The sequence below is a fragment of the Passer montanus genome, unplaced genomic scaffold, assembly GCF_014805655.1.
Source record: "Passer montanus isolate IOZ18808 unplaced genomic scaffold, ASM1480565v1 scaffold4, whole genome shotgun sequence".
Taxonomy (NCBI): Eukaryota; Metazoa; Chordata; class Aves; order Passeriformes; family Passeridae; genus Passer; species Passer montanus.
Genome location: NW_024368818.1, coordinates 12,085,396 through 12,157,484, shown reverse-complemented (window position 1 = coordinate 12,157,484; position 72,089 = coordinate 12,085,396). Strand labels below are relative to the sequence as shown.

The following is a 72,089-nucleotide window of genomic DNA, read 5'->3' as shown; positions in this document are numbered from 1 at the left end:
GAAAATGGCCATTCCTGCCAGAGCTGATGTCCCCCAGCGTTTTTATATCATCAGTCATATACAGACACACTCTCTGTAAAACATCTATGTGGATGTTGTTGGATAAAACAGCTGGGTAATGAGTCACTTCAGTGATTTATTGCTGCTACCTGGGGTGCATGGGATTTCCACTTAGAAGTTTTGTAATGATTTCCTATGAATTAATACAAATTAATACCTAACAAGCCTAAAAGGTCTTGATTCTTCTTATCTGTTCTTTCTGCATATAAAAACTCTTGTCCACAAAGTTCTATATCTTTGTCTCTCAGCAAAACACTTCTTTCAAATAACTGTGCTCTCTGTCTCTCTCGCTTTTCTCTAACAGCTTGGAAGAATTCCTGCTGGATAGTTATTGTCTCAGGAGTACTACAGGTCATCTATGAAAACTGTTTAGTTACTCACTTGTGGGAGGCAGCAGGCACCAGTAGACAAGGCAGCATACAGAGACTCAAATCTGCTGGGGTCTGTTCCTGTGGATGACTCCCTTTTCTTTGTTTTTTGGCAAGTTATGCCACCTTTGGGCCTTAGTTTCTTTAGCTGTGGTAAACAGAGCATTGATACAATGGTCTGACAGTTGTCTGCAAGTTGTCTTGACTCCAAAGATGAGAAGGGACTTACATAAGTATAGGTGTTTTTGCTAGATTGAGCTTGTTGGCAATCTAATCTTTATGAACAAATAGGTCCTAAAATTAGACCATTGTGAGGTCAGCTTATTAAATTTCACCAAATTTAGGAACTTGGTGATAAAGGAGAAAGAAAGCTCCTGGTAAATGCATGGAGAGGTCCCTGATTGGGTCCTTCTGTTCTTTTCTACAATCTGTGCAAATGAAAAATCCCTCATTCACAGCTAATTCATAGAAGTATGACTTATTTCACCTGATTTATCTGTACAGAAAGTAGGAATCTAATTCAGACATCTAATTTTCCACTATAGATGAGAAGGAGACATTCCTGGATGAGCAGTCCCTCCAGCTGTAAGGATACTACCCTGCACAATGGCTTCTTAATCTGGCATCTGTTTTTCTACTAAACCTACTATAACTACAATGTCCTGACATTATTTGTACAATTTTGTAGTTGCATTTTTTTGGTTGCCCATAATGTTTTTATGAAAAAGCAGTCTGCTGGAATCTCCCTTCTGCTTTTTTTTTTTCAAGATTTGTCTTGTTCAGTGACTCCAGAAATTCTTTTTACTATTAATTAATGATTTGACATTTTTTTCCACATATGTGGATTTTTTTCCCATTTCAAGAACTTTGACTCTGAAGATCATCTATTTATTGCTTGTGTGATAGCCTGAAATTCTTCTATATTAATCATGTTCCATAACACAATGTCATATGCAATTTTTCTCAGCATGTTTTCATTTAATCCTAAAAGAGTGAAAATAGTTAAGACATCAGTCACCGGACTACTCCTTAAGGAACTCCACTCCTAACTTTCCCCTGCATAGTGCCTTTCCCTTCAAAGGCACATATTGCTGTCTCTCCTCTGTCTAATTCCTATTCACCTGAAATTTCTTCCACTAATTTGCATATTTTCCAATTTCCCATACAGCTGGTAGGCCAGACAGATGACATCGATGCCATTTCTTTTGTCTAGAAAATAAGTTAGCAAGGAAGGATGTCAGGCTATTCAAATGCGATTCACATTCAGTAAACTCAAGCTGCAATTTATCTCATTCTCCAGTTTTTCATTGTCTTTGGCTTCTTTTTCCATGGAAATATGTGTCAGGGCCCTGAGGGCACTCATAGTACTTAATTGCCTGATCAGCCTTGCCTGATGCCTCCACCCACCCCTGCCAGCTTCTCCAAAACTGCCAGCCCTGCTTGTTCCCTGACAGTATTTTCTTAAACTTCTCATTCCTTTGGGATCAGAATAATGGGCCTGCAGCTACACAAAGAACAATCTCTAAATAACATCACCAGGTTTTCATGCTTTCCCTGACTTGAGGTCTGTGTGGATGCACTGCTATTAGACCAACAGCTTTGTGTATTCTCAGGTTTCTTTATGGAGGAATTTGTAAAGATCACACTCTGTCCTTGACCTGAACTTACTAATTTCACTGACATTTTTGTGTTTGCCTCAGTTCTGGTAATTTTTACTTGTACATTCTTAATCACAGAGCTATCCTGCCTTTGCCCATATGTTGAGCATGATCATCTTTACTAACAAGTGAGAAGCTGTTAGTAAACAACAACAATTAATGTTTCATCAGAAAACATCCTGTAGACCCTCCCTCAGTCAGGTTGTTAGGTATATGCCAAACTTACAGGCCATTAAAAAAATCTGAATGTTTAAAAACTTCACTCTACTGGAAACCTGCACCCAGTTGCCAAGGTTGCTGTCACAAGATTAGTGACATTCTACACTTCAGCTCACATAATTTAGTCTTCAGGCATCTCAAGGAGCTGACACAGGTGTCAAGAGACAATTTCCAAGGCTAAATATTGGAGCCTGCATTTTAATACAGTACATTATTACCAGCAAATATTCTCATCTAGCAGCCATGCACCATATGGTTATCTAGTTTCAAGCAGATTGGTAGCCCCAGACTGCCTTAATTCAAATAAATCATGGCATTCTCTTAATATATTGGAGACTGCATCTGTTATCCTGCACCTGTCACTCCTGCAGCAATAGAATGATTTATGGTTCTCAACTTCAGGGTGTTATGAAGTGGCAGATGGATAGAGGCACGTGCCACCATCAGTTTGGGGACAGATGGAAGTGTAGCAGTGTCATAAACTTCAGACATTTCCTGATAACATCAAAGCTCTCTTTTTTAGGGAAACACACCTAGAAATTGGTTACTCACCAACATGTCCATGATTGTTTTATAACTGGACCTGTGCTTAACATGTGGTTTCACTCGTCATGTATGACATGAAGTTCACCTAAAAAATGGAAGAACACTGGAAAAATGAGGATCAGCACATAGCTTTGAAGTACAAACAACAAAAAAACCTCTCTTATTATTTGTTGTTTGCAACTCAATTTAAAGGTGATTTTGGTGGAATTGGGTGTGTTTGTGTGTGTGTGTGTATTATGTACACCTAAGAGAAAACAGGCCTCCTAATTATTCAAAAACCAGCAATGAAAAGTACTCATAACTTGGTAAATAAAAACAACAGCAATCTTATTTTTAAGTCGATCTTTCTTAAAGATAAGATTAATTTCACCTAGCCTTAAAAATCTAATAAAAACATGTGTGTGTCTTGTGGCCCTATGGACAATGAAGGGCAGCTCCACTCAGGTTAAAAATACATGCCAAAGAGAACTACCTTTTAAGTAAATGCAGAATACTTTTTTTTAATTGTATGCCAAAATTTCATCGTTTAAAAGAAGATCAACCCCAAGATTTTTCCAAACATTCTAAACATTAGGGTTATGAATATATTAAGGCTAGGACATAGCATGACTTGCTCTGTTTAAATTACTAATTCATCTGTTTGCCCTATTTTTTTTTTCACAAGGTCCTTGCCCTAGCTTTCATCTACCAGTTGATTGAATAATCATATATTACCAAGAATCTCTTGTTGACGTCTGCTCTTTTCAAGGTATATAAATATAGCTGCTAATATTTTCGATTACAGAGAGTTTGAATACCATGAAAATAATCCATGTAGCTTAAAGTATATCCAAACATCTTCAAGACATTTACTTTGAAGAGTCTTGTTAGTTTACTTTAGTTTTAGTTTTTATTTCAGTTTTCATAATTATCCCATTGTATGCTTGGAGAGCAGCAGAACATGGTTTTCTCCATTATCACATAAGCATAATACCTTAGACAACTATATAGTCTTTCTTCTCTTTCATGACCAAATTGGAGCAACTGAATTTCACAGAATCACAGAATCACTAGTTTGGAAGAAGCCTTCAAGATCATCGAGTCCAACCCATGCCCTAACACCTCAGCTAAGCCATGGCACTGAGTGCCACATCCAGTCTTTTATTAAACACATCCAGAGATGGTGACTGCACCACCTGCCCCGGCAAACCATTCCAGTACTTTATCACTCTTTCTGTAAAAAACTTTTTCCTAATATCCAACCTATATTTCCCTTGGTGAAGCTTAAGATGTGCTTAAGATTAATTTCTAATGCCACATAATGTTACACATTAGTACAGGCAGATTATTTTTGATTATGCTTTTCAATCATACCAGGAATCTGTAAATGACACCTGAGCTGGTCTGAAATTTTCTGTAACAAATGGTTATATGAGAGTCTTTCATTCACATTACTTTTTTGATAGTTGTTTACCTGGTTCCATGCCAACTTGCTTGCTTTCTCAGCAGCTACCAAGGGACCTAGAAAAATTTCAGATTCCTCAGCTTTTCAGCTCTGTGAGTACAGAGGATTAAACACAACAGCTGAAAAATAGATTCTTCAGAAAATTATTGGCTGACTAATGAAAGAGCACTTGATTAGTTACTTCTACATTTTGGTTCTTGAGAGCTTCATAGTGTCCCAAACAAAAAACCCTGTTAGAGCTCCAACTGCAAAACTCCCAGACTCTTCTACAGGCACCAGGCAGGATATTGTGGAACAGGAGGCCTCTAGATCCCTGGAGTATATCTTCAGCTAAATATTAAGGAATTTTGACTCCATGAAAAATTCTGGAGTATTAATTACTCATCCCTGTTCTCAAAACTACTTTTTAAGATGCAGAATTTGATTTTTCAGCAAGCTATGAACTAGACACCATGCACTAACAGATGTTACTGAACATCTCAGTAGACATCTCACAGCTCACTAGAGTTTTCATATTTGTTTGATGCCATGCTGCAAAATTTTTAAGGTTTTTACATATGCAAATTTTCAGCTAGAGTACTTTAAAGGCTTTACAGAGCAGCCTATAGACATCTCATTCCACTGATTTCAAACGTGCTTTTGCATTCTGTGTAATGAAAACAAACACTTCTGAAGTTATCATTATTGCCTCTGTGGCAAATACTCTGCAACAGGAGACCATGTTCTGCAAAGTAGAATTTTCTCTATATATTATGAAAATTACTGATGTTCTACCATTGGGCTTTAGAGTATATCAGAAGGTATTCAAAATGGAAAATTATTGTCAAACTAGCATGTGGAAATTAGCACTGTTTTCTAAAAATTTAAATTGCATGTATGGATTTCCATTTCTGATCGGAAACTGGTTTTTAATATAACATAAATAAACTTTAGGACAGCCAGACAAATTCTACCTTGACAGAAACACAGTAAATTCTCTTTATTTTTCCTGACAATGAATAGATTGCAAATCAAGACAGATCTTCACCAGTACTGAGCAATGGAAAAGTACCAGTCTTGGAGGAGATATAAGTTAATTTTTCTCTTAAAATTGAGCTGGCACAGACAAACCACAATTCTCAATCAACAGCTTTATCCATAGGAGAAACAAAATACTATGCCAACCTTATGCTTTCAAGTGAAAATACATTCTCAATGTTATTAGTTATTTAAGGATGGATCCAAAACCTGTGGAAGCCTGCCATGTATTTTAATAGACGTTGGAAAAAGCCTTTCAGAATCATAAACAGATTAATAGTAAATAGAAAATACACAGAAAGCAATCTCAATGATTGTTCATTATTTTAGAATGCCTGCTATTGGAAAACTACCTATAGAATGGAACTACCTATGGAAGTTATAAACATATTACTGATTTATGAAACTACATATGCAGAGAAGCCTGCACACAGAAATAAACATTCTTCATGTTTTATTTTTTGTTTTGTGCATTGTATACATAGGCTATTTCAACCTGAAATTCAGCAGCCTGAAGAAAGCTGTTCAGTTGGTAAAAATTCTGAATAGAATAGAAAAGGCAAAGAAATCATATGTCTGAAATTCTGAAAGCTTTGTTGAGTTTAAAATGCTTCTGTAGATTATCAACAATTATATACAAATGGATTTATTTAAGAAATCAATGGTTGTCAGATTGATATTCTTGAATGAAATTACTAATGTCACCAATTTTCTAAATTTTCATAATTTTTTTTTTATATTTAGTGCTATTCTAATAGTTCTGGATTCTTTGAATACAGTAATAATGTAGTAGGTCCAGGCTTCATGAGAAGCTAAATTAAGTTTCTAATCCCTAGAGCTAAAGAGCAAGCAGCATGCCAAGGCACAAAACCAAATAACTAACAAAAGGATCAATTAAATCTACAGGGGGGTTTTATCCCAAATCATACTTTTTAGAACCACTAGGATTTAGCAGCTGTTAGGAACTACTGTTAAGAATACAAAAAATTCTAATCTTGCATAACTTGGGGTCTTATATTCTCATTATGTGATTATATCCTCATTCAGGCTTTGTTAATCAATGTAATTTTGGAGCTGGAAGTAGGATTTTGTTGGTGAGCCAATTTTTCTTATGTTACTGGCAGTCCCTTTATTTTTCTCTTGAGATCTATACCTGTCTCAAAAAAAGACTGGCATCCCAGGCAGTGCCCCCAAAGGAGTAATTTCAGCAGAGTCAGTGAAAGAGAGAGTAGTAGCAAATGTTAATACATTTTTCAGAAAATATTACTTGCTGGCGGAAGTTGAAAGAATCAGGATTGTTTAGACTAAATGAAAGAAAGGACTCCATGTTTGTATGCTCTTACATAAAATATTGCCAAAAAGCAGAAAAGACTAAGTCATTCTGCATTCCTCTGATGGACAGGATGAGTCACAGGATTAAGCTGCAAGAAGGCTCGCTTAGGCTCGTTAGATATTTAGAAAATGTAATTTGACATGGTTTTACAATAGCCGTTTAATGTGTCTCTCACAAACCCTATCACTGAACATGTGTTAGGGAAAAAGCAGACATAGAGAGGATACCTTATACTACTGGTAACAGAAAAAAAATACAGCATTCAATTTTAAATATTAGTAGCTTCCTAGGTTCTTTAAAATGTGGAAAGAAAAAAGACCAAGAAGGCTGAAGAGTAGAAATTAAGAGGTGACTTACAGATGCTTTTTCTGTACCCTTCAAGTGTACATTTTATCATAATGAATTCATAATTATAATTATAATAATACAGGATTCCCCACATGCTAGAAGAATTCTCCCATCATTCCCATCCAATTAACAAAAATTAATCATTCTTTTCTTGAACCACACTAATCCTGTGCCTTTTAAGACATTAAGACCTAATATATATACTCAATCACAAGTTTCATATAGCAAGAGTTTGACGTAAAGGGCTCATTACACCAACCACTGAAATGATAAATAAACTTCTGCCAATTGCATCTTCTTTTTTAATGCACTAGAAAAATTATGTAGTTCCATATATTTAATTTTTTTACCTGGAGATATCAAAATACTTGGGAAATTTTAATTGTCCTTGCAACAATCCAACAAGACAGCAAAGTTTTAGTGTGACCTACTTAAATCATAAGAAAATTAAATGACAAAGACTAAGTCACTTTCCTCAGATCATGCAGAAAATAAGTGGTTATCATTACAGCATATTAAATAATTCTTCATTTCTATTTACTATATAGTGCTTCCTCTCTAACCATGATAATGTCATGATTGCTTGTTTATGGCAGAATCATGCAGAAGTAATTCCACTACATTGCAATAACTGATGGAAATAAAATTAGAATCTGGTCCATCAGGTGTGGCATTTCTACTTCTGCTGTCATTTGGTCTTTCTCTCAATTTTAACATACAAATTTGGTGTTCCATAAAAGCATCTGAACAGATCGAGCTTTCAGAATATCCAATTCACTGAAGCTGAAAGTGCAATACTTCACTAGACAGAACAGACCCAATGCAAGTGGTTAAAGGTTAGCTGCAAGGTATTCTGCTTTCTAAACTATATGTGGAAATCGTATTACTTGTGCGATACCATAATAGAATAGCTGTCCATTAGACAAAAGTAGCAACGCAGAAACCTCATTGTGATAACACTGTCGTTCAATAATGTAATTACTTCATTTACCTTACAGCTTCATTTAGGTTGGAAAAGATCAAGTCCACCCATTAACCCAACACTTAAGTTCACCACTAACCATGTCCCTAAACTCCCCATCTACACATACTTCCAGCAGTGGTAATTCTACTACTTCCCTGGGCAACCTTTTCCAGTGCTTGGCAACCTTTTCAGTGAAGGCATTTTTCCTAACATGTAATCTCAAAGTCCCCTACTACAAGACCATTTCTTCTCATCCTGTTGTTTGTCACCTGGGAGAAGAGACTGATCCAACCTCTCTACAACCTCCTTTCAGGCAGATGTAGAGAGCAACAAAATCTCCCCCTGAGGCCTCTTTTCTCCAGGTTAAGTACCCCCCACTCCTCATTGAACTTGTGCTCCAGACCCTTCCCCACTGCCCTTCTCTGGATATCCTCTGAATAGTCCATCCATTAAATCCATATCTCTCTAGTTCTGATAGAAGGATGTTATGGGTGGTCATGTCAAAGGCTTAGCAGAAGTCCAGGTAGATTACACCAGCAGCTCTTCCCTTGTCCACTGTTACACTCATTCCGTTGCAGAAGGCCACTAGTTTACTCAGGCTCCTGCCTGTCCTCCATGTGCCCCTATGTGTCTTGCTGACACTTGAACATTTATGCTTCATCCTATTAAGTCATTCACTCTGCTTTGCTTCTTCTGAATTACTGTGCAAAGTAGTTGTACACAATTATATTAATAGGCCAGTGGCTTTCATTGAGTGCTCACGTAGCCATCTCTGCACTACTTCTCAGAGGCCCACTTAATCTGATTAAGCAAATAATTCTCAAATGTCTTAAACTTCCTTCAGTGAAAAGCTTTCAACAGAAAACCATTATTATAAAACTGGATCTATAAATTCCTTTGCGAAAAAATACAACAAATCAAACAAAAGAAGCGAGTTCGTTCTGTGATATTTTTCAAATAAAACTATATCTTTAACAAGACAAAGATATTTGTTATTTTATTTCTGAGCTCTTCACAATGACTTTTTGATATTGAGGTGTCCATAACTGTTCTTTGTTGTGACAGCCTCTAATATCTAATAGCCCTTTAGCACCTCTGTGCACTCCAGTCTCCCATATCTCTTCACAGTAGGATCTATATATTCTCCATGCCCCAAGGGCACTAACAAGTCTGTGCTTCTCTTTTTCTCTTATTTTGCTTACTTTTTCTAGGAAAACAGTATGATTAATGTCTCCTTGAAAAATGTCAGGCAGCATTCACTCCACTCTAAGTCAGCCAAACCAGTTCCCCTCTAGATTTATTAAACAAATCAGTCTTTCTATTACTACCAGCACTATTATTACTCATTAGTTGTACTGCAGGAGCACTGCAACACCTCAGTTCATCTTGTTAAGGCACTCCAGCAAAATGTAGCAAATAACTGAACCTGTTCTCATTTAAAAAAAAGGAGAAACAATGGATATGACTAATACACAAGAGGAAATGCAAACTAATCATAGGAAATATTTTATACCAAATTGATTACAGAGGGGAAAACTGAGTGAATTAATATAATTTTGGTAACAGGTAGGCAAGCTACTCATTATATATAATTACAAACAAATGCTGTCTTCTCCAAAATATGAACATGCCAGTCTGGAAAAGGCAGTGCATCCTGGAACAAAGGGGGAATCCTGTTTTTCTTCTCCAGGCAGGAAGGCTTATAGCAAAGCAGACACAGAACCTACAACACATTTGTAAATTCCTTCCATCCTATATTGTGATTTTAATTACCAGTCCATTCTCTCCCAGCTCCTCATAACCAGCTTGGTATTTCAATACTGTGATCTCCTTAAGGGGAAAAACAAACCCTTGAATCCTTAAAAGTCCCTGTTGAAACAGAACTTCACTGACATTACTTCTTTTCAGGAGTTCTCATTTTTTTCATATCCAATATCATCTGCCCTCTGGTGCATTCACATCCTGAACAGTGAGTATGGTCATAGTGCTCAAAGGGCAGTAATATTCTGAAAAATAATATTCAGAAAAGAAACCTCAAATGGCATTGCATAGATGCAGCTTTCACTTTCTCCTTGGTGCCTCTAATGCAAGCTGTTTACTTTGGCATATTTGAAAGACCATGCTGTTATTTGTCCTAAAACTTGCTACAGATTGATTTGATAAGCATGCCAAGTTCTTTCTGTTGCTTTCTGTCTTCAGTCCTAATAATTCAACTCATTTATCAATGGCAGTGAAGGAATGCAATGCCTCTTGCTGTGCAGCACTTGCATAAGTATGAGTCAAAAACTTTATCAATTTACATGTCCAGAAAATGCTATGAAATACACAGCATGATTCCTATATGTTGTGTTTCTGAATCCACACAACTGTAACTACTCTATTTTGCCCACTTTTCTGATTGTCTATATTTTTCAGAGCAGTCCTTGACACAGATGCATTCAGCCTGCTGAGGATACCCTGCCCTAATACCTGCACTGAAAAGCAGATCACTGGAAACAGAAAGGTTAGCTTCAATCCTTTGTCAATTTTAAACTTATATTCTGTTTTTAAGAAATTAAGTTTGAGGAACACTCAGGACCGTGTGATCTAGATCTACCTGCACCTATTTCCTGCAACATTTAACTGAATTTTCAGGTGAAATCATCACAAATGTAAATAATAAGTATCAGCGTTCATCTGGAAAAACTCTGCTCATGGTTGCCATTTGCATGTATTTTCAAACCCCACAGCTCCTTGAAGAATGACTCTTTATATTGCAGTGGACACAGTCTGAACCAGTGTGACCCATTTGCCTGTGGTGAAGATCTTGACATATCACAACACAAGAGCTCCTAATCTCAATATACAGTTAATTTGGAATAGGAAATCAGTTTGCCATGCAACAAACTTAATAGGATAGGAGATGTGGATAAACTCTGAAGTGTCTGAAAGACCCATAGAAAATAGCACTTGATCAACAAGGGCAGGTGATCAGAAAGAAAGTGTGCAAAAATGAGCCACTAACACTGGAGTTTGTATTCATGGAATTTGATGTCACAAGGACATCATTATTGTTTAAGTTAATAGTAATAGAAAATAGTTGGTTTAGCACATGACAAAATAATGCAGCTAGCAAGGCACAAAATGCACTTCTATAATTTGGCTGCTTTTATATAGATACTGCATCTTACAAACCTGTGTAGCAGCATAAATTCTGCTCTGCAGCTGCGGTAAAATCTACAGCAAATACTTTTTATTTTCTTTGCAGCTTCAACAAAACTAAAAAACTAAGAGAAATATTGTAAATATATGTAATATATGTAATAATGCATAATTGTATTTCTTTTGTATCTTATACTTTACCTTATGGGGTAATGGAATTTTTTCTCTATTCCCTTTTAAGTCTGTATGTTCATAAAATTGCAAACTGGATACAAGTTTTACAATCCTCTTATTTTTACCATTATTAGTACGCATTTCATCATAAGTATTTGTTAAATTTTTCCTTCCAGTCTTACTTCAGTGCTGAAGAATCTCATGTACTCATATTCAATTGGGTCCACTACAAACCAATGAACAGGGCACTCACATATTTTGATCCTTTTAGTCTCAGTGAAGCGAAAATATAAATGCATACAAAAGTTATGGGTTTGAGTTTAGATGTTTCAAAGGAAAGGGAAGAGAAGAGGCACTATCTTAGGCAGCAAGACAGCTGTTGTGTTAAAGTACAATGCCCCATAGGATAAGGATTGCCACAGCCCCTGGGTCATTTGAGGAAATTCTCTCTCTTTACAAGTTCAGACTGTGCCTATAAATGCTACAAATGCCCTGTTCTCATCCTTCCTGTTGCAGTCTGTTCATACTTTCTCATGCAAATAAAGCATACCCTCTAATCTGTTTTTCGAGCAGAAGTAAAAGCAATATATTCCAGCCCTGTAACATTCTAGTTTCTTTGATCACAGCTGGGTGGCAATATAGACTAGAAAGACTAATGACTTAGAATGAAAAAATATTCCCCATACATTCAAACACATTTACCTACCATTTGTACATGTTCCTCAAGTAACATGAAGAAATTCAGTCTTTTTGGATAAAACAGGAGTTAAAAGCACTGGGTACCAGATAATCGTGCTACTAATTAGCTGTGATTTTCTTTCAAGCCTTTGTCTACCTCAGCTATTTAGACTGCACTTTATCATTAGACTGCCTTTTCTGTTCATGGGTATACTTACATTGCGAGCTCTAAAAACCAATTATAACAATGTTTTTGAAAGAAATTTAAAGTCTATGATGCAACAAGGACCAGGATGCAAGACTCTTTTCCTGTCATCAAAGCATGTCCTCTTCCTACCAGTCTGTAGAATTAAACTCTCATTAGTTTTTCCCTCTGGCTTTGAATTCTTGTACACACAGTAGCTTGATCTGGCTTTAATAAAAGCAATAGAAAGTACACCCTTACAGAGACCTTCCAAACTTTGGAGGGTCAGTTTACCACAACTATTTTTTTCTAAAGTTTTCTAACCTCAAGCTTATGATGCAAGAAATATCTCACAGCATTAGTGCTAAAGTCCAACATTTGGCATTCTGATTTCTGAAAGACACAGAAATCAGACATAAAAAAAGATACACACCCTGGTAAAGCCAGGTTACGGTTCAAATATAGCTCTGCATCTTGTGTTTCCTATTGCTTTCTCCAGCTGTACCCTTCAATGTGATATGGAAAGTCAGAACACTGTCAATGTAGTGTAAAGGGACAGTGTAAGAGAATTTTCATGTTAATACCTCTGGCAATGAACACAGAAAAGCAATAGCAATATTACGTAAACTGTGATAATTGCTAAATACTTATAAAATCCTTTAGTTATTATAGGAGTCAGTCTTTTCTACATAGAGTTTGTTCATCAGAAAGAAGAGACAATAAACTGAATCAAAAGCTTCAAAATGTACTAAAAATGTAGTAGCTATTGAATACAATGTGAGACAATGGGAGAGGAAGAGAGGTCCAGCAAAGCTGGTTGCCATTCAAGGATCACTTCCTCCAGGCTGAAGGAAGATCCACCCCAACTACTTAGAAATCAAGCAAAGGTGGCAGGTGGCCAGTACATGTGAGAAAGGAACTCAGATATAAAAAGAAGCGTACAAGAAGTGGAAGCAGGGGTGGGTTAGGAATGCCAAGGCCAAACCAGAGCTGAATCTGGTGAGGGATATGCAGGGCAACAAGAAAGGTTTCTATAAGTACATTTGCAGCACAAGAAAAACTAGGAAAAACATGGTCCCACTGCTGAATAGGGCAGAGGAACTGATGACAAATTAGATGAGAAAAGATTAAGTTCTCAGTCTGCCTCAGTCTCTACTGGCGAGCTCAGTCTTCAGGACTGCCAGGAATCCCAGGCCAGATGAAAAGTCTGAGACCTAAGTTCTCAGTCTGCCTCAGTCTCTACTGGCGAGCTCAGTCTTCAGGACGGCCAGATGAAAAGTCTGAGACGGGAGGGAGGACATACCTTCAGAAGAGGACATCAGATGAGGGAGCCATCGAACAATTACAGAAGTCCATGGAGCCAATGGGCTGTCCCCACAAGTACTGAAGGGGCCAGTTGATGTCACTGCAAGGCTACCCTTGATTATCTCTGAAAGGTTAGGGAAGCTGGAAGAGGTTCCTGAAGACAGGAAGAGAACAAATTACACTTATCTTCACCAAGAGTACTGAGAGAGATTCGGAGAACTACAGGCCAGTCAGGCTAGCCTGAAACCCCAATAACATGATGGAGCAAATAATCCTGAAAAACATTTCCAAACTCATGAAGGACAAGATAGTGACTGTGATAGTCAGCATGGATTTACAAAGGGGAAGTCATGCTTAGCCAACCTGATAGTAACCTAACTTGATGGATGAGGCAAGAGAAGTGAATGTTGCTTAGCTCAACTTTCATATGGCTGTTGACTCTGTCTCCCATTATATCCTCATCAGCAACCTGACAAAGTACAAGCTAGAGAAACAGACAGAAAGATGGATTAAGAACTGGTTGAACAGCCAGGTCCAGAGGGTTGTGATCAGCTGTAAGTCCAGTTGGGAGCAAGTCACTAGTGGTGTGCTCCAGAAGTCAATACAGGGGCCTATGCTTCTATAATGACCTGGGTGGTGGGAGATAGTGCACCTTCAAAGAGTTTAAAAATAATACAAAACCGGGAGGACTGGCTGATAGTCCAGATTGGTGTGCTGTCAGAACAGATTGGATACATTGGATGAGAGTAACCTCCTGAAGTTCAGAAGAGGGAAGAGCGAAGCCCTTCCCCTGGGGAGGAGTAAGGCAGTGGATCAGTCCGTGCTGGGGGCTGACTGACTGATACACAGATGACAAGCCAGACAAGGATCTGGGAGTCGCGGCAGACAACAGCTCTGACCATGAGGCAGGAAATGTGTTGTGGCAAAAAAAGTCAGCAGCTTCTAGGGCTGCATTAGGAAAAGTGCTGCCAGCAGGTGGAGGTCCACTCAGGGCTGGTGAGGCCAGATCTGGAGTACTGAGTCCAGTGCTTCCCAGTACAAGACAAATATAAACTTAGCAGAGTGAGTCAGAGCAGGGGCACAAAATTGATTAAGGGAATGGAACTTGTTTCATAACAGGAGAGGCTGAGAAAGATGGGACTGTTCAGCATGGAGAAGAGATGCCTCAGGGAAATCTCATCAATAAATAAATATAAATACCTGGTGAAAGGGAATAAAGAAGAGGCAGTCAGACATTTCACACATGTGCAAACTGAGAAGACAAGAGGTAATGGACACAAATTAAAAAACATGAACTTCCATTTGCTTTTGTGCACTCTGCTTGAACAATAGGACTTGACTTGATCTAAGGAGATTCTTTCCAAACTAAACAATTCTGTGATTCTGTGACAAAACAGCAATGAAAAATCAACTCATTTATTCTAAAGTGATGCTGTTCATAAATTAAGACACAGTAAAACATGTAGAATGCCTCATTCTCAGGAAATAAAATAATAATTTGGTCTTACAGAAAACCTAGTACTGCAAATGACTGAAAGAAAAGCACAGTGTTTCTACAGAAACACTATGTAGCTCTGGAAACCAAAATCCTCTGTAGAATTATGAGTATCAGTCATTTTGAATTATATTAGAATACATTATTGTGAGGAAAGATAGCAGAGTTCTAAATCAAAGGAAACACAAATTCTGCTCTATTTTAAAAGCCCTGCTTTTCTCATTAAGAAAGCCTTAAGAAAATTCAAAGCTTACAGAATTTACTATTATTGAAGCACAAGATATCTAATGGTAACCGTGAAATTAAAATGGTCAGGTTGAACAATCTGGTAAAAAAGAATACATTTTTTAATATATGATACCTCCTATAATGTTTGTCCTATTTAAGCAAAGGGAAAAAATTCTGAATTTTGAACTGGGAATATAGTCCATGCCTTCTGATTCTGTTTTCTCTGTTTCTTGATGTAAGTTTAAGAACAGGCATCTCTTTATAATGTCTGATAAATGAGGCTTGAAGTCCTGTGTACATTCTTAGGAGTCACTTCAATGCAAATAAACAGCACAGAGGGCACAAGGTGAAAAAGAGATAGGAGAAAAAAGAAAAAAAATTAAAGCATAGTCCCTGTTTCCGGTTGGAAAAGGAATGGAAGGCTGTTGCCTGAGCTTTGGGAGAATCATGTCATGCTGAAAAATCTGACTAAACCATGGACCCACAAAGCCATGAATCAGAAGGCTAAAATGATCTTTTTATCTCATTTCCAAAAGAGGAAAAATCTGTTGATTCTGAGGTCTGGCAGAAGAAGGCAGGGTTTTGCTGCCTCAACACTGATGTCTGGTACTATAGAAGACACCATAAGGTAACTGTAATACCTAGCATGTATGAAACATAAAGGAAAATATTCAGGGAGTGCAGGAACCCATCCAGATGAGAAAGAAATAATTTAGGGGCACATACCATTGCATTATTCGCAGTTGCAGGCCTTCAAAAGATAATACAAAGCTCCCTAGATTTCAGTATGCAGTCACAGAGAAATAATCATCTGAGAAAGCAGCATACACTCACATTAACTTTGTGCCCAAACTAAAAGCTAATCCATAGTAGTGCACAAGATAATTACTGTTCAAGATGTTAGAGAAATACTCACATGTAATCTATGGATTCTGGAAAAAACCCCTATGGGTTAGGACAGAATTATTTAAGCCACTAATTATTGGTATGACTGCAACCTTGGCAAAAGATCTGCCAATAATAGAACAGAAAAAAGCCTGAATTAGTGATCCTAGTGGCAGAATTATTTTTGAAAATTCACAAGCTAAGGCATATACATTACAATGAACTGTAGAGCTCTCAGATGGGTTTGTTTCCACACTACCTTTCATCCAAAATTATAAAATAAGAATAAAACTTTCCACTCCCAAAGCAAAGTATAATGAATAAAAAAGCTGAAAGTTATTTTTACTTGAAGAGGAAATATGCCGCTCCCAGTCTGAAATCACTGTTCTCTGAGAATAAATTCTATTCTAGAAGCACTGGTGTCTGAGCATGAGCTATACAATCCAAAACAACCAAGTTTGCCAAACACTTCACAGCTAACTAGCTAAGATTCCTAAAAGCATCAGAAAAGAGAATGAAAATAAGGGAATGTAAGAATACCAAAAAAGTCACACAACCCTAACTTCAGTACTATCTTCTTAATCAAAATTAGTTATGTGTAACTCATCTAAAACACCAGTAACTTCCAAGGGAAGAAACCTTTTGCTTCATTAACTGCTGTTGAGAAACACCCCATTTAGATCTCAAAATGAAATGTGCATAAACACACTGTCAATAATCTGGCTTTGGGGTTCTCTGAGAGGTTGCAGTTTCTACTGGTAAACCAAATAAACAACACTTGAATAACTCCTCTTAGAAAAATGTCACGCTTTTCAAACAGGTGTTAAGTACATGTCACTTCCTGTTCCCCCACATTCAAAACTGTATTCAAAAAGCAGTCTTTTCAAAAAGAAAACAGCAAGTCAAGGAATCAAAATTCTATTAAATAACATCTTTCACTTTCTGAGACATTGTTTTGACAAGCTTCTCTATATCATTTCATTAGCAGCAGCATTTTTAAAGAAAGAAATGTCACATTAAATAATAGGACTACATATTCAAACCACCTGTGTATTTTCTTCTATATTAATTTCTCTAGATGATGGAAAGTATCACATTGATGTGAAAAGTGTTTCCTGAGTTTAAGATTCAGTTCACTTAGCTTTAGACATATTATATACAGTTTTCTACGTAAACTAGGCATCATAACTTTCCTTTATAGTCACTGGACAGAAATAAGGACTTTGAAGACAATTTTCAACAACCTCATTTTAGTTATAAACATAGGAAGAGAATAATTGGGCCTAGGATGCTTATTTCTGTCACAGACACAAATTCAGAAATTTCAGTTATAGACAACAACTATATAGATCTTTCCAGGTCTTGAGACTTAGTTTGACTTCATTTGACCTAAAATCATAGAAAAGCAGCATGATTTATAACTAGATTTTGAGGAATTTGTTGCATACCTAAATGACATCTTCATAGAGTAGGTAGACAAAACAATTCCTTCTCTAGCTGGGGACCAAGGACAAATGATCCAAATTTCACGCCCAAGAGCGTAAACAACGGTGGACTGAAGAGAGAAAACCAAGAAGGAAGGGACTTCATAGGCTAAAGCTATTTGGACAATTAACTCCAATATGCTAATGGACCAGAACTTGTAAAAGTGTGAGACCCCGTGACCCATCATCCATTTTGTTTCTGGCACCCCAGGTGGGACACGAATCCAAAATCCCTGGCTTAGGAAACCAATGCCTTATCCATTGGGCCACTGGGACTTGTCAGGTCTGAAGGTTCATGTCCCCTCATGGTTGCCAGAAACTAGGCCTTGTGAAGGCTGACCAAGAACAGGGACTAGACAGAGTTAAAGAATAAAGTAGGTATTTATTAGGAGGCCTCAATGGATCCACCTTGGGCAGCACAAGAGCCCAGCCAGGGCTGCACCCAAGATGAACCCAAAATGGTCACAAAATGGACGACAGGTCACGGGGTCTCACACTTTTACAAGTTCTGATACATTAGTATATTGGAGCTAACTGTCCAATTATGGCCTTAGCCCATGAATTCCCATCCTTCTTGGTTTTCTCTCTTCAGTCCACCGTTGTTTACGCTCTTGGGCCTGAAATTTGGATCATTTGTCCTTGGTCCCCAGCTAGAGAAGGAATTGTTTTGTCTACCTATTCTATGAAGCTCAGAACTACACACTACAGCAGCAGAGAATCTGAGAAACACAAAAGCTAAAACCTGAGGCATCGCTTTCCCAAACTATGCACATACCAAACATATATCAACAATAACTGGCTTTGCAGACAGTGAGAAGGATGCAGAATTATAAGCCTGAGTGCACACTAAAAATCACAGAAGATATTTCCAAATTCACCATTTGTATAACAACATGTCAAGTTTCATAACTAAGAAAAATAACCTACTAGACCCTGAAAAATTACAGAAGGCAGAAGCAGAAACATTCACAGGTTTGTCTCCATGTGGCAATGACAGATGACTGGGGCCATGTGGCTTGGAAGTGCTCTCAGGGAAAATTAAAAAAAAAAGAGTAACATTCACTTCCCAAAACTCAAGGAAAGGACAGCAATGTTGTGAATCTGTTTAGACAACACTCTCTAAAGCTGCAAACATGGTTACTCTCTTTGCACTGATAAAGAATTCAATACCTCACAAGGACCTTTTTTTCCCCAAAGGTCTGGAAAAAATGCAAGAACATTAAAAAAATCTTTATCAGCATGTCAGTTGGTGCTTTGATGTATGGAATTCTTTTCAGCAGAAAACTCAGTGGGAAAAATCCTTTGCACTCTATAACAAGAACTATCAAAGCAGCTTAATTTTAAATGGTCAGAGCTGTCCAACTTCTAGCACAAAGATGCTAAACTGCAACAAAGACATTTACAATGTTTCTAAACAAATAAGCTATTATTTCAATAAACATATTAAAAATTGTATTAAAGACCTAATTTTCAGATGTGATAGTGCTTAAAAGCCATATAAAAAATTCTAATATCCCACTGATTCTGAAAATCTGAATGCAACCCCTCTGATTTCAATGCAACCCTAACAGTCATTTTGTAAAACAATCAATGATATGTGTTGAACCACACTGGAAAACAGCATGAAAATGCAAAACACCTTTTCCTTACAACATATTAACAGAAACATTAGTTTGTTTAGATTTATTTTTCTCTGTCAAGAGAAGGCATTGCATTAAACTACTTTTAGCTGAAGTGAATAAGAAACAATCTGTGAATGAAGAATGTATATGAATAATTAATGCTATGGCCACTGAGTTATTGAATCCCAGACAAAAGAATTATTGGATGAGATGACTTGTTAACCAAGCCAAGACTGTTTCTTTTGTATTCCATGCACAACAGGAAATGGTCACTGCTGCAACAGCTGAGGATAAAGGATAGATAAACAAATGAGAATATAATTAATAGTATATCAAATTTCTGTGTCTGGAAATTAATCCAAATAATTTGCTGAAAAGTGTATGAAGCCTATGACATATTTCAGAGTTGAGTCCAGAATTCATGAGTTCAAAGAACCACCCTTTTTCTCTAATTGTTAAAAGTTACAATCATAAATTTGGCCTAGATAGCTTCCTTCTTTTTGCAGTAACCATATGTAAGGTGGCCAAAAATCCATTGATCTCAAGCATCCTCAGATACTTCAGGTGATCTGTTACCCAACTGAGTAACTACATTGACATAAGTGCATGGTTTCAGCAGGAAGCATGAAATGTTTCAGAAAAATTGCTACCATGTAAATGTGGCTAGGCCCATCTGACTGGTCTACATACTCTGTAGAAATAGGAATTTTGGGGGTTGGAGAAATGAAACTAAAAAAATCTTGGAGACCACCACTGGTGAGGTTTGGCTTAGCTGAGGTGTTAGGGCATGGGTTGGACTCGATGATCTTGAAGGTCTCTTCCAACCTAGTGATTCTGTGATTCTGTGAAATACCCAAAAATCACATCAGTGAGGTCTACCTGCCTGTTGAAGAAAACCTCCTGAAGAGTGATACTGTTTCAGTCAGCAGAAACTAGACTGGATATAAAGATTATTAGAACTGGCCTTTAAAGATCATTATGACTTTGAGAGAAGTAGGTAAGGTAGAAGATTCTTTACAATACCATGAATTGAGTGGGGGAAGCTATTTTTAGTCCTCCATTTTATATTTGGGTTTTCAATTTAAACTACTGGGAATGTGGAGAGCTGAAAATATTGCTTTAATATCTTCCCAGCTGTGAACTTTCTCTGATAAGATGGAAAATACTAATATCACCTTATATGTATGCAGCTGCCTTTGTCCCAGAGGATCCTAGGACATCAACAAGCTATTCATAAAGAAAAGTATATTCACTCAATCATGGATTGCAGCAATCAGGAAATAGTCAGGAATACAAAACAAGTTAAACTAGGAGACTAAACAAGGACATTTTGAGCACTGATCTCACACAAATCTCTGTGCTTATAGCTCATGATTAAACAACCTGTAAGATAATAAACAACCCTGTAAGATAATAACTTAATTATTCAACAATTGAATTTGAAAAGTAAGCATCGGAAAGGGAATAAAAATTGAACCTTTCCTGGGGTGTAGAGGATGCAGAATACAGCATTTCTAGTCAAAGGTAATTTTTTAGCTCAGTGTTCCTAAACTTGTGTAAAGATGTGCAAGGTAACTGTGGAGGATATGGAAAGTTTCAAAGAGATGGAACTGCAATTGGTTTAAGGCAGAGGAAGAATATTCAAGATTGTGAAAGGATCACTATAGAACAAATCTATGGCGGCTCTAACACTACTAAATAACCATATTATTTAACAACAAGGTAATAACCATGTTATTTAGTAGTTGGTAATAGATAATTAGTAATTAATAACTAATAATAATTTAGTTATTAGTAATAACCATGTTATTTAGCTATTTAGAAAACAATTAAGTTCTTGATGAAACAAGATCTTTTCTGCAAACCTTTGTCCACAGTACATCTGGTTTCATTATGAGAGTAACATTATGAGAATAGCTAATGAAGTTCTGGAAATTCCATTCAAATGTTCTTTCATAACTGGTGCAAAAGCTTGAGAGAAGGATTGATTCTTCATTAAGTGTTTGTTCAGTTCTCTGTTTCAGATAACCTGTAAGCCTTTCCTGCTCCAGTAGCAAGGCAGTGCTCCATGAACGGCAGTGTGCTTATACCCACAATGGACTTGACAATTAAGTAACACAGGTACATCATAAAATTGCACAATAGAGCATAAACAATCTATAATGGATACAATTTCTCCTTCTAATTCTCCTTTGCCCAGCATCAGTGTATGTACAGCTAGCAACTAGCATCCCAAAGAGTTCCCAATACACAAAGGTGATTTGGGTCCTTGCTGGCAGAATCTCATTCCTCTTTAAAAACTACATTGTCCAACTCTCTTCCTCATGTGCTCCACACCTCCCTCATCTTTCATCTGCCTAGTTCTTCCTCAGCCTCTCTCAGCTCCTCCCTTAATCCTGGTGTTTCTCACGCACCATACTGATATTTTTAAGGACTGCTAAAGGACCATCTTCATTCTCAAGTCTTGTCTTTCAAATAGGAGGAAGCAAGCAGAAGATAAATCTCATTGCTCAAAGGCCAGAGGCACAATTAAAATCAGGGCTGATTTCTATCCTACTTTCTTGTTTACCATTTTCTGTTAGCAATGGTAGCAGTGTCTAAAGTATGCACACACAAAAACACGGAGAATCCTGATCTAATTGCTATTTCCCAGAAAGAGCAATGGAAAAGTTAACTTGTCAGAGGTTGAAGTTCATGACATTGAACAGTGATGTTTCCTGTTTCCTTGTTCCAAAAACAGGCTCAAACCCTGGCAAATTATTCATGAGAAAAACATAAAATTTGAAAATGTCCAGTAGCCTGAGGAAACCATTCCCTGGATACACACTTTGCTGTTGGTGTCTTCATTGCTCTGCCTTAAGGCCTGAGAGAGGTCAGGCTGAAGCTAGCAAGTAGCAGAAGAAGGCAGGTTTTAATTGTACTAGTAAGGAAAAACACAGCCCCTTCCCCAGCTGGCTCAGCCTAGTTGGGCAGGGAGGTCAGCAAGAGCAGCTGCTCTGAGGAGAACTCTGCCTTACACCCCAGAAACGCCAATCAGAAACTTGGCCAAGCAACTCTCAAGCCATGAAGGGGCAAAGGCCTGAGTTAGCTGTAGCATTTTTCTTGCCACACCTACTGTGCTGGAAGATGGAATACTTCAAGAGTACCTCTCCAAGAATCTTTTGCTCTAGACAGTCAAATACAAAACAAGTGTAAGATTCAGACATCTGTGTTTGTGCATGCTTGCATACCCAAGTGTCTGTGCTTTTCTCCATGGGTCCTGCATATTTTTCCCCACTAATTTTATTAGCTATCATAAATAAAAACAAACTGACCATGGCTTATATCTGTCTGGCCAGTTAACCTTTTGGATAATAGCATAGTGCTTATAATATAATAATTAGCTATGCCTGCAATAAAGTTGCAAGGTAGTCTTATGAGATGGCGGTGTTCAGGTTGGGAGGGAAAGCCAAGGATTAAGGCTTCACCCTTAGGAGTAACTGGGTTACTCTGATGAACAATCCTCACTTTCAGCTTGTAGAAAATGTAGAGTATTTCTGTTAGCTCAAATTTTCTAGGCAAGCTTTGCTTTCTTTTGTGGCTTTTTGTGTTGTTGGTTTGTTTGGGGGGGGTGTTGTTTTTTTTTTTTACCAGGAAGGTGAAGCAAAGTTTCCATTGCTGCTGGTGGTGTTACACATTTGGATGCAGTTTGCCCTGCAAGGAGCACTCACACTAACCCAAGTCTCATCACTGTGAGCTGATAAGTGTTAAGCAAAACAGGATGTTCAAGCAGATACAGTATTTGCTCAGCCCAGTCTCAGCCTTGAGCATGTAAATGCTCAGAGCAAGTGTCTGCAAAAGGCAGAGACAGCAAGCAAATACTGTGCTACTGTTATTTGCACTCTGCTTAGAATTATGGCTGTCAATGTCAGAAGGGTGAGTTTAGATGTTAGGTTGATAAAAAGTGCTTTTCTGTTTCTAGAGAAAAGCAAGTTAATGACAAAGCTAGTATCCTATGTGCCTGCCTCTGAATCCCCAGCCAAATACCTTTTTACAGTCAAGTTAAATGGGGGCTTAACTTTTCCAGGCAAGCCAAATAGCTCAGGCCTCATAATGCACTTCTATAGAAGGTAGAACAGCAACACTTTTTAATTGCATTACCACTTTACCCCAGTACTAATTCTGGAAATAATGACATTCAGTTAATTAGAAAACTAAACAGGGACTCCAAAGATAAAAGAAATAAAATTAGTTAAGGCAGAACATCTGATCACCCAAGCATAACCTGAAAATATCATCTTAATATAACCAATGTAGCACTGTATTCTATATGAATACATTCTTATGCAAGTGAGCAATGTGAAGTCCCATGACAGCTACTCAATTGCTATCTCTGAAAACTCAAATGACAACTTAAATGTCAGCACTGTTAATTATTTCTCTATGAGATATTTCAACAGAATATTCACTTAATGTGCTTGATTCAAAAAATAAAAACTTAAATCTATGCAACATTACAAAACTTCTAATTATCTACTCTTCCATCATTAAATTTCAATATGACCAAAAGCAGCTTGTACAATTGTTAGCACATTTGTGCCATTGAAAACTAAAACTGTCAAACTATCATAAAATAGTTTACATTCAGGATGAAAACAAACCAGGTTTTTTCCTGTAATACCCTCAGACAGTACAAAGTCAAATTTACGCTTCTGGAGTGTTTATTTTTTTTTCTATAACATGCCTATCTTAACCAGAATATTTTTTAATAAATTCTTATGTCACTATGGCACAATTTAGAAGCTGAGGCAACTGTGGCAGGATATAAAGCCATAAATTAAATGTACAGTCTCAAGTTTAACTGTTGTTTTTCTTTTTAACTGCAGACAAGATCACAGACAACATTTGATAAGTAAAAACAAGTTAACCAAGAAGTATTTTTGTCTATAGAGCTAGAAACCATCCACATGCTGCCAAACCATAAAATATTTTTGTATTTTTATGCTTCAGTAGGAATAACTACAAAGGAAAGACTATGCCATACTGAACATAGTTGAAGTAATGCTAAACACTATGAGGAGTTTCCAGAAAAATATTAGCCGCAAGTTTTAAAATATCTAGCACTATACAGATAAAATTGAACAAAGATCTTAGGTCAAAACAACCTCATGCAATGTTCTAGGCTAGGGTCAGAATGGCTGGGAAGCTGTCCAGTGGAAAAGGACCTGGGGGTGCTGGTCAATGAGTGAGTGAACATGAGCCAGGGTGTGCCCAGGTGGCCAAGAAGGCCGATGGAATCCTGGCCTGGGTCAGCACTGGTGTGGCAGCAGGAGCAGGGCAGTGACTGTCCCCCTGTACTCAGCACTGCTGAGGCCACACCTCGAGTGCTGTGTTCAGTTCTGGGCCCCTCACTACAAGAAGGACATGGAGGGGCTGGAGCGTGTCCAGGGAAGGGCAACGGAGCTGGGGAAGGGTCTGGAGCACAAGTCTGGTGAGGAACAGCTGAGGGAGCTGGGGGTGTTCAGCCTGGAGAAAAGGAGGCTCAGGCAAGGCTTTATTGCTCTCTACAACCATCTGAGAGTGCAGCCAGGTGGGGTTCACCCTCTTTGCCCAAATAACAAAGGATAGGACAGGAGGAGATGGCCTCAAAGTTGCACCAGGTGAAGTTTACATCCTCCATTAGGAAAAATTTCCTCACTGAAAGGCTTGTCAAGCACTGGAACAGGACGCCCAGGGAAGTGGTGGGGTCACCATCCCTGGAGGTATGTATGAGATGTGTAGAAGTGGTGCTTGGTGCCATGGTTTAGTCATGGACTTGGCAGTGCTGGATTGGAGGCCGGACTCCATGATCTTAAAGAGTCTTTTCCAGACTACACAATTCCATCATTATTTTTTGTCATCCTTAGAGACTGACACAGAAAGACTAATTTGTAAGTGTCAAAAAAACAGGCCTAATGGCACCTTTATCTCCTGTCTGCATTCTCCCAGAGCACTACCCTTAATTTTCAGGTTTCCTCTAGTAGGATAAATTCTTAAAATTCTCCACTCCAAGGTTTCAGCCTACAGTGTGACATATCAATTGGTTTACCTGGCAAATCCTACTAAATCCAAACTCTTTCTGTTCTTTCCTTCAGTGATTTCATAAGCAGCTTAAGAAAAGAGTATTTTTCAGTTTAAACCAGAAACAAAATATTTAGAAACAGTACTCTTCATCTATGTCTGTATTATGTCAGGATTTAGCAGCTCCTGCCAGTAAATTAGTTAGGCACTTTCAGAATCTTCAGGCACATTTTATGCCTGTCTCATTTTCACAAGCAGAAATCCCTCTAGCAAAGGTTCTTTTTTAAATGTCATTCTTCTGTTATTGCTTACATCTTAAGGATCTTTCTCATAGACTTTATTGTCTCTCAGTGACTCCTGCATAGTTGGAGGATGGATGGTTTATACTCAGCTATTGGGATGGTTCTCATAGACTTTATTGTCTCTCAGTGACTCCTGCATAGTTGTTGATGGATGGCTTATACTCAGCTATTCCTTTTCTTTTCTGTAAATTAAGTTGGGGTGTCCATATGCATTCAAACTAACATGCAGAATACAATTAATAAATTTTTATAGAGCTGCTATGAATCCATCACATAAATATCACTAAGATCATGTGGTTTCTATGCTAAAGAAATGAGTCTGTTTCTTATGAGAATTATACTGAGTTTACTGGAACAAAATGTTCAATCAAATCTGTCATCTGAGACTGCAAAGTAAGTTGTGAATATATCCTGTAAATACAGTCCGTATTTAAAGTTAAATACACAAATGCACTTAGGTTTTACCTGCTATTACATATTGCACTAGAAACCCAACACATATTGAAGAATTCAAATGACAAATACCTAGGAAGGATAACTAGTAGTTATATAATAATTTATCACTGAAATTATACCTAAATTATAAAACCACCACTTTTATTCTGCTCTGAAAATATTCTATATTGAATTGTGTATTATTGCTTTATTATTAGAAACTTTCACCTGCTAGGCACAGCATCCAGCATTTTGACTTTTTATATTCCATCCCATTAATCATTGCCCAATCTGAGATCCCTCTGCAAGGCAGCTTCCTAGGTAATGCCTAGTTCCCCTCATTTTTGTAAATAGATCAGGGTTGCACCTTCTCTTGTTTGACATTTGTTCACACTCCATTGTGTACCTGCCCTGATCTACTTTCTTCTTTTCCTGCTTTATAGCTTTCCATGAATTTTAATCTAAAAGCTGATTTGAAATTAGCTTCTTTTTTTGGCTGGCTGGCTGTCACAATTTGTAAGGCATGTTCTTTAAAGTCAACAAGTAACAGTTTTCAGTCTCATAAAACAAGCTCTAGTCAAAAGATGATGTGAATGAGCAAAAGCAAATAAAAAAGGACGGAAATTTGATATGGGACTTTTTTAATACAGTGGGGGAGGTATTTGGATATACATAAGAGAGTTATAAACACAACTCCAGATAGTGACATGGAATTGTCCTTCTAAAAATCTTTGAAAATGTAGAAAAGTAATTTTAAAATTATTTTTCTGTATTTTTTGAAGTTGTCCCCCTCCCAATTCCATTTAGGCATGACAGATGGAAGTTAAATTTCTGAATAACTGATTACCTCTGAGAGAGGGTAAGACAGGGAGGAAATTAAAATATATACACTGGGAATATGGCTGAAAAGTTCATTTCAATTGAGCAGATGAAAAAATGGAAATTTGCTGGCAGTTGCATTAGAAATTACATCTAGTATATAATACTTCCTATCATCTCAAAGCTCAGTATTTCAAATAAATAAACCCAAGTTTTATTATTTTAAAAAAATCAAAACTATTTCAATTATAAGAAATTCTTTTGGAACATTAACTCCATCACAGTAAGTAAATAATGAAGGAAAGTCTAATGAAGTATTAAAAGTGTAATGAAGAAAACGTTTTCAGGCCTTAGAGTGCAGCAACTGGTCCCACAGCTTACTCCTGTCAGCCTGACAGGCCTAGCCACAAGGGAAAACTCTTATTTTTTAGAATGAATAGGCAAACCTCATGAGGGAGTTCCTGATGCTAGGTGACCCTGACGTGGCCAGGGAGTTGGACAAAATGGTCTCCAGAGAGATGATCTCCAGAGGTCCATTCCAGTCCTAATAATTCTGTCATTCTGTGACTTTCCTGAAACTCCGCATATAAATTTATTTAAAAAAAAAATTTAAACCATTTTTCACAGCTTGAAACAGCATTTCTGCTAACACAAAAACCGTCTGCCACAACACAGTATGTAGGAACCCAATGAAATAGATTATTCCTTAGAACTGGTACTAAAGCTTCTGTTCACTTGGTCAATTTCAGTAAACATATTAAGAAGAACAAAGCCAAAGCTGGACAGGTATTGCACAGAAATAGACTAGCAGGTCCTGATACTGCTCCGTGAAATTTCAGGACAATACATACCAAGTGAATGGTACCATCCTGGTAGAAAACCTCTCTGGTGTTTGAAGACATGTGAAGTCCCTCAAATTATTACTGGAAAGAGCTGAAATAGCTGTGATTCCTAAAAGCATTTTGTTGTTCAGTAAGGCAGACTGAAGGCCACAAGAATGGAAAGGCATCAGGACAAGGTCGTTTGCAAAATAATCTGGAAATCGTTTGATGCCCTTTGACAAAAGCATAGCTAGTCATTGAGGGAGGAAAGGGTAATGTTCAGCCTTTTCATTATCTAGTAATAACAGCGTTTTAAGGGGAAGGGGTGGGGGGGAGAAGAAGAAAAATAAATAGAAGAGGGGAAAAAGCACCTTGCCTACTGATTTCTGAAATTATGTTAAAGGAGAAGTACACGTTCTTCACCCCGGGTGAAATTTTCCTGTGGTGAAAGCCAGTCCAGCTTCCTTCGGATCGAAGGACGGACGCAGGGAGTAACCGCGGCATGCCCACGCCGTCGGGCGCGGTGCCCGGCCCGGCCCCGTCCCTTCACCGGCCCAGTCCCGGCCCTGCCCCGTCCCTTCACCGGCCCAGTCCCGTCCCAGTCCCAGCCCTACCCCGTCCCTTCACCGGCCCAGTCTTGTCCCTGCCCCGTCCCTGCCCCTGGCCATGTCCCGGCCCTGCCCCGTCCCCGTCCCCTTCCCGGCCCTGCCCGGCCAGTCCCGGCCCTGCCCGGCCATTCCCGGCCGCTTCCCCGGCGGCGGGCCGGGCGCCGGGGCTGGCCGGGCTGCGGGGCTCGCACCGCGGGCACAGTGGCGGCGGGGCCGGCAGGAGCGCAGGGGGAGCACGGCAGGTAACGGGAGGGGAGGGGGCGGCCGCGGAAGCCCGGGGGGTGCTGTCCCTACCCCGGTTTCCACAGGTGCACAGCCAAGGTGATCCCTGTGCCGGTATCACCTCAGGAGTCGGTCTCCTGTGGCTGGTCCTGCGGCAGCATCACCTCTGGTGCCTGGTCCTTTTCCAGCCAGTGCCCCTCTGGCAGTGTCACCTCCGGTGCGGGTCCCCTGTGGAGACAGCGGCCCTTTGGCAGTGTCCCCTCAAGTGCCTGCTCCCTGTGGAGCCAGGGCGGCAGTGCCATGTGTCATTGCCCACACGGCTGTGGGTACTGGTACCCGTGCCCCTGAGAGCCCCGCTGCTCTCCCGCACCAGGAATTTGGAATTAGGGCTGTTCCCCTGTCACCCATAATGTTCTGGCATGCAGGCATGGCCCCACATCCATGTGTCCTGCTGGACCCACAGAACCGGGCTGGTCTCCGCAATAGCATTGTTCTGATAGTTCTGCCGAGGTATTTGAGGGCTGAATGTCTCAGACTGCATCTGCCAGGCAAGGCAGCGGCCAGTCAGTAGGAATCCGAAATGGTGTTTGAGCGCAGTTACAGCCGGGGTGGGCTCATCCCGCTGTGCAAAGGTGCCAATGTTTGATGAGTGCAGCCGTGGATCTATGGCACATTAAGATTTCATGTGCTTAAGAGTGTCTTTTGTAGTCATTGAAGTCACACAACAAGGAATGATCCAAAACAAATTTCCGTATGGAGACCCAGGGCTAGGTTCAAGCTCAGCACCACCTCTGGTATCTCAGAGGCACCAAAGTGTGAGAATTGCTGTGAGAGTGCTGAGCTTACTCTGGAAGTTTTTGTCTCGCCCATTCCAGCCTGTAATTAGAGCTGCACTCTCCTGTCCTTGTTGTTCTTAATGAGAAAATTGCATAATATGAAAGGAAAGCACAGAACTACCCAGTTGGCACTACTTGGCTATGTAAATGAATGCATTTAAGAATCTGAATTATTTGATTTTTGGTGTTTTAACAGGTTAAAACGACAATCAGTATTATGGAGGAGGACTTAGAAATGTTCCAGGAGCAAGCTGTGACTAAGTACGTAATGACTTACTCCCTTGGGAGTTGAATATATGATGGAATTGAATTATGTATATTTATTAGAAATGTGAAACACAAAATATTAATGATTTTGGAGGTAAACTTGATTCTGTATTTCTTCTGCTTTCTATGCAAACTGGAGAACTTGCTGATAATTAAGACAAGACATCTTATTGCTTTGGCTAGTGCTCTACTCACTGTTTCTTTTAGTTATTTTAATGTTTTAAATATTCATACCTGAAACAGAGGTGGAGGGAGAATGAAAGTTATGTAGGGTTTTATTAAGATGTTAAGAAACGTTATTTCAAACTTTTTTTTAAAAGTACTTGAAGTTGCTAGGATACAGCGATATAAACTTACATATCACAGCTCTTAAAACAGTAAGAATCTTGAAAACAAGATTCATTGCTAAAGTTCTAGCCTTGTTTTGCACAGATAATAACTACAACTTTTCTCCCCAAGTATTAAGTGCACTTTTCATAAGAACACATAATTTTTTTTTTTTACATAGTCCAAGTTTGGTTCTTTTAATGTTAATCTAAAAAATATGTTAGTATTTAGTTAATCTAAAAAATATGTTAACACAGTCTTTCTAAAGAAATGAGAGCATGAGTAAGAGTTGATGTAGCACCTCATCCCATTCAGCATCTTCAAGGAGCAAATATAAGAGGTACTTCCCCACTTTATGACTTAAAACAATATTTATCCATCATGATTTTGTAAGGAAACTTACTAGCTACTTTTCAAATAAACCAGTTTATTGTGCTATGATTACCAAGAAACAACACAACACAATATGACGCATATTAAGTGTAAAAGTCTTTCTTAAAATAAAAGAGGCATGATCTATCATACCTTATTCTGGCCCAAGAAAGTTTTTAATGGATTTAAAAGGGTGCTTTGAGGGAATTCATTTTTCATATCATAGTTACATAATTTGTAAAAGTAGCCATATAAAAACTTGAATGAGAAAATCCCAAAAGTATTGTTATTCTTTGGCTACAAGTCAGAAGCCTATTTCAAAAATTCAGGATTCTGCCTTGCCTTTATTTTAATCAATATATGAAATTTCAGGCTATTTGCAGATGCATCTAGAAGAATTTGTCCCATCATAAACCATAATTCTTGCTAGCTAGTTAGTTCCATTAACTATACAAAGATTCTGGAAGAGTAGTTTAGGATACATCTTCACTGAAAGGCAACAATTTCAGTCTATGCTGACAGTATTCCAGGGATAATACAGTGCCTTTAAAACTTGGGAAAATGGCTGAGTAATGGTGGTGAAAATCATGACAATTACATTCCAGCTGCAAGGACTCATAAATCACAAATTGTCTATCCATAGGTGTGAATGATTCAGTATGGCTGAAAGTTGTTAAATAAGTTGGTTGTAGTTCTTATAATGGAACTTTGGGGTAGAAGATTCTATCAAAACTGGTTTGTATATTTTCTATTTTTAGAGCAATGTTTGCAATTATTAAATTAATTAATATTGACCATAGAAGCTGTGGTAAATATCCAAGCCTAATGAATATACTATGTAAGATTGAATAAGTTTTACTTTTGTTTGCATAAATATGGTCATACCTATTTTCCTATTTGTGAACAAATGTAAATAATATGGGAAGAAAGTATAAATTCAAGACAGACAGTATGAGCCAAACATTTCTTAAATCATCTGTTTTTAAATAACTACTTTGTTCTAGAGTGTATGGACAATACCATTCTTTCTACCATTCATTTTTCTGTCTGTTGGGAAACAATCAGAAAAATGCAGACCTGTGCAGAACTCCAAAGCAAAAGATGGATAAATAGAGCTAGAAAGGTCTAAGCAGTGCAAAAATCCTTTGTGATAAAGAAAAAGGCCTTGGAGGTGGTAAATATTTTTATCTGGATTTTTGCCTAAATTTGGAAACACTTTGTTTTACATGAAGATAAATAGTTATTAATGACAGTAGAATATGACTCATCTCTATTTTCACTTATATGGAGACAGAATAAAAGAAAACTAAGAGCTTGCCTACACCACTTTGAAATGAGATGACTTTAGGTGTTTTGAGCTGTTTCAAAGTAAATGAACCCAAAAAAAGTAGCTGCCACTTGCTGAAGTACAAATCATTACTCCCCTGTATGACGAATCCATTTGATGTACGCATTCAGCAAATTGGGAATGCTGAATCCACATGGGTAAAAAAGCCCATGCATACTTCTTTGCTTATGAAAAGGTTTGTTATTTGTGTGCTACATGTGTTACGTGGTGTGTTACGTGTGTGTTACACGTCTTACTAAACAAAAGAAATCATTGATTCCATATTCAGTGATGAAAATAAATTCTGTGGTGCCAAATAATTGGCTAATCATTGATTCCATATTCAGTGATGAAAATAAATTCTCATGGCTGTGGTGCCAAATAATTGGCCGTATTCTGAGGGAGCTAACCAGCACTCTTTCCAAACCACTAGTGGACTAAAGCAATAGTTACTGCAGCAAGTAGCACCTCTCTGCTCGCGGGTGGAAATGACTGCAGATCTGTCTTCAATACCAGACCCTGGTACAGAGTAGTTTTGGTAGTAGAACAGCAGAAGTAATCTACAACTGCACATACAGATTTCCTTTTGCAGCTGCAAGTGTGCTTAGAGGGTCCAGGTAAGGAATTAGAGAAAGTGGAGATGGACTGAGAAGCTCTTTCAGAAAGGATTTTTCTTTCAACAGCTCCCTTTTATATAATGATCACTCTAGATTCAAGAAGCATGTAAGAACTTGTTAATAGAATTTTTTTTTAGCAACAGATGTGTAATTTGCGATGTGCAGGAGGATCTGAAAGAGGCAGGTGAAATTTAAGAGTGAAAGGTGTCAGCCATTGTGGATTGAAAGGGTATTGTGATGATCTAGGCTAGAAGTTGCAGTCTTACTTGCATAACAATATTTAGATTATCCATGTGACACACAATAAAGCAAGCAACTGTTTCTGAAGGATAAAATAACACAGCTGAGTCATTCCTGGTGGTTCACCAAAGTGTTGCCATGTGACATTAGAGGAGGCTGGAAGCACGCAGGTCTTTACAGCAGTATGAAGGAAAAGGCAGTCCTGATGTAGCAGGTAGACCTGATAAAGCAGTATCAGTTTATCTTCTGTTTGCAAAATCCCATTTTATATTCCACCCAGAGGCAGTCAGAGTTTACCCATCATTAATGCTACTTTTGAGATGGATTCCAGGCACTTAGGAGAGGGGTGTTTTTGTTTTGAGAGATATACATCACTTGCTTGGACTTTGGTTATTGTCATCCTATGATTCATATTAAATTTCAAAACAGCATTACCAACAGTTTTAACATTAAAAAGTCATTAAGATTTATGTGTGCATTTAAAAAGCCTTTCCAAGCTTAACATTGATACCGTTACAGTTTCAAGGATTTGTGGATGTAAAAGTTTTAAAGAATTTAACTTCAAAAAATCATGCTAAGTTTTAATTATGATGTTATAAATCTAACAAATTTGCTCCATTTCCAGTAACAATTATCAAAACAAGGTGCACAATTTAAGCACCAAATAAAAGATTCGTGATAAACCCATATCCACATTAAGGAGCTGTTTCTCAGTTTAGTGGAGTCAAAAGTTGAGCATGTGGGCAAACTCAAGACTGATGAAGTGAGGTTCCACCTACATTTGAAGGCATCATTTAACTTTTCAATTTCTTTCTTTTTGTTGTTGAAAAGTGGTTAGTTTGGTCACAATTAAAACAGAATTGTAGCAATGTAAATAAAAAATTGTTTTCTCCCTTATTCTTTATTTGAAAAAATAAATCTCTTTATATTTTTAGAGCTTCTCCATGTGAAGCTGAACTTCAGGAATTAGTGCATCAAATTGACATCATAGTAAACAGAAAGCAAGTAGAATGGGAAAGAAAGATGAGAGCTTTAGAAGCAAAGATGGATATCCAGGATCAAGAATTAGCAAGTGCCCAAAGCAAACTGGATCAAAAAGGTCAAGAGGTATTTAAGAATATCACATTCTATAAAAAAGTATTTATTCTTGTAGTTTCTTATTAGTATGCTTTAAATTCTCCATAAGACCGTTTGTTTTATCATGTAAAAATACCAAACACCCCTTAAAGGTCACTAATTATCCTTAGTGTTTTGTTTTAAAGTGTGCTTCTGCTCTGAAAAGTGATTGTAAAAATGTCATTGAAAATCTCATATTTCTTCTATTTCCCTAAAGTCTACATCAAATATTCTCGGGTTAGCTGTAAAAAGATAGTTTGATGTTTTTTCTAAATGCCAGCACTTCTCATTTCATCAGAAATTTTAAATGGAAGAATGCAGTTCCAAAAGATTCTCAAAATCATGTCTTTGTTACTCCTGTTTATTCCTGATTTTTAACATTTTACATTATATACTGTCTTTGTATGATAATTTTACTCATTGTGAAGACTTGAAATGTGTTACTACTTCGACTTTTGTATGAAACTTAAAGCCCCAGTGTATCTGATGTTGCTGGTATTTCACATACTTTTCTTCTGAATAATTATTCAGAAGCATCACGAAATCCTTGCATAGCAATCAGTTCTAGTTCAAGCCAGCTGAATTTAGCACGAGGGCATCCTTGTGTGAGCTAGGTGGCTAAATTGCCCGTGGGAGTCTTGAAAATGGAGTGACTCTCCCTAATGAGCAATTAGGAACTTGCCCTTAGTCCCTGCAGTCAAAGGAACCAAGAGAAGAATTCAAGTAGCCCATCCTGAAAGCGTCAATTTATTTGCTGTACAGAGACATTATCTGAAATACTTCAGCATATTTTACCAAGCTTCCAACTGCCCCTCCAGAAAAGCACGGGTGCAATGTATGCTCTCTGTCATATTTCTCAGGTCTCTGTGAAACTCAGTAATAATTTATGATATCACAAATGGCACTGCACTTAGGGAGCTGAAATGAGTCCACAGTGTCTTCTGGTAATTTGTACATAAATACTGGAAGGTAATTTGTATCATTTTATAAGCCATGCAAGGAAAATTTTCACAATGGGGAACAGCATAGTTGGGTTTAAAAAGCTTTCAGGAATGGTATTTCATGACAGACTTGTACAATATTATAACTAAATCATAACATCAGTATGTAATGAGATTTTTTACTTTAAAATCCCTAATTTGATGCTGACACAATCTAGGTCTGTGGTATGCAGTTCTATTATCAAGCTACTGATTTAATACTTATTTTTAATACCTCTTCTTATAGCAGTGATCTTCTTTCAAAGTTTCAAATTACTTTCCCAAAAATTACATATTTTGAAAAATGTCAGAAAAGGTACATTTGAATGCTTATTTTAACTTCAGGTGGGATTACTTCAACAAGAATTGGAAAACTTACAGAAAACTAAAAATGAAATGGCTCAGAGTTATGAAACTCAGCTTCAAGCACTGAAATCTCAAGTAAGAAAAATGTCAGTTTCATTATTTTGTGATTGCAGTATAAAAAAACCTACAGATGCCAAATTGTATAGATGTGCCATCATGGATTTGGGAAAGAAGAATCGTGTCATACAAATGATGATGACTACAGCTTCCTACCAGGCTCCATTATAATTTGTGTACTGTCATGTCGAAACTTTGGATGGATTTTTGATGTGAATGTGACATCTGTTATGAAGACAGATACTTGATTTCCTAACTTCAGACTAATAAACTAAAGCCTTGGTGAATGAATACAGTACGTAATTGGATTCACGCTAGTATGAGTCTGATGCACGCTAGGGATTTTAAGATTTATACTGTGCTTATCATGTCTTTCCTATATCATTTTCTGGTTTTAGTTTCCCTGATTTACTCAACTCTTACAGTGGCCTGATAGCTTTCCATAAGGTATAGATTTCCTTTGTATCAAAACTGGAGTAACCCACATTAATGATGTTGGGAATTGGTTCTGACTTTATTTATTTCAGAGTGTTCATGCAGCCCAGAAGGCCAGTTGTATCCTGGGCTGCATAAAAAGAAATATGGCCAACAGATTGAGGGAAGTTGTTCTCCCCCTTTTCTGCTCTGCTGAGGCCCTGCTTGCAGTGCTGTGTCCAGCTCTGGGTTCCCCGGTACGAGAAAGATTTGGACCTATTGGAGCAAGTCAAGAGGAGGCCATGAAGAAGATCAGAGGGGTCTGGACCATCTCTCTGGTGAAGACAGGCTGAGAGAAAGGACAAGGGTTTTAAATGAATGAGTGCAGATTTAGACTGTACCTGAGGAACAATTTATTATATTTTTCAGTGAGGGTGATGAGACATTGGAATGGGTTGCCCAGAGTTGTGGATGCCCCATTCCTGGAAGTGTTCAAGGCCAGACTAGATGGAGCTTAGAGAAAGCTGGTCTAATGCAAGGTGTCCCTGTTTATGGCAGGGCAGTTGGACTAGATGGTCTTTTAAAGGTCCTTTTCAACTCAAACAATTCTATGGTTTTACGATGCAGTTTGGCTGTGTTTGCTCTGCACCTGTCTTTTGTTTCTTCAGTATTTTCTACTTCAATCATGGATATAAATTTGTAGCAAACTTGAGTTGATTCTGTTTCTCAGATTTTAACAACTAAGGTACACAATTCTGCATTGTTTTTCCTGCTACTTTTCTGTTCCCTTCACTGGATTCTTCTACCAGAGATGTGGTGTTATAATTCAGAATTTCCAGTCACCATGCTTAGTATATAGTGATGTCAGATTGCATAAATTTGATAAATAAATAAATTGCATAAATAAATATCATTATTTCTATTTAGAAGTAATACTGCACCTGAGTCCATCAAATTAATAAATGTATTATTTATTTTTAATGTTATGTTGTCTTTAGTTTATCTTTTCTTTTACAATTGAAAACGGATATGGAAAACAATTCTCTAAATAGGCGGTGAATGCTTCGGCTGTTTTGTAATTAACACTTCTAATCATTTGGGAAAGTAGCTAGAAATAAAAGCTGGTTTATAATTTACTCAAATTACAGAAAAAGCATCATCTTAGCATGATTGTTGAGAAGATAAACATCACACAATGAAAAGGAGTGTGACATTTTATGCATAAGTAATAAGGTGTCTTTTAGCAGTGCAGAACTATTCTCAAAAATATAGTAGAGCTCTTTTTTCTTTATAACATTTAGTGCAGTATTTTTCACTTCTTAATTATTTTTTTTTATCCCATGCTAAAAATGCGTGGGTTTATGTTACATGTTGCTAATATCTTCACTGAAATTGAACCTTCTGAAATTGAAAGTCCAGGCAATTTTTCATAAAGATTTTTATTTTGGAGTGTTTAATTGCTCATCAAGTCCTTTCCATGGGCAAATGCAGCCTGTTTTCTCTTTTGTTTTTTTAAAGAACCTAACATTTTCTAACCTACAAGCTTTTCTCTTTAAACCTGGTTATATTTCTTCCCCAAATTCTCCTTTTTTGTTACCACTAAGACCACTTAACCTTTCTTTGGGTTTCTTGATTGCTTCTTCTTCTATATTTATGCAAGATAAACTTGATAGAACTTTGGATTTCTACCTCTTACGAATATACATCATTTTCCCAATCCATGTCTCCAAACATTTCATTCTCTCAGTCATCCTATTCCTTTTTCTAAAGGTTCCAGCACTGATGCTGTTTGGATTTTATTTTCCTGTCCCCATTCCTCTCCTTTGACCAAACCATATTTTTCGTGGAACGTCCACCTCATTCACCTTGACTGAAGAAGAAAACTGTTAAATGCCTGTGGTAAGGAGCCTCCTTGATGTGATAAATAGAAGTCTGCCTGTCAGAACAATTCCTAGCACTTATGCTAGACGATAGGACTGTGCCACTCTGCTCCTCTAGCTTTTGCCACAACTCCTTATGGCTTTTCCTTCCTGAATAACAGTGCTGTATTTTCTGCAATGGAATGGCTCTAATGTCCCCAGTTCTAAGCTACACAAACTCATAACTAAAATACAGACCTTCTGTGACAATATTAATCTTTGCCTTATGTCCTTTGAGTCCCTTCTTTCGATTCTTAGTCTCAGTTGGGAAATTATACCACCTTCTAAACTGTACAATCGTATGAGCTACAGTTTAGTTTTGCACAAATTGTGTGTTACCATTTACCAATAGCATTGTATCTTTTTCTACAGATGTATTCTTAAAATCCTGCTCAAGATTTCTTCCTTCCTAATCTTGATAGAAATAGTAAGGGTGGCTTTTTCTAGCTGTCAGAATGCTAAGCTATTCAGAAGGAATTTCTTTTCTGTTTAATGAGCAGTATTCCCTCTGGATTGATTGTGTGCTTGTTGAATGCTGTAAAACCTATATTTTTCTTGTATTAGGGAAATAATTCCTAGTATGTTAGCTGAAACTCCTAGGCCACACTGTTGTATTTGTTCAAACATGCAGCATTTTGTCATAACTAAATAGCAAAATCTTCTGAGGTTCATCTGCATTACTTTGATCCTTCTTTTTATTTTTTTCTTTTTTTTATATTAATGTCTAGTAGTTATTCTCACTTTGAAAGTGATGGAAATCTCGGCAAAAGAACAAGGATTGTTTCTTGCTCTAAGAACTTTGCAACTAATTTTCCCACCTAGACACGTAAAAGCTGCATCTGAGCTATCCCAGGCTCCCTTTAGAATCAACAGAAAGAAAGGGACACCCCCAGAATACAATTCATCTCAGTGTATGACAAGAATATAAGATAGCTGAAATGACTAAGCATTTACAGGCAGATTTTTCTAATGCAGGATATCTCAGGCTTCTATGTCTAACTTTCAGAAATCTAAACTAAGATGGATTCTACCCCAGAACTCACAAAAATGCATCTTTTCTTTTTTGACATGCACAACATGCGAACAGAGCAACTTGGAACTTTTAAAGCAAATATCTGGCCTTAAATTGAAGGATTTTTGTCTTTTGGTTTAGTTTCCAGTCATGATAACATCCAGACAATAATTTGCCTTTAATATCCTACTGTCATTAAATATCTAAGATTCAAAATAAATTTTCTCATTTTGGCCACTCTGTTCCATTTTGGACCAATTTACTGAATTGTTGGATCCTATATTTCCCAGCCTTTTTAGCATAAGCATTCCAATACCTGTCTTATCTGAATTGAGTCTTCCCAGGCAGTTCACATATGCCATAATATATTCAAGACCAAAACTCTTATTTGAAAAAGGATATCTTTCTTCCAAGGTCAATGAGTTCCATGTTGTTTGAGCCTGGATACTCTGACTCATTTTAAATATTTTATCATAACTCTGTTCTCTGACAAAGTCAATTTCAAATATAGGCAGCTTCACTGCAAGACTTTTGATCTGGGTTTGAAGGTGATAACGCAGGTCTGTTATGCCCATGTTATGGAATTATTCAGACCTTCCAAGTTGGTGAAATCTGTGCCTGGGCCTCTTCATGTCATGAAACTTTCTAGTCCAGGATAGTCTGTCTTCTCATCATCTTTTCAATTAGTTTGTGCGCTCTCATATTATGATTCTCAAGTTCATCTCAAATGGGTCTAGGAAGTTTCCATATTATTTTTTAATTTGTTTCTATTCTGTATCTTTTCTGGACTTCTTTTGGCCGTGTTTGTTATCTGAACAGACCTCAATTGCTCATTCAGTGTTGACTCAACAAGATTCCATTCCATTTCCAAACAGTAGTTCACTTTGAGCTGTTAACAAATATATGAGATTTTGTGGATTTTGTTTGAATATAGAAAGAATTTTATGTGAGAGTCAAGTTTTTTTTTAAGTCACATATATTTAAATACAAAGGAACTAAACAACAAGACATATTATCAGTATTTATTGGAAGCTTTTTTTCTGCATAATATTCTTCCCAAAGTTCTTTCACTCAATATTGGAAGCTTTTTTTCTGCTAATATTTTTTCTAATATTCTTCCCAAAGTTCTTTCACTCAGCTTTCCTAAAGGTTGTATTTTTAGTGTTTCCTTTATCAATATCCTTGGGTTTGCTTTTTTTTTCAAAATCAAATGCACATATTCCTACCAAACAATATCACATTTCTGTATGAAATCTGTTAACAGGCACTCAACAGACCCTTTGTTTTGTTCAGTGTAGTGAACTGGTGTGGAAACTGGCTGTTTTTCTGGAGAGGCTGGTCCTTCTCCTGGTACCTTTTCTTCTGTGCCTCTGACTCCTAAGTCTTTCATGGTGACATCAGTAGGCAGTGTCTGTTGTCTATTTAGTGTCTAATTCTGAGACCCACACAGTGGTACCAGAAGAGTGCAATCATCACACACATAACATTTCAACAATTTTCATCACAAGAAAGAAACACTCAAGTTTAGAGCACATTAATGATAATCTTTCGTTCTGACTAGTGAAGCACCCTTTAAAAATGTCAACACAAGATGGCAGTAAACAAGTATAGAACATTCCATATGAACACGGTAGAGGAAGTTACTCTGTGGGCAGCAATGCCATGGAGAGCTGCAGCAGAATTAAACAGCAGTCAAATGAACCCATTTGAACAGTAGTTAACATTCATATGAGAGCTTAGTCTTTTCATCTGTGATAGCTTTATTAGTTGATTTTAACTTTATTTATTGATTTTTTTGTTGTTACATTGATTAAACGTTTAGAATACTAAAGCTGCAGTTGCTGATTCTAGTTTAAAGAAAACTTTGGTCATGTGGTTCTCCTTGATAGATTCTGCATGCTCAGCTCTACTTTTGTTTTTAGTTCTCAAAGTTGATACATAGTTACGAAAAGCTACAGTCACATCAGTTAAAACAAAAAATGCTCGAAAGTAGAGACAAATGTGAGGAAAACCTGGACACATCATCTAACCCAAGGAATTTATATGTGAAATTTGAGGTAAGAAGAGTTGTCATTATATTTTAATTTTGATATGCTTCTAGAACTAATCTTTGATTAAAATCATAACCTTTATTTTGCTTTTAGTTCTACAAAAATGGTATAATTGTTTTGCTTTGGCAAGAATGGTTCTTAGTTTTATTATTATTTAATAGCAAAATTTTTGTAAATGTAACTATAAATAAGTTTTACTTTTTTCCTGATGAATAGACATGTTCTGTATAACACAATCTCTTGAGGCATGAGAGCTTGTACATATGCAGGATACTGTCACATAATACCTATCATTAATTCAAGTTTTATAGACCTCAGGACAACCTTGACCACTTTGGGCTACATAGAAAAAAGGATTTAGGATTGGAAAACTGCTTGTTAAACCTATATCCTGTCAGCACCCATATGCCTGAAGCAATCTGTAACCTTGACCTCAGTGCCTAATTTCCCTAGGCAATGTATGAGGAGGGATTAGGCACTTAAAAATACATACTGCAGAATCCAGCATACTGGCTGGGGGACTAGATAATAGATGCTGAGGACAGGATTCAGCCATAATCCATATCCCTTTGGACTTGGGCTGGATTTTAGTGGACTTATTCTTGAATACAGGAATATACTGATTTTTGTTCATAATTCCCAGCCTTGACTTCTCAGAGGTTACTTTATGATCTGTGGAATAATCAGGTATTTATTGGACCAACAGGAAAGTTAGGCAAGATAGAGAGCTTGTAGAGAGTGTCCCCGCAAGTGGTGTCTTCTCTCCAAATATTCCTCTGGATGCATTCAGTGGGGCAGAAAATGATATCCAGTATTATTGCTTCTAACTGAGCAATATTATCTCTAGGTATGCTAATTTTTGCTGCTTCTTTTTTACCTATCCAACAAATTTCCTGATATCCTGAGCTAAATGAAACAACTTCAAAAGGAAGAATTTTGGAGTCTGTTGAAAAATAACGTTTGTCTGTTAGGTAGAAAACTAACATGGGAAGATTATACTCCATATTCTGTCTTGAAAGATTTTTATACCGAGTCCTCCACTTATGGGAAGAACAGTGTAAGCAGTAATCTGATGAAGCATAGGATGGTCACAAAATCCATGTTTTCTCTGTCCATCCTTTGGGAAGAGCATAATAAAGTAGTGTGTACTCCACATGCTTACTGGGCTGGGTGCTGTAGGAAAAGCAAGGAGAGTGGTACCAGCTGATGTGGGAGCTGGTTGCCCAGCTCTACGCATTGGGAGGACTTACACATTTATGATGCAGATTTATGATGTAGATGATTTGGACACTTTGAGGACTTTGCAATCAATTCAGCACTAGTAGATTTTAAGTAATTTCCTACTTTTAACCCAAATCAAGCAGGGTCTTAGGATCTGTATTTTGGACTTGCCTTGTATGTTATTTTCTAAGATAGAGGACTAATTTCTGTGACATCCAGGTTCCTGTATCCACATAGACACATCCCAACTCTCTGTGATGTTGGCTGTCTCCTCCACATGGAAGTTCTCACTTAATTTCTATGACATCCAGGTTCCTGTATCCACATAGACACATCCCAACTCTCTATGATGTTCCTCCACATGGAAGTTCTCACCATCAGAAAAGCTACGATGCTTTGGACTGCAGCCTAGCTGCCAACATCAGCTACTATAAGAATAATAAATGGGTTGTACAGCTATCATTGATATATCACTACTGTCAGCTAATTTGAGAATAACCTTACTCGAGATTAAAATGTGAAAATAGTGTAAGACAATGCTATAATTTAATTAATTATGCAGTATGAAAAATGAGTGCTTGGAATATATTCCGCAAATTTGAGTATTCAGGAAATAATTACTGTGGTGAAAATCTACTAAGCTCAGCAGTGCTTTAGTAAGGCCTTGAACCTGTAGTCCTTATTTAGTAGTCTGAAACTCCATTTGTATCATGTTTTGTAAAATAGGGAGATGTTTATTGTTATAAATGCCAAAGCAGATATCAGGAAAGCTATGAAAGAAGATTCATATTAATATGTGTTGAGAAATAGTCAGGTTTTTTCAGTAGCAAAAAAAAACCCTTATTGTTTTAAATTTGGGGAATGTGCCAGTTTATCTTAATTATAAAATATCATCTGTCTTTTAAGAACAACATTTCCATTAGTTTTCAATAAATAAATCATTGTACTGTTATTTTGCTGAATTTTCAAACTAAAAGAGCAACAGCTCTAGTAATTGAAATTTTGCTTATTTTTAGGATGCTGCCTTTAAAATAGATTTGTGAACATAAAAGGTTTGGCATGAGTTCAAAGCATATTCAAATACACTATAAATATGAATGCAAGTGCAAATACAAACCCAATATTAGATAAATCTAACATAGCAGAATTTCTTAAACAGTTTTTTGTTTAAACTGGATGAACTCAGAACCTGGAGCAGCAATTTTAAAAAGAGCAAGAAGTAAAATTTATTCAATGTAGCTGCTGTCCCATTAAAAACCAAGACAAAAAGTGAGCACTTTGTGTGTGAATATTAAGGGTTTGATTCCCTGCTGATTACCCTGCTCAACACTGATACAGCTTTAAAGTCACAGGAACTGCTATCCAATACAATTTGTGTCATAGTAATAACTCTATTTTATTGTTTTTATTCGATTATTATGTTTACACTCATTGTTCTCAGATCAATAGCCCTTAAGACTGGTCTTTCTCTGGTGGGGATGACTGGATGGCTGGTTTATAGAATTGTTCTTTTTTTAACTTCTTTCCAAAATTATGGAATGATTATGTGTTAATTAAAAAACTAGGTATTTCTTAGAATGATACAAATTACAAAATTCTTTAGATTGAGGAAGATAGAAATTTTCTCTATGTTTACTAGCCTTGTTTTGCTGTCTTTCAGGAATTTAAGGCAAAATCACAAGAATGGGAGAAGAATGGGACAATCTGTGTAAATAATCCTGTTTATGCAGATATGCAACCCAAATTATTGCCCGAGAAATGTAATTTATTTCAGGTAAAATTCCTGCCTTCCTGGTCTAGGAAGAAAATTAATTATTTTCTCAACTAGAGCTTATTTTAACTTAATTTCTTTTTAAAACTAAGCATACAGTCACTTTTACAATGCATGTCTATATTGATAGTGAATATATGGTAAGGCAGAACCATACTGAAAGACCTAATAATACATGCAGGCTTTTTTATTTAGTTTTTCTCAGGAAAATGGGAAAATTAATAAGGATCATGACTTAACTGATAACATTTATTTAAAAAAAAAACTCCAAACAATTACAAAAACCAGTGAATATTCCTTTTTACTTTTTAAGCATACTATGGATATACTTTTCCATGCTATTTACTAATATGCAGTTACTTGTGACAAGTTATTAATAAGTATCTTACCAAGTAAATAATGCATGCCATTAAGGTGTTGGCACATGTATAAAGTTCCTTCAAATCTAATTGCCTTCATTTTTTTAAGATCTTAAATATAAATTAGTATCATTTATGCAGAAAAAATTAATTTTCGTATTCTACTCCAGAATCACTCTTGGAGTTGTTTGTTGGATCACTTAGCCCTTTTTTTCTTCATATTTTTTAGCCTTTTGGTTATCATGCAGTTCCTTGGTTGACTTTATGATTATTTTTTACTTGCCAATTTGCTTACTGCTCTTTTTTTATATAGACTATTGATGCTACATATTTTTATTTTTTTAATTCCTTCTAATCGAGAAAGAATGTTATTTAATGATATTGTGTGATGACCTATCCTTCTCTAAAAAAACCCCCAGAAAATAACTCACAAATTGACTGTGCCACAAGACAGATTGAAAATTAAGTAAGGGGAAGCCAATTATGTTGCTCACTGGTAATTCCCTTTTCCACTGTTACTAAGCTCATTGGATCTTAATCTAGTGAAACACTTTCTTAACAATTCCTATGAGACTCTTTACAGATATCCAGAGTTTCCAAGGATGACAGTTATGTTTTGGGTTTAGCTGCTGAAAGCATTACGTTCCAGCAATTGAACTTTCATAGAAATGTGTTAAAAAAGCAAGTCTTTGACTAGACAAAACCATTGACTGATGACATGTTGGTTGTACAGTTAGACAAGCCAAAATAGAGTACTCACGGTGATCACTCACATTTTTCTGTCGAAGCTTTCATTGCCATCAGTGAACTTGCTTTGAAGACAATTTCCTTCACAACTGTAACATAACAGAAACTATTTTTTAAAATCCTTAGCTGTTTCAAAAGTGTTAATTGTTACTGCATCTTTGCCTCAAATTTGTCTTTCATGAGATCTTTGATTTCCAGTTACAGTCTTGCACTGTATTTTCACAGGATGTATTGACACTTTGGTATATCAGAGTCCATAACATGGATGTCAAAGGGACCTACATTTTTTATCTATAGAAATGAAACTTAACCTGCACTTTTTTTTTTTTTTGGCTTTTTATTTGATATGCAGCTAGTGGTGCATTCTACTTAGGTTCTCAGCCAGCACAAATTACAGGGACATAGTCAATAACATAAAAACTGTCTAAAGTATTACTTTTTGCAGACCTTGTCAGTGAAATATGGTATTTTTAACCCTATTTATTTTTACTTTATATTTTCTTGCCCAACTTGTTCTCTGCACATGATATATGATTTTTAGGTCATATTTTGTTGTCATTTTTCAAGTAATTCTCAGTCTTCTGAAAGATTAGTGCTGCTTGTTAATCTCCCAGTAGTGGGATTCATGTGGATAATTTTTTAAACAGCAAAAACAGTTGCCATAGTAATTATGCTTCTTCACAATGCCTGTGGATTCAGAAATACTGGCAATACCAATTTTCTGAAGTTTTGTGTTTAGGATTTTAATTAGTACAAGAAGCTGCATGGGGTATAGGACTCTGCCAAATATACGAATGACTCTTCCCCAAGTTTAAGGATAATGATCTCAAAGAAGTGCAGTTCCTGTAGTAACTGAGCTGTTTGTACATGACCTATGTAATGGTACCCCTCTAGTCAAAGGTTAATATCTATCCTGAGGCACACACACACACACAGCTCCTACTGAGTTCAATGAATCAAAGAGGAGCATTTCTCTCAAATTATTTCTCACAGGTAACTGCTTTGAGTAGGTCATCATAATCACCTTTTTCACATTTGAGGCTCATTAACATTAAGTACTAGGAAAATACACAGCACAGGAGAAAAAATCCTTGAAAAACTCCTGTGCCCTTGAAGGTTCTTGAAACTTTTCTTTTTTTTACTGAGGGCAAGTAATTCAAACTGTATGAATTGTGCCATCTTTTCTAAGCAAATCCAGGTGAAGACAGAAATAGCCTTATTATTTTAGTAGTAATGATTTGGTCCTAGCAATTTACATGCAATTATTGAGTTTAATTCAAAATATTTTCTTGTTTTATAGAAGCAGATCCAGAATTATCAACTCCAAATATGCAATAAGAAACAAAACCAAGAAGAGCTAATTACCTATACCCAGCCCAAAAGTGAAAACGATGATTCAATTATTGAAAAGCTAAAGGCAATTGTGATTGAAATAGCAAGAAACAAGAATAAACTGGTAGAGGAAAATATGAAACTCCATGAGGATCTAAAAATGTACCAAAATCAGTGCCAGGTAGTAATGGTTTTTTATGATGACTGTGGAAATAATGTTGGAAAATCAAGATGAGATACCTACATAAATATACAGTAGGTGTATTCTGTGCATGAATACAGAATAATCTGGGAGCAGTATGGGTTGTTTTTTTTAGTAAAACAGATATAAGTTTGAATAGTAGCAGTATATTTTTTCTCTTGTCAGTGTATCTATGGTTTTATAACTCTTCTATATCCATAGCATCTACATGGACTTCCCCTAGTTTGGTTCCTTATATATAAATGACTTCTGTGAAATTTCTTTATCTCATTTACACCTTCTTCATTGTGCCATATAGCTAGTAAATAAGTATATACAAACATGTATGGTATGTTTTGTTTGTCTTGAAAGGAAATTATGCAGTCAATTTAAAAAAATTTTTAAGTTTCTGGCTATAGTAAATAACCATCAGTTTTTATCCCTGGTTCACTGTTTTTCAGCATAGCACTGATCTATGAAGACAGCCATTTGCTCCTCTTCTTTTGATCATGATATATGAGTTTTGACAAGATTGAGATAATACAATCTTGATACAATAATACAATAATACAATGTTGATGGTTTTTTCTGGTGACATATACCAGTTATCTTTTTGCTTATTTATTTAAGCACTTCTAGGTTTAGTAATATACTGAATAGTGTATAGTAACTTCAAGTCTTTTTGGAGAAAGATTTGTTTCTGTTTACTCAAGATAGTCTTGCAGAGTGCTAACAGCATATGCAATATACTTCACAGGAATTAGCATATATGTGGCAGAGGTAAATTTCAGTATGTGTTGTCAGGTTAGAAGAGCCAAGTTTATACACGCCATTTGCACATTAGTTCGCTGTCTTTTGCCTGTGTACAAGTTATCAGTGTGCAAGCAAAACTTCTATTTAGGGGCCTGTTTAAAAGGCTGCCATCAAAAGCAGTGGGACTAGAATATGCAGTGGAACCAATCATGGCAGTCGGAGCAAGTGGATACAAGCTGTATGACAGAGAGATCGTGCTGTAGCCTTGAAGAAAATCTTCAAGCAGGAAGAATTTTGCAATCATGTATTCAAGAGAATACAGGAGAGCTGTAGGAAGCTTGAAGACACTTTAAGTAGAAGTGGAGCTGGATGTACATAACAGTGTCATCTGAAGGGCAGAAAGTTGCAGAATAACTGTGTTGGTGGTGTGGAATGCTGTTGTGTTAGTTAGAAAAGCTGCATTTGGAAATAGCTGCATAAGGGAAACACTGATGTCAATGTTTGATGAAAAGGGAAAATATTTTTTTAGGAATGTCTTTATGAGAAAGAAGAAAGTACAAGGCCTGTTGTCAGCCAGAAAAAGTAAGCAGGTTTGCGTGAAGGAGAATTAGGTGGAGGATAGTTGGACATGATATGGGTAAAGGAGGAAGGAGTAGATGGGAATCTTGGTGTGGAGAACTCTGACGGCAATGAAAGCAAGAATTGTTGTGCCTCATGTATTCCTTTATGCCTATGACCATTTCAGTGTGCTTCTAATTATTTCACTTACACTATTAATTAGCAAATAATAAAGTGAAATGTATGGAAGAGCAGTTTGACTTTACAGAAAATGCAAAGTTTAAAAGATCTAAATGGAGACTGCAGTCTATTTCTCTACCCTGTGAATTATCTGACAAACTTATCTGCAGCCATAACATGAGAGGTAACCTGAAAACATCACCCAAGAGGCTTGGTTCTTGAAAAGTCAGCATTAGGTCAGCTGCTGGATACTAATTTATGTAAAAATACACCATATAACTGTATTTCACAGATTGAATAGCGTATTGGGTTCATGTTAGGAAGTTTTTGGTAATGGGGTCACTCCATGGATGGCCTCTGTGAGAAGGTACTGGAAGCTTCCCCCATGTCTGACAGAGCCAATGCCAGCCAGTTCCATGATGGGCCCACTGCTGGGCAAGGCTGAGCCCAACAGCTGTGATGGTGGCACCTTGGGGTTAATGTATTTAAGAGGAGGGGGGAAAAAAGCCCTGTGCAGTGGGGAGAGAAGAGTGAGAATATGTCACAGCAACAGCCCTGCAGACACCAAGGTCAGTGCAGAAGGAGGGGCAGGAGGTCTCCAGGCACCAGAGCTGAGATCCCCCTGCAGCCCTGGTGCAGCCCATGGTGGGGCAGCTGTGCCTCTGCAGCCCATGGAGGGGTAGGGTGGAGCTGAGATCCACCTGCAGCTCCTGAAGGGACCCACTCCAGAGCAGGGGGATGTCTGAAGGAGGCTGTGGGAAGCCTGTGCTGGAGCAAGCTCATGGCAAGACCTGTGGCCCTGTGGAGAGGGGAGCCCACGCTGGGGCAGGTTTGCTGGCAGGACTTGTGACCCCACTGGGACCCACACTGGAGCAGCCTTTCCTGAAGGACTGCATTCCATAGAATGAAGCCACGCTGGAGGAGGTAATGGAGAACTTCAGCCTATGGGAAGCCCATGGTGGGGCAGCTGTGCCTCTGCAGCCCATGGAGGGGTAGGGTGGAGCTGAGATCCACCTGCAGCTCCTGAAGGGACCCACTCCAGAGCAGGGGGATGTCTGAAGGAGACTGTGGGAAGCCTGGGCTGGAGCAAGCTCATGTCAAGACCTGTGGCCCTGTGGAGAGGAGAGCCCACGCTGGGGCAGGTTTGCTGGCAGGACTTGTGACCCCACTGGGACCCACACTGGAGCAGCCTTTCCTGAAGGACTGCATTCCATAGAATGAAGCCACGCTGGAGGAGGTAATGGAGAACTTCAGCCTATGGGAAGGACTCACCATGAGTAAATTCATGGAGGACAGTTTTCCTTGGAGGGGACCCACACTGGAGCTGGTGAAGAGTGTGAGGAGTCCCCCTGAGAAGGAAGGAGCATTAGAAACAAGGTGTGATGAACTGACTGCAGCCCCCATTCCTCATACCCCTACAGCACCGGAGGGGAGGAGGTAGAGAACTGAGGAGTGAAGTTGAGCCTGGGAAGAATGGAGGCATGAGGAGAAGGCGTTCTAAGATTTAGTTTTTATTTCTCATTAACCTGGTATAATTTGATTAGCAATAAATTAATTTCTGTGAGGTGAGTCTGTTCTGCCCTTGGCAGTAACTGGTGAGTGATCTCTCCCTGTCATTATTTCCAGAAACAAAGAGTATTTCTCTTGTTTCTCTGCCCTGTCCAGCTGGGAAAGGCATTGACAGTGTGGTGGGTACCTGGCATCCAGTCAGGGTCAACCCACCACAAACAGCTTTGAGTAGAATTAGAACTGGGTTCTAATTAGATTAGAGCTGATCAGGAAATTTTTGGTACTTTGTTTTTATTGGCAAGCTAGTAGAAGCAAAACTTTTCACAGAAGGAAATAAAAGATTTAATGATTTTTTCAACTTGAAATAGACTCTTTATATGAGATATTTTCTAAATAAATCCTAAAGTTTTCTGCTTCAAAATTAATTTTCATTTTAACCAGATGCAATAGATATTTTCTAAAATAATAAGTGATGCATATCTTTTTTTAACTGATATGTGAAACTGTGAAACTCTTGACCTGCAGTTCTGTTTCAATTATTATTGCAGCTGCTGCTGTGGCTCTTGTTGTTCTTGCTACTATTTTAATTCACAAGAAAATACAATTTATGTAAATATGTGTGCTGACTGCAGTCTATCACAGAAAATATTACTTCTGCCACACAATTGTGTGGAATTTATTTCCCTTATCCACCCCAGAATAAAGTCAAAGGACTAGCCATCTCTTAAGTTCATATGTTATAAAACAATTGTGGCTCTTTCTTGAATGTTGAAGTCATGAAGATGAGAATAAGTAAGTCTTACCAACAACTTTAACAGTTTATTAAGCTTTATTTCACTTAAATAGACCCAGAATTGCATTTCAGTGTTTAAAAAAACTCTTAGTCTTCATGTAACAAAGGACAAGATGAATGAGTCTGACTCCCCCCCCCCAAAAAAAAAAAAAAAAAAAAAGGCAAAAGCACTTCATGTCTGTTTTCAGCAACCCTTTCAGCCAGAGGAAGACCACAGGCTCTGTGGGAGGAGGGTCATTCTCATAGGAGCCTCTAAGGGAAATAAACCTTTGAAGTTCCTCCTTGCAGTGCCGTTTCTGGAATCCAGTTCTTTTCCAATTTTAAAGGCTTTATTTTTGCTCTTAAAGATGGAAGTTATATTTAAATAAAATGAAAATTTATGGAAAATGTGAGTGCTTTTAGTGTAGTAGTTTGAAAGTTAAAGGATCAATATCCTTGGAAAAATCTTTTTTTCTTTTTTTTTTTTAAATCTGAAACCTGCTATTGGATTTTAGGTGAGAAGCAATTCATATTCTCTGGATATTACTATTGCAAGCATTGATTGTTATTGTTACTTTTGTTATTTGTGGGTTATAGTTCCAATTTCTTATATTTCGTATGTTTTCAGTATATTTTTGTGAAATTCTGATATTTTTGGAATTCATGTTTTATCATGCCAAATATAATATTTGTCTTCAGGTTATCTAACATGCTATCAATCAGAAATAAAAGATAAAACAGAATAAGGTTTGTCAAGTCCCTAACAAATACCTTTTTTTTGATTGTTTGAAAATTTTGTGATGTTAATTTAAATAAGCAATTAACTCCATGCAGATGGAACTAGTTTTTAAGAAGATTTGTGCAGCCTTGTAGCTTCTAAAGTTTATAAATTTGGAAATGAAGAATGGAAGCCACTTATGGCACCAGTTCTGGCATGTGAAACATGTTCCAGGATGCAGAACCTGCTAAAACAAGCAAGCTATATATTCTATATGCATTTAGTACAATGAAGAACTTCTGAATTATGTTTCCTATGATAATTTCAGAGGCAGATGCATTGGAACATTGCAAGGGCTAAAGAATATTCAGAATCTGATTTTTAGATGAGAAAAACCGACATGGAAGCAATATGTTTTTCAGAAATTAAAATCATGTATGTGCAGGTATTGAATATGATGTATTAAAACCCAGCATTTTAAGCTGTCTAGTTTTATTTAACTGTTTGTGCATTTCCTTGTTTCTTTAGAACATGGAGGCAGACATCTCAGACATGAGAAATGAGCTTCAGTCAAGGGATGGTCTCTGGAGAAGGATACAACTGGAATGCCAAAAGTTGTATACAGAATTACTGAAAATCAAAGAGTATAAAGATATGCAGGAAATTCAAATAAAGTATGGATGGTGAAGACCTATTTAAATGAACAAGTAGTTCTGAGCTAATAACTTTTTTCTTACATTTGTTGTAAATTAAGAGCTAATAACTTTTTTCTTACATGTGTTGTAAATTAAGTTTGTTTGAAAAGATATTGTGGTTTCAAATGTCAACTTCTAAATTTTAGACTGGATATTTTCATTGAAAATAATATCAGACAATTTCAGGCAATAGATGCAGGCTCTGTTAAAAGGCTTTAATGATGGCTAGATTTTTACAAATGAATACATTTCAGATATTTCTACCTATATCTTTACAGTCTTTCATTTTCTCAGCATTAAAACACTTGGAAACAATGCAACTAGGATTCTCCCTAACCTCCTTTGAATTAAAATTATCATGGTTTTATGGCTTATCTAATCTGTAGCCATTTCAAATTATATGAAATACCAGTCTATAAGAGCTTTCAGAGTCTTTCTGCACATAGTTGTATTGTCCTTGATTCCTAGACATCTCCCAAAATCCAGCCCAGTTTAGGCCAAATGTTGGTTATATTTGGGGGTATTTTTTCATCAGCAAGCAGGTGTTCTACAGTTTTACACTGTGGAAAGGATACTACAAGGTAAAGAGTATTGAATGTTCTGATTGCTTCATTTTTTGTTTATTTCTTACTTAAAGGCATCAGTCATCTCGTGTTCAGCTTACTGAGCAACTAGAAAATAAAAACCCTGAATTATTGCTATTTCCAGAAAGTCAAGAATACCAAGAGGAGGAGCTGAACAAGGTATTTTATATCATTTCCAGATCTTAACTGCAGTATAAGATTTTTAGGAGAGACTACTGACCTAGGGTATGTGCATATACTGTAGAGAGCAGGAGGATGCATTGTAGGTTCAGGAGAGCATTTTTATAGGAAAATTATTCCCTATATGGTTGCATTAATTGTGTAGCTGTAAAACTGACATTCTGATTCTGTGCCTACCTACTTCAGTGAAATAATGGAAGAGAGCATGCCTATACATTATTGTGTTTCAGATAATACCATGCAACTAAGAAAGCCTCCGAAGCTCTGATTAGTTGGTAACCTGTAGAGCTAAGCAGTAATTTGTAGGTGGTCTCAGAGGTAGGATATGCAAACAGGTCAACTGATACAAGTCACTGTGGCAGGTACTCACACAAGGCTGAGCTTAACCCGGCACCTGCTGCACTGTCTAGGGCAGAGCTCTCTCGTTGAACTACACATCACATTGCATTGCACATTTCAGAAGTGCTGAAGTGAGCAAGCAGCAGTGGCATGGCACTGTGGAACAGTGTATGGATTGCCGGGCTGAAATACTTTGGAAGCAGAGGATGCTCAGAAATGTGTTAGAAGCATGTTGTGGTTTTGCCGAGTAGCAATGTAAGCAAAATCACAGAATTGTTAGATTGGAAGGGTCCAGTCTCTCTGCCACCTAGAGCAGGTTACAGGAGTGCTTGCCAAGTGGATTTTGAATGTCTCTATTTGCATGCATCTGACTTGGGTTTGTCAATTTTGGCATTATCTATTATCAATTTTGGCATGATCTAGCTTTTAGGTTTTTTGCATCGACATCTATTTTTTTATAATTCTAATATTTCTGTGTTGTTTGCATAAATAAAAATGGAATGCAATTTGTTACTTATTGTCTATAGTACTGCAAAAAGTTGGTGAAATGGCTTCAAAGGTTGTTATGCTGGGTTTTGCTGTTCTGTTTCTTGTACAATAAAAAAATCTGTCAGTACTAAATTGTTGGTTATAGTAGAAAGATTAGGAAAACAATTTTTGTGTTGATACTTTGCAGAACTCTGCACAGGAGGTATTGATGAAAGTTTGACCTTAAATTTTTAAGTGTAATGGCAGGAAAAATTCACATTAAATGATTTTCCATATATACCCTTTATTTCTAACATAGTTTCTTCTTTTCTAACATAACTTTCTTTTATTAAAGAACCTCTAGATTGATTTATTTATATTGCTCCTAAGTTAATTTAAGCTTCATCAAACTTTTTTAAAAGCTAAGTGCAGTATAAATAAATCATAGTTAAATTTATTTAATGGATATTTCCTTGGATATTCTTTACCATGAATTCTAATTCTCTATTATTTTTGCTTTCTTTTTTATTGCTTTCTTTTAAAAGGTTAATTGAAGTGTATTGTACTTCGTTAATTTCTAATATTAAATAGGACAAGAGAGGTCAAAAAGGATGTAAAAATAAACAAAGCTCTGTACACTGACTTCCAAAGACATTTTATTTTACAGTTTCAGAATCTCTGGTTCAGTTAGAAGAGTTGGTGTCTTGGAAGCAACAGCAGAAAAAGTCACTGATAAGTAGCAAGTGATGCAATCGTATTTACTGCACAGCATTTTTTCTTTTTGAAATGTATTTGCTACAGATAAGAAACCATGTTTATCGTGAGGAGCAGTCCCATTGCTCTGAGCAGGAAAGAATGAAGACAGAAATCTCTGACCTGACAGAGGAGCTTCATCAGAAGGAGATCACTATAGCAACTATCATGGAGAAAGCTAGTCTTCTGGAAAGACAGTTAAAAATGGAGTTAGAGACAAAACACAAATTGTTAACAAAACAGCAGGTATGCAAGTAGGCAAAAGCAGCCCACATCATTTTACTCCACTATTGATAATGACATTCATTATCTGTGGAAAAAAAGACATCACATTTCTTGCTGTAGTTTTTATCAGTTGTGCTGTAATATCTGTGAAGTGTTACAAAAGCAGCCAAATTGATACTGGAACAAGAAATCACCAGTAAATGTCAACTGTACCTCTAAATAGAAATGCATTCTGACCATCACATCTAGTTATCATTTCAATATGTGCAAAAGACCTTGAAAACTTCCAGTTCATGGTTATTACATATGCTTTAAGTTTCTAAATTTTCAGTGTTTTCCAAAGCTTTTTGAAGAATGATACAAATCTGCATAGAAAATTCTAGTAATTTTATAGCTGAAAACTGTAAGATAACAGTGGGGATTTTGATGGCAAATTTTTGTTAAAAAAATTGTCAGCTTCATTACTTAGTTTGTAAAACAAAAGAACCGTCATATTTAGAGGTTTCTGGGTATCTCTGTTTTCTGAGAGGGTCACAACATGTGGAAAACTGTGGTTGAATGAATACTTTTGACAATAGTAAAGTTAGTGTTTGGGGAATATGAGAGATATCTCCTGCTGTGTGGCACTCTTTACCAAGTATTTCCATATCACTAAAAGAATAGATATAATTTCTAGATGTCATGAATAGGATTTAATCTAGTTTCAGTGGCCTGTAAAATCGGTCCTCTTTCTATGTAGTAACTGCATGTTTTCCTAAGTCATAACTTCTTTCAAAACAATAAATAAATCCAGAGGCATCGTATTTATATATCTTTTATATATTATTTAATATCTTCTTCCTACTTTGGTATTGCTATATTTAAAAATATTATAGTAAGTTTTATAGTTACTAATGTACATTTTGTAAAATTAATCTTAAATGTATCTATACTCAGTGTTATTTCACTTGAGAGTAATATTCTGGTATTTAACTAATAACTTAATCTTTTCCTAGTTGTTGGAATTCCATTACAAAGTTATCAAATCTGAAAACACACATCTCAAAGAAATTGTGGAAAACCAGGAGTGTGAAAGTTGCATGGTAATTTTTTTAACCTATGAAGTATGCATAGTATGCAAGAATAGTTACTTATATTTATTGTAAATGTAGAATAAGATCATGGCAGAAATAGAGATTTCTAGGTTTCATAAATTAAATAAATAAAAATAAGGTGTACAACATAATCAAAACTACCTGGTATTCACACACAGCCTGAAGATGAGTATAGCTAAGAGTAATTTTTACCTTAATTGTATCAAACTATAAGTAAGCTAAATTTTTCAGTAACTGTCTAGACACTGAACAATTTCTGGGAGCTTATTTTTTGTAAGTGATAACACTTACTTAAGTTTAAACACTCTTCATTCTCACAGACAAAAATATACCCCTTTTTAATATCTTACCCCTTTGTTCACATGGTATTTAAATAGCAGTGTAAAAAACTGACATATTTTGCTCCCACCCAGCTTATTTTCAGAGTTTAGTATTTATATCTCTCCAAACAGCGGAGCTTTAAAATTTAATTGATAAAAAGTGTTCCATAAGATTATCTAGAACTATGGTTTATGAAGGTATAATAAATAGTATATATGCTGTTTTCCATGAAAAGCTTCAAAACATCCCTGCTTGCAGAACATCTGCAGTTACTGTATCACTAAAAAAAATCCCACTGGAATGTTGTTTGGAAGTACTGATGTAAATACGTTTTGGGGGGATTTGCAGCCTGTGAGTTGTCATGCAAGATTATATTTATCCACACCCTTAAAACAGCATGGATGTCCATCAGTGATGTCTTACCTACACACACATGTACACTATTGTGTGTACACTATTATGGATATATGTGTGTGTATATCTGATGTATTATTGTGGAAGCATAGATGGATGTGTGTATGCATGTCTAACTCTTCTCTGCAGTGACACTTTTCTTGAAGATTGAGAAGAGCTGTCTGACAAGGGTCCTTGGAGACATCACATGTTTGTTATATTTTAACAGTAAAATCCAGTTACTACATATACCAAGGTCAATACATGTTTCAGTAGATTTGTGGACTTCAAAATTATTTGCTTCTTTACTAATGTATTGTGAGGATCTAAACATTAGAGATTGTGATATATTTGATATTAAGATTCCAGGGATTGGAGAGATTTTTATGGACATATTTGTGCTGTACAGTGGAGCACTACACCGACCTCTGAGATCAGTGCCAGTCTAAATCAGTGTGGTGTAATGCATCATCAGGCAGGCTTACTTTCAGGGTTTAGATGCCTGAAAAAGCAATGTAGCTGGGCCAGCTCAGTTTTGGGGTTCATGCCATTATAACTTTACTGCTGCTGTTAGTGGTAGGATGACTTAATGCTCTCCTTCTCCCCCGGTTCTGCCCCTCCTCCCACATGTGAGACGTAGCTGAGCACCTGCTCCCCCAGTTGTACAATATATTAAATTTTATTGTACCTTCTGGCATCAATTCACCCTAAAACTGAGGACGGCAAGGTTCACAGGAAGAGATGGCATCAAATCAGTGCAAGGAATAGACAAGCTTTCAAATGCACAATTGTGCCAGCAGTGTACAAAGAACCAAATCTGTAATGAGTTCCTGAGTTCCAAGAGAATAAGGTAAATCTAGGAATATATGAAAGCACAACTTAATGAAATGCAAGGGGTTTTAGTCTTTTGTGTGTAATCTGATAAACCTTTTGAAAATTTCCTGGTGATGACAGTATACTGCTATTGCAAGTATATTACACAATGCAGTGCAGTACTCTGCAGAGAGATAGTTCCTAAATAGCTGGCTCATGTGTGCAGCACAGGCTTCATGGAATAACTGATAGAAAAAGAACAGAGTATCCTGGCTAGACAACTTCCAGAGCTAATCTCCATCTTCCCTTCTTGATATCCTAGTGGATGGGGCTCTTTAGCCCCTGATCACAGTGCACCTGTGGCTTGCACTTTTGCCTTGCACACCGTGCGGGCTAACCCAGCTGAGAAGAGGGTTTAGTGACAGGGACAGAGAGCACTGTGCTGATGTGGCTTTACTCACTGCTTCTGGAACTGAAGGTGACTGTCTCAACACACATATTAAACTGCTGTACGCATACTCTGTATCTAGTGTAGTAATGAACTCCTATAATTTTGCTTGTTATTTTTGGAGGAATTGTTACTGGAGGGAGCAATACAGTCTGCAGCTATAGCTGTTATGGTTGCTTTTATGTCATCAGTTTTACAAAGCAAGTGATAAATTTACAACAATAATATTTTGAATGGATGTTTGCTGAGAAATTTTAATTTGTTTTATTGTGTTATTGAGGCTGTTATCCCTTCTTTTCCATTTATCTACTGTGATTTTTTTTTTCTGGAGGCAATTGTCTTGGTTTGCCCTAAATGTTGCATGATTATATATGGTAGCTAGGTCTTTTCTTTAGCATAGAACATTGTTTTGTGTTTGCTTGTTAAAAATATACCCATTTACTGTGGAAAAAATAACTACTTAATGATGGTATTATCTCCTTTCACAGTGTATAGATTTGTGTAACAAAGAACATGGAAATTTCACAGCTTCTGTTCACAAAAGGAAACATGAGAATTTAAGACTACAAAATAGCCTTGTTAAACCACAAAATGACACAGAAACATCGATATTGGTTTGCATGGGTACATATAGAGAAACAGAGCACAGCTGCCAAACCCATTCAAAGATGCAAGAAAAGGAAGAGAGGTAATATCTAGATTGTACACATTTATGAAACTTCTTGTAAGTGTTTTGGAAGGTCTGACTAGGCCAAACTGTCAAGTTTTTTGCTATGTCTGTTCATTCAGAACTCCCCCCAATATAAATATCAGAGATAATTAGTACATTTGTAAGAACTTCCTACATTTTTTGGATGGCTAATGGAAATTGGCAATAAATAAAGTCCCAGAAATGTTTAGTATCTGTTTTAGTATTTAGCACATGAAACGTGCTGCTCAAGCTATTCTTAGTTGCAGGTTTTGCAAGATAGAGCAGACTGTATTTTTACTACCAAATAAAAACAAGAAAAGGAAGGGCTAGAAAAATCAACATGAGAGGTAAACTTCTCGACGGGAGGTTTTCTTAATAAGCAGTTTGAACTATAGGCCCTGCTGAAAAGCTTTCTCTCCTCCAGTTTCATTTGCTGGAAGTTTCATTAAATGTATTTTAATGCCTTGTCTGGTTTCAGTGTTCTTGGGTAACCTGATTTGTAACAGAAACATCATTTCAGGTGCCCTAAGTCATTACTACAATAAACTCCTTGTTAGGGATAAATAATGAGACTTGAGAATATTCAGACTCATAAAAAGCAATGTAGTGATGGCCTTCTTCTTATTTCCCTGTATTCAGTGAGCCATTGAATTACCTTCAAACATATTATAATCATGGCATTGCAATTAAAAAAAACCCAACAAAATAAACACCCTGCTAAACAGTATTTCATAGTACAGGAAAATAAAATTAATAGGAAGCTAAATATATTGATTATTTGTAATAAAGAACTGACATGATAGCATTAACATGAAATAGTTTTGTGAAGTTGAAATAGTTGGAGCCAAAATTGAACATGTTAAGATTTCAAACTCATACATTTAGGTTTTAGCAAAATTTAAAAATATTTTCTTTCTGCAAAATAGAGCAGCATCCCAGTAAATGTAGCTCCGTTTTTTGCCTAAAATTTATTTTTAAAGAGTGTTGTTTTGTATTGGAGATAGTATTCAAGTGTATATAAAAATAAATAGATATATGTATTTTTATATATATGCATATACATAATGCATGAATATATATATATATACACAGATACACCTATCTTTGGAAGTGGCAGGTATGGCTGATTTCCTATGATGCTGCTGAAACAAATACTTGTAAATCAAGATACAGATTATTCTGCACCAGTAGGTATCATAACTTCACAAAATTGATCAGTGCCATTTTTGCTCATGCTTCAACTGCTCTGAAGTGAAGAAAAAATAAGATTTTTTCCCATTTTCTCAGGATTTACACTTGCTGTACATAAGAGACTGTGAAATTTAATTTATGAGAACATAATTATTTGATACAATAGAATTATGCATGTAATTTACAGAATTGTGATTTCATAGCTGTTGGAAGATCAATCAAAACTGTGAGACACCTGTGAGAGTTGACCTTTCTTACAACAGAAATCTCAGCCAGACTACTGAACACAATATAAATTATTATTACTATTATTATTATTATTATTATTATTGCAGTTAATATGATGAAACAGATATATTGAACCTAGATTTTAGGGTCTAAATAATTCATTAGAATTCCTAAATGTAAAGCTATTCAGATAAATAAATACACAGATTTTAAAGCATGAAAATTTGACATGTACCGTGTATGCACATCACCTAGCCAGGGTTTTTACGATTGGGCCCTCTCTGTGCTATCAATTATCTGTTCCCAAGCAGGAAACTACTTCAGGATTTTTCCAGAAAACTGAAATTAAATTTTCAACTATCAGATGTATGCAGATAAACTAGAAAATTGATGTTGGTTAAGTTAAAATCTGGGGTATGTTTATTTTATTCTGAGCATAAATCCTGTTATTTCTAGTTTAATTTGCAGTTCTGTTTCCATGGAAATTATGGCACTGGAGAAAGGTCATAAAAGACTTTTTTATATCGTAAAAAATTAGAAAACATGGTGTTTGTGCAAGGGACGGGTGTATAGTCTACAATATTTTTCAGTTGTGTCTCTCAGTCAGTACTGGAATGCTGGGCACAGGCACCATCATGTCTTAGAGAGGAGACCTCTAGAGAAAACACAGGAAATTGCAGGAAGTTATACTGGCAATCCGAAAAGTAGCATGATTCCTTCTTTCTTTCAGTATACAGTGAATTTCTAAATATTAGAAAGTAAGATATGCAGAAATAGCATCTTTTTGCTAAAAAAGGACTGTGCCCACATTCTACCTATAACCACCTTAATTAATTACTGTTTTCTTGTGTAAGTATCTTACTTCTAATTGCCATTTACATAAGCTTTCCCCACTCTCAAGGTTTCAATCCTTTACTTAGACCTTGACTATATGCAGTTATTTAAATTTGGGCATGGTCGTAGAGGATTCTCTGATGAAGAGATCAGAGATCTCATCTGTTTAGCTTGTTTCTTCCAAAACTGAAACATGCCTGTGATTTCCAAAATGAAAAGTTATTTATTTACCATGAAAATATGCACAAAATAGATAACTGATCAAGCCAATGTGCACTTTCATCATGTGAGGAAAGTGAAGGGTAAATTCTAAGACTTAATGCCTGCTAAGGTAGCTGGGGATTCCTTTATGGTTGTGTGTTTGCAGTCAGTATCTGTGTTCAGGAGGTTTTTGGAGATAATACAACTCTTAGTCACACCACTGTATCAGTTACTGCAATAGATAAAGCGAAGCAGTGAACACAATCCTTCAGGAAAAGGCTTTTTTATCCATTTTAAAATCAAGCTAGCTGTTATACTTGCCAGGGAAAAGCAACAACACAAATTCTTGAAGACATTCTGGCCATTAAAGATCTGTAGTTTTCTTTCTCAAGACTGGTTATGTCAACCAGCAAAGCTGAGTAAGGAATTTGGAGTTTTTGCATCACTGAAGTCATTGACCACACAGGGACCAGGCAGATTTTATGTATGAGTCAGGAAAAACAGATCTTGTTTAAATTCTCTTTGTGAGAACACTGTTCTTTCACTGCTTGTCCCCCATGTCACCATGTCAACAGTGATATTATTTGTGTGGCATGTGTACATGTTAAATACTCTATGAGTAATCCCACCAAAAGCATAAGTTGTTCAGCTGCAGTCATAGTGTATTTGCATTGGTAGTGTTAACAAATGCTTTTCACACATTTGCAGATTGTATTTAAAGTAGATCTGTGTTCTTAGATACTGTTTTGCACATGAACTGGTAGAAGTTTAAACCACAACTGTGGAAACTATCCAAAGTAAAGGCCCAGTATCCCTATCAAAGCCCCTCAATGTAGGTGTCATGTTTTTCCAAAATACCAAGCAGCCCCAGCAATCCTATGGATTACACTAGGAATGAGAGAATGGGAGTTCCTTTTAAAAAAATCAGTCCTATTTTTTTTCTTTTTTCTTTTTTTTGGGGGGAGGAGGGGAGGTGCAGTATCTGTTTTTATTATCTAAAGGCTACCATAACCCATGTCAAGTAGGCACTCAAGTTTGAAAATTCTGTTCTTAGAGGAATTATAATACAACAGTAATAATTTTTATTAAATACATAAAGAAGCAGTTCTGGAGGAAAAACAGAACAGAGATCACATGGGTTTACTATGGGTTTAGAGAGAAAATTACTTCCAAAAAGGTCACAGCACAAGATTAAAAAAAAAAATCTGTGATTTTATCATTCATGCCATCTATCTTCAGTTGTGGCAGGCTTTTTTTCACAGTGCCCCTCATCCAAACCATTGATGGAATGGACTTTAAAACAGAGAGAAAAATAAAGAAAAAAAGTATTCTCCTGTGCCCAAAGAGCAGAGTATATTTATGTAAAGAAAAGCTTGAATGAAAGGAGAAAACTCTGAGTCCATAAAGGTAAACATTTTAGGTGATTTAGAAAACTGGAAGGTTTGGTGAATAGTCTGAGAAAGTTTTATGTTAGCATGTATAATAATACTATTATTATTAGAGTAAAAGTAAAATTATAGTAACAAATGATAATACAGCATCATGCTTATAATTTTCTTTGCTGTAGCACTCAGATTATCTTAATCACAGCTTCTTTTATAATCAGGGAAAAGAAATATGTTCTTCATTAGTTCTCTGAGTTGTTCTGCACAGTCCATGTGCTGAATGCTCAGTTTCCTGTTTTAGGGCTGTTGGGATTTAACCTGGCAGGTAAACAGCACACAGTCACTTGCTCACTCCCAGACTCACAAGGAAAGAATTGGAATTTTAGAAAAAGTAACATTCATGTGTTGAAATACTGTTTAATAGGACATAAAAAGAAGGTAGTAGTAATGATAAAAATGACAATAATAATAATAATAATAATAATGCTATAATTAGAATATATGAAACAAGTGATGCCCAGTAATAACAGTGCAGTTGCTCGCCACCTGTCATGTTTTGCCCAGGCAACCTTCTCCCAGCTTTTTATTGCTGATCATGCTCCCATATGGTCTGGAATATCCCTGTGGTCAGCTGGGGTCAGCTGGGATCAGCTGTCCCAGCAATGTCCCCTCCTGACACCTTGTGCACCCCAGCCTCCTCTCTGGTGGGGTGTGACGAGGAGCAGAAGAGGCCTTGGCCCTGTGTAAGCTCTGCTCAACAGTGACTAAAACATCCCTGTGTTACCCACACTCTTTCCAGCACAAATCCAAAACAGCCCCATACAAACTACTGTGAAGAAAATCAACTCTGTCCCTGTGAAAACCAGCAGAAGGGCTTCTGCAAAAGCAGGTCCATCAAGGCTGCACAGCCACTCTCTCCCAAGACCAAATATTTAAATTAAGATTAGAAAATGATGGTGTGATCTTTCTGCAGAAAACACTGTCTTTTCCCTGCACTTGGCAAGTTCTTTTTATTTAAAAAGAGAAAAAAGTACCGAGTAGCACTGCATAGTCTTGAATATTTATTAAATTATATTTTAGTGGCAGAGAACATGCTCTTAAAAAGCTTTTATAGCTGCATTTCAAATTACTAGAGTGTTTTAGGATGTTTGCAACGATAGAATCTGTTCAAACTGCTATCATGTTTTAGTAGTTACTTCCCAAGACTAAAATTTCATCATAAGCACAGACCTCAGTACAATGGAAATTTTTATCTCAGCTAGAAATACTGTAACATGAAATTAATAGAATCTAAAATAAGGTTTTTTGCATGTTTTGGTATATAATACAAGGAATGATGCAATTGAAAATTAGTGTGATTTTGCAGACATCTGGGCAAGTGAGTCTCAAAATTGTCTGCTTTTATCAATACAGTATCAGAATTGTTCAGTTAACTATTTTGGGAATGGGAGGAAAATGGCTTTCTTTTTTTTTCCAGTTGCTATTAACCCTAATAGTTTTTGCTTTACAGAAATACAAATGATTAAAAATGTGTACTTGAACATCAATTCTGATCACTGAGATACAAGAGTTTTGGAAAATCATAATAATATGCTTAAAAATTATTTTTTAAGCCTGAAGATTTCATTTATTGTTACAAAAGCATGTTATTGTACAATTTTTGAGAGAGTGCATTTTAAAAATCTAATAATTTTTTTATTAATCTCCAAAGTATTACTATTCAATCAGTGGCAATACTAGCATTGCAGTAAAAATGCAGAATTAAAGATTCCTGTACTATTCTTTTGTTTAATTTATTCTAAATTCTAGCCACTTGAACATAGTTGTTTAAGATACTAATAGTTCAAAATTGACTTATTATCCAACCACTAATAATAGGTTTTTTCTCTCCTCTTGCACTTTCACATTTCCTCTATTTGTGTGGCTAAATTCACTCTGGTTCCTAGACATGGCCAAAGAGTGCTTTCAGAGCTTTTCCCACTGGAAAAGGAATGGTAGCCATTAGCAAAGGATAGGTAACAAACACTTAAGGAGTACTGGCATCTTCAGTACCTGAGGGGAGTTTGTGTTTTAGCTCATTCTGCCACAGTTATACCAACCAAGGCAAGGTTCCTCAACTTAAGCTCCAGTGAAAGGGTTTAAATTAGAGTGGTTTAATTCACAGCTGAAGCAGACAGAGAGAGAACACTGAGAGTTTTACAGTAACCTAGGTGGGAATTGTTAAATTGCTGCAATTTGGTAATGCTGAATCTTATGCCCATAACTTCATGCATGAAGCAGTTTGAAGAGCTAAGTAATCAAAACTGTGTAAACAAGTAAAATGAAAAATCCTTGGCTTTGCTGTGATAGCTTAAGAGTTTTAACTGGGCTTCATATGTAGGTTTTGGTTTTTTCTTTTAGATCCTTCCAAAATAAAGATTCATGGGAAGTGGAATGTCAACAGACTGCTATGCTCACAGCTGATGGATACCACAGAAACTGCAGTCCTGCTTTGCATGGCCAAGGCAATATCACTGGTTCAGAAAGTGATGGCACTTTATCTTCTCATCCACTTCACAGAGAAAAGCAAACAGATTATAAATCTCCATTACCACCAGTGGGGTATCCTTTGGGCCTTCCTGGGCCATTTCCTGAAGTGGGCAGAACAGGCAGCTTTCCGAGCCCTGCTTACAATGCAGAAGAAATCAAATTATCGGTAAGTAACTATTTGCCTATAACACATATATTCTCAAAAGCCATCTGTGGACCAAATGCAGCCTTGGAGGAGCCAAAAATTAGATCACTCTTGTTGTCATTATTATTTATACAGTGCCAGCCCAGTAAAAATAGAAATACCTTATCCTAACAGAAATGCTGTTTTTCTGGAGATTAAACATCCCCTGCTGAGCCATACCTCTGTTCTAATAACAGTGGTGATAATTACCTGCCATTATGTGACTGTGAGAAAGATTTCTACATTTTATTGACTTCTATATTGGGGCACTTTGCTTTGTACTGTCTATATAAGAGCACTCTGCTTCAAGTGTATTTCCATAATACCCACAAACTTACTGCCTTAAGTGCTGTTAGACAAATCAAGTTCCTATTTGATCTACATCTCTTTGATTGATGGATGAAATCAGAAAAATCATAGCAACTATTTTCCATATGTTAGCTATTGTATTTGAAAAGAAACAGAAATTATAAGTGCTGTGAACCTTATTTTTCTTGAAGTGAAAGAATAATAGGACAGCATTCTTAATTTTTGTCTTCATAGTCTGGAGACTATCACCCTCCAAGACAAGTGGAACAAATCCCACTTTGCCTAGGACAACTTAAGAAAACATTTCCATAATTACTTGGCTTTAGAGCTCCCTTTAAATTTGGGATTTATCCTCTTCCTTAGTATCTTCTCTTTCTTAGGCCTTCACTACAGGCCACTGTTGTTTTGCACTTGACAATTAGCACTTTCCTGACCTCAAACCATGCAACCATACCATCAGTAAGCAGTGAGACTAAGAATGTCAGTGAAGAAGGAACTACAGGAACTTCCTCTGTCCAGCTGTGATACATGGATCTTTGTAACCAGGAGATTCTCAGCTGCAGGGCTCTGGCTGAACTTATAGAGGCAGAAGAGGGAAGATTTCAGCATTTACTAGGGGGGATTGACAGGCAATAGTACCTGTGGTTGTTGTATCCTGGTTCTGCTGTCCATTCAGAAACAAATGCACAGCCTTTCCTGTCGGAGATGTGGCTGCTGCAGAGCTGTCTCCATAGTCCAGAACCTCACTGTTGATAGGAGGAACCATAATGATGGTGCGCTTCGGAAGCAGGGATTGCAGTGCAGTCCTTCACTGACTCTGTTCCCATCAGCTTTGTCCCAATAGTCTGAGAACAGTGACAACCATGTAGTCCCAGGTGCTTGACCTCACTTCCATTTTATATTCTTATGTTTCACAGGAACTTTAAGTAAACAGCTTTTGGTTTCTTATGGCTTGAGACTTTTCCTCTTTAAACTGCTAATCATGAAAATAGTCATTTGGACTTTTCCAGATGAGTCTGAAAACACCAGTTCTCTCTTCTGTCAGAAGTGTCAAAGACACCAAATAAACAAAGTTTCTCTTTCCAGACAGCCTAGGAAAAATGTCCTTTCTGAGACACTTCTGCAAGCTGCAGGGAAACTGTTTCCGAGCTGGCACTCAGGCCAGGGTCAATGTCAAGGTTTTCCAGCTGGCATGTGGGCAAACACATAACAAAACTCTTAAGCAAGAGATATTTAGAGATATTTCTCATGCAGAGTCCAGGTCCAAATCAGTGGCATTGAAACAGGTACAAGTTCAGACCACTGAAATTAAATCATCACTCAGGCTGACATTGGATACCACAGTTTTAGTGCAGAAATCATTCAACAGTCTGTTACTCCAGAGTTCTGTGTTCAAATGCAAAGCTGTTCCATTGAGGAGAAGGAGGGAGAAAAATACAGAATATGTTAAACCAGAGTTCTTTGACAGAGTTCTGAGGTCTTCAGGGGCATAGAACACAGGGACAGGACTGATGGGAAATCTCCAGTATGTTCAAAACTTCAGAAAATGTTATAAGGCACTAGTTTTCTGAAGAATATTTGTAGCACAATTTGAAAACATGATATTTCCAGGTGATGTGCTGATACCTACCAAAATAACTCTCTTGGTATTGAGGGAAAAGAGAAAATAGTCTGCAGGGCTTTAGACAGTGACTTACATCTCTGCTCCTGCTAAAGAATCTTCAGAGAAAGATTAATAAACGTTCCACTGGAACCTCTGCCCTTTCACATTCTTACTTAGAGGTGACATGTATAGAAAGAGTCATTCTTGCCTTAGAATAAACTAGAAAGCTCAGCTGGGATTCACTGGAAATTCCCGTAACCCCAAAGATTCTTGTTTCACAGGTTTCCAGATCTAAGGAAATACTTTTTCCTCAAAACAGCACTTTAAGCTGTGCTCTCTTTCTGAAATGAACAACTTCAGAAAATGATTGGTTGATCTTTTAGTCATAAATAGTTTCTCAATTTTCTCTTCAGATGATAGACAGTTGTTTGTTCTGGCTTTAAGGTTTGGAAATACAAGACTAAAGCTGTAATAATTAAAATTTAAATTAGGCATTAGGAAATTTTCTAACATTAACATGGGAACTTGCTTAATAAATGGATTGCAATGGAAAGTTGTGGAAATTCTACCACTGGACATCATAGGAATTATTTTTACAGTCTTGATCCTACCCTGAGTCGTGCTATAGTCCATGCCTCTCACTCCTAGGAATTATTATTTCCTAGCTAGGTAGGCCCTCTAAAAATCTTCCTATGTCACTCAGCAATTTTCTAGGTGTCTCAAACTTAATTTTCATATATGAGCAGAAGCACATTTAAGACAGCACCTGCTGCCTAAGATGTATTGCAATGTAGGGTTAGAGGAAACTCCTCCCCAGACATCCCAAATTTAGTCACTGTGAGACTAAAATTAGCCAGACCAATTTCTACTCTTGGTATTACATAACCTTTCCTGGAAAGTAGAAGCAGCTCTTTGAGAGAGCTAGTTTCCTGAAGGGCTCCTCCCCAGCAATCTAGAATGAATTCTTAACCACTTTGGGTAGTTTTTATTTAAGGAGAAGACATACCTAGCACATATATCATCTATAGAAATATGCATCTCTGTCAGGTGCATTCCTTCATTTGCAGCAAATGATGAGGCAGAAAGGTGTTTCTCTTTACTGGTATACACCAAAGAAATGTGATATCAGCTGGCACTGTAGAAGTGAAAAAATAGAGTCCTTCTTGCCTTATTACCCAAACAAGTTAGAGGGAAAGCTTATGATGAACCCATCCCTATCCAGTCTCAGTTAGAAAACCAAAAGACATAAAAGCAGAAATATCTGAGAAAAAGAAATTCCAAACCAAGGACCATGAATCTTATCTGAGACATGGATTAAAGCATTTTCTTTGTGGTTTTTCTTCCTCAGAGGCCAAAAGTAAAGACAATAAAGAACATAATGAAAGAACAGACCAGAGGCTTGGAACGCAAAATGCTGCTAACAAGGAATGTTGCCTTTTAGACTTGCTTAGCTAAAACCTCCTCTCAAAGTGCATGAAAAACAATGCATTAGGGACCTATCTAAAATCATAGTCTGTGATGTCTAACCCTCGGGTAAGGAGCTGTGGGGAGCCACGACCTGGTTATTCTAAGTGATAAACATTTTTCTCTCAACTCTGAGGAAATTCAGAAATGTCTCATTTGGAGTTTACAGTATATTTCAAGAAGAAACACATCAAAGTACCAGTTGAAGCAAAGGACACTCAACAGTTTGGGAAGATAGCTTGATTGTGAGGCCAGTCTGTTTCCAATGAGAAGTCAGTATTACTAAGCATTGTTATCTTGAATTTCTGAGAATCTTTTCTAATTTGATGTAAAGTTTCTGAGACTGGCACTTGTGTAAATCTGCAGTCCATAAGGAAGAGTCTCACATGACAGTTTTCTCTAGGTGATGACATCTACTAAATTCGTATTTCAGATTCAGATTTTCCCAGTTTTTCATGCTTCTCACTGAAAGTGTTTTATTTGCTCAGCATTGAATCAGTGATTTCATTTCTGGTATGAAAGGGAAACACATAGTGATTCTTTAAGTAAAGCCTCCAAATTCAATGTATTCTTCATAATACAAAAGCCTTCTTCAAATAATTTAAAATAGTACTAACAATTCTGTCACTGAATCTTGACATCACAAGGAGATGTATTTGTGACCTAGCCCATGAAGGAATAAATGGCATGTAGCCATGACATTCAGAATGTCAGGAAAAACTCTTCATATGGGAACACTGATAATTTATGAATGGGAAATCATGCACGTGTTTATGAAGAAAATCAAAGGCAGGAGATGTCCCTCCATTTTCTTAAACTTTAGAGGATTGGTGTTCTTTCTTATTCTTGCTAGTACTAGGATTGAGACAGGGGTGTTAAGGTAAGAAGTGATCCAATACTTTTAGGTTTCTTATTCATACATGTCAAATTAAGTCACTTTATCTTGCCCATCATTTTAAAACATTTATTTGGAGGGATTGAGAAAAGAAAGATTCTGCTTTTCCTGTGAATTTCATTTTAGGAGCCCTATACATCAGGAAGCCTCTGTCACTCAAGAAGGATGGTATTAAACTCAGAATTTATTTCCAGCTATCACTCACTTCTGTACTTTGAAAAGAAAAGGGATTTCCTATAGGAAGTCTCTAAATTTCATCTCAGAGTCTGCTGAAAAGAGTTTGAATGGATTGGTGCTTTAGAGCATTTTTCTAATCAGTATCTTTTAGCCTTAAAAGATGCTAAAGAACAGTCTTCAATGAAGTTGAAAACAAGGTCCAAATCTGTCTCTAGTTGGTGTGGAAATAGGGAATACCCCACTCTGATACAGTGGAGCCTGGAGTAAAAATTTATGGATGTAATATAATTGGCTTGCTCTGCAGACCATCTGATTATTTGAATTCCTATTTGATGTGCTAACACATAAACTTCAAACATTTTTAAATTCTAGAAAAAACCCTTGAAATTCTAGACTAATAACTTTATTAGTAACAAAAACTATTAAAGATAAGATTTAACTAAGATTAAAGATGTCAATAATTTTTCCCAATATATGACAATATAAAAATAGATTACCTCTCTTTTTATGTTAAAGCCCCTATACTAAGTTTTTTCCTCAGCCAGATCTTAAAAATTCATGTCATAAAATTGTATTTATCTCTACAAAAATAGTGTTGAATGTATTTAAACAGGCATAGTATCGTTAGTAAAAGAAAAATTATTTCATATTTCTTTTGATAAAGATATTTCAATGAATGCATCCTAGGTATTAGCAAGGAAATTAACAGAAATTGGTGCTTAAAAATTTAGAACTTCTTCCAGCAAAGATTCACACATGTCCTTTGCTTTATACAGCTCTGCATCCCATGACAACCATCTAAAGGCAGATTATTGGTATGGTTTGTGTCTGAGTCTACTAAATGCTCATTAAATGGAAAGAAGATTTTTTCAGTGATTTACTTGCAGTGAACAAAAATTTAGTATATTCTCCAGAATGTCAGGGCTTGGAGTTAATAGTACTGAAATAAGCACAGGTTTTCTTCCTTTCCTCAGAAAGCATCATACCACAGAAGCAGAGAGCTAAAATTACAGGAGACAATCAGCAGTATCCAACATAATTATACTCTGTCATTCCAAAAAAAGATTATTGTCCTCTGCCTTGGTCTACATTACACAAATAACTAACATAACCTGTAGTTGATAGATTTTGGAGTTCTGCAGCAGCTTAATTCTGTCTAGTGGGATATTTAAATTTTTTATGGCCCAGCTACATCCTAATGCTATGGATATCAGAAATAATCAAACATGATGTTCAGTTCATGTCATTTAGGCACATGGATGCCTTTAAAAATGGATGACTTTAAAAATGGTGCTTTCTTGAAGAGGTGTAAAGCATTATAGTGTTATTAGCTGCTGTAGGTCACGATGTTTTTCACATCTAGAATTTGATAATGCAAACACATTGAAGCACTTGCTGGTTTTTCCTAACCATGATTTTCTATTCATTGCTCAGTCTCCCCCTGAGATGTCCTTCCTTGCAACAACAGAAAAGTTCCTTCAAGAGGAAGAGAAACACGCAAGAGAATTTGAAGAACGTTTAAATTCACACCTTGAAGAGCTGCAAAGATATTCTGAAAATACTCTAAAAAAATATGCCAGGATGCAGCAAAGCAGACATACTTAAGTCAGTCCCACAATTAAGAAAAGCAAACCAAGTAATTACCCATGAGTTTCTCAGAACTAAGATCTGCAACTAGCTGCTTAATGTATTTAGGCACATTGCCAATAGAATGTATTTGTAACACCAAGTTTTCAAGAATATCATCATTCTCCTACAGATTTAAGTATATTGTAACTTGACTATCTGACAAAATAAACTCTGAACATATTCTAAAATATACAGGTGGGTTTTGTGCAGTTAAATTGTGTGCAGCAGAGACCCTGCTGCAGCATTGTAAATTAAGATACTTAATATTCTGTCATGTACAGAGGGCTAATAAATGGAATTATTCCCTTGAAATTAGAATCAACTAAGAAAATTCTCTAGATTGTACAGAAAAATAATAAAGGCCTTTAACCATGTGTCGGCTCCTGGCATGAAAAGCTTATCTATGCTCTGGTGATTCTTGGCTGCCCTGGGCCTCTGGAAATGGTGCTCTGTGAGAAGAACATTAAAAGACCAAGCACATGTTTTTAAGCCACCCATATTTTCCCTTTTACCAGACCTATAGACTTCACCAGGGGCAGAACCTGATCTCAGGCACTTTATATTTAGACTTTACAGTTTTTAAAACCTGTGTTTAAAAGCATCTATTTTGGATTGAAGTTTTGTTACTATGTTGGCTCATTGTTTAACTGTATTGGAACAGTGAGGAAAAACTTACTTCAGACAACGTGTGATCAGTCTTAGGTAAGGCTCTAAATTCTTTACATTTTCCTACATCATAGGACAACATTATATAACCAAGCAGAGTTAATTCAACTACATGTGCTGAAAATCTGCATAATATTGAGATTCCTTTTATTTGCAGTTCACACTGAATTCTATTGCTGTGCAAGCGAAACAGAAATTACAGACACTGTTGATGAACCACCAATTTCAGTGAATGAGATACTGAAGAACTGCTTTCCACCATATACTGTTGCCAACTTCCTGGGAAAATCTGGATAAAAATAATACCAGGCTGTCAAACTGCTCCAGTTTGTGAGTAAAAGAAGTCTCATTAATATTCAGGACCATGGCTAAAATGTAAATTGTTTTTCGATGCTATATTTCCACTAAGACAAAATACACTACATCATACTTACACAAAATACCAAGATTTTAAATACCAGTTTGGCTCAGCTTGCAGTAAAATGAGCAATGAAGATGAGAACATCAAAGAACCTTCTACAGGAAAATTCAGGAAAATTACTAGACTCAGCTGGAGGAACAAGGACTGAATAAAAAGATAATGGAGGGACATCTGAACAAACTAAATATATACGTACTGTCAGCTTAGGGGGAGATGCAGTTTTAAAAGAATTAATGAAGAAATTCAGAAACCTCTGAAAATAAAGCTAAATTTTAAGCTGGGAAAGATCTGTATAAGCAAGAAGACAGCAAAATACTGCCAAGAAGAGCAAAATAAATAGCCAGTTAGCCAGAGTCTTTTGCCACTCTCAGATTCAAACATACAAGATGACAGTCTGCTCCAAATCTTTAAAGAAATGTATGTGTCTGCCTCCTGTTCAGGCATGAGGACACCACTCAAGGTATAGATCTGTGAGATGATGCAGAATGAATGAACAAAATAATCAAAAAATGGGTATGATGAGGTTTTTTCCTAAAGCTTTTTAAGATCTGGACAAGCTACTAATTTTGGCTAATAAAATACCAGAGTTAGTTTCAGCCTGGCTTTTGTGCAATGCCATATAATAAACTGCCTGTGAGGAGCACTGAAAACTGTGAAGTACCTGGATCTGAAGAGCCTACTTGTTACTGTTATTGCCTGCTCAGAGAGCATTGTGCCACAAATGTGCTGAGACATGATGGGTCAAGGTGCCATTTATTTTTTAAACACCTACTAACCAGAAAGGTTGTCCTTCTCCTTCTCAACCAAACAGCAAAAGTTGTTCATCTGACAATCCCCAATTTAAATGAGCCCATTGCTACTATAGTAAAGCTATGGAGCCACGCCACTGGTTTGAATTAGCTGCATTAAAAGGCAGAAGCCCAACTGAACAGATGAGAGGTTTCTGAAGGAAGATACATCTTCCTGAT

General features: G+C 36.9%; 1 protein-coding gene across 1 annotated transcript; it reads left to right on the top strand.

Annotated features, from left to right (window-relative positions):
* The first annotated feature begins 28,071 nt into the window (after nucleotides 1–28,071).
* On the top strand, nucleotides 28,072–70,358 carry DEUP1 (deuterosome assembly protein 1). The gene is made up of 14 exons (XM_039718707.1): nucleotides 28,072–28,419; nucleotides 29,432–29,496; nucleotides 33,321–33,492; nucleotides 34,827–34,922; nucleotides 40,172–40,306; nucleotides 43,182–43,295; nucleotides 45,699–45,911; nucleotides 50,930–51,075; nucleotides 51,734–51,839; nucleotides 53,469–53,666; nucleotides 54,641–54,727; nucleotides 57,203–57,402; nucleotides 63,645–63,939; nucleotides 69,840–70,358. The coding sequence occupies exons 1-14, from the start codon at nucleotides 28,072–28,074 to the stop codon at nucleotides 70,008–70,010; spliced, it is 2,346 nt and encodes a 781-aa protein (XP_039574641.1). The 3' UTR covers nucleotides 70,011–70,358.
* Nucleotides 70,359–72,089: the final 1,731 nt, after the last annotated feature.

Bases quoted from the DNA above. Each gene is read 5' to 3' on its own strand.
- DEUP1 (XM_039718707.1), top strand. From the start codon at position 28,072: ATGCCCACGCCGTCGGGCGCGGTGCCCGGCCCGGCCCCGTCCCTTCAC. The intron at 33,493-34,826 runs GTATTTAAGAAT...TTTTAACTTCAG, and splicing joins TGGATCAAAAAGGTCAAGAG to GTGGGATTACTTCAACAAGA. The intron at 51,840-53,468 runs GTATTTTATATC...TATTTGCTACAG, and splicing joins AAGAGGAGGAGCTGAACAAG to ATAAGAAACCATGTTTATCG.